General features: G+C 40.0%; 2 protein-coding genes across 3 annotated transcripts in view; both read left to right on the top strand.

Moving 5' to 3' along the window:
- LOC139477145 (funoran endo-beta-hydrolase-like) overlaps positions 1–4197 on the top strand; it is a 4762-nt gene extending 565 nt beyond the window's left edge. The window contains exons 2-3 of the mRNA XM_071259696.1: positions 1425–1569; positions 2747–4197. Coding sequence (XP_071115797.1) covers positions 1425–1569; positions 2747–4197 — 1596 coding nt within the window. The remainder of the gene's footprint in view (positions 1–1424; positions 1570–2746) is intronic.
- Positions 4198–33285: 29088 nt separating this feature from the next.
- LOC139477115 (transcription factor RFX4-like) lies at positions 33286–71255 on the top strand. 2 transcript variants are annotated; one of them, XM_071259661.1, is made up of 20 exons: positions 33286–33427; positions 43299–43418; positions 45405–45465; positions 47478–47601; positions 50385–50446; positions 51838–51915; positions 55687–55720; positions 57808–57906; positions 58453–58530; positions 60070–60233; positions 61431–61531; positions 62662–62865; positions 63616–63710; positions 65076–65193; positions 65635–65754; positions 66213–66332; positions 66539–66653; positions 67703–67829; positions 68182–68333; positions 69277–71255. In XM_071259661.1, the coding sequence occupies exons 1-20, from the start codon at positions 33394–33396 to the stop codon at positions 69560–69562; spliced, it is 2292 nt and encodes a 763-aa protein (XP_071115762.1). In that variant the 5' UTR covers positions 33286–33393; the 3' UTR covers positions 69563–71255. The 2 variants fall into 2 exon arrangements, with proteins under 2 accessions (XP_071115762.1, XP_071115761.1); XM_071259660.1 differs by having other exon boundaries at positions 66186–66332.
- Positions 71256–72089: the final 834 nt, after the last annotated feature.

The following is a 72089-nucleotide window of genomic DNA, read 5'->3' as shown; positions in this document are numbered from 1 at the left end:
ACCTTTTTTTCTCTGTATTTTTTCATAAATAAAGTCACGAACGTGGTTTCTCTGATTGGTCAATCTCGCTTTGAGGCATAATAAAGTTGCAGGTGATGTCTCTATCTTTGACAATATCGACCTTCGTCAGGTCGCCCCTAATATCTTTGGGTGTGGGTTAAGTATGTGTGCCATGTTGCCATTGGTAGAATGCACACATTGAAACAGAATATACATTACTGGACCTCACCCATTCTGTTCCAGACAGCTGTCATCCAATGTATGGCTGACCTACTTTTATCATCCAAAACTGGCTCCCACAGGAGATATCACTTGGATGAGATCAAGCGATATCTACACTGTAGATATCGCTGCAATGAAATTACATCACAATGCTTTGCAGACCATTGTGTCGTCACTGGTTACCATGACGTCACAATCAAATGACATCACTAATGGCTCTGCTACTGAAGCTGTTAAGCAGTACTTTTTTACACTGAAGACACTGCTAATTACTGTCAACAAATTGAAAAAGCTGGAAGAATGATGTTGGATGATAAATAAAATCTCGCCCTTTGTGTCTTTTGATATCAAATATATCAACGCTCGTTGATAAAAGTAGCAAAAATCCTCGGCAAGCCTCGGAATTTTTCCACTTTTATCAACTCGTGTTGATATATTTGATATCAAAAGACACTCAGGTGAGATTCTCTATTTCCCACTATCAAGGACTAAAATTACATAATCATTATAAATAAGCAGAACAGATTAATGGGGGGTTTGATCAAGGAACTTGTTAAGACCAGTGTAAAGACAACTGTGAGGGAGGGAGACATGTGGCCAAACATGATTATGTAATTCTAGGCCTTGATAGTGAGGAAAGTAAGTCAGCCATACGGTTTATAAAAATATTGTAAATAGTTTAATATATATTGTTAATTTAAAATTTTGTTTCGTCACGATATGGCTGAAATATTACCGATGTGAAGTTAAACTTTAACTCACTCACTCACTCACTTTTCTTTAATGTAGGATTCCAAAACTCCATGAAGTTCGTATCGCGTGGTCTCATTTACCACATAGACATCTGTACATGAATAGCAATGCATTGTCAGCAAGAATGTGTAAAAAAGTGTTCTGTAGACTCTTATCTGTGCAATCCTAAGGCCCTTTCAAGAGTCCTGACCCACTTCCAGAAAAACTCGGGGCTGTTCCGATTGTTAGTGATTCTGTAAATGAACAACGTATGCCGACTTAGCCGATAAATTTGGATATTGATCCGAGTCTAAAATTGTATCTTGCGAGAAAAAGAATGCTTATCAGTTGTGAAATTGCACGTGCGATGTGTGAAAGACAAAGTCAATGTAAAATATTAAATATTATAAATTAATTAAATATAAAATATCATAAATTAATATTTTTTAATTTACTTTCACGTTAACTAGTGGTCCGAGAATCCAAGTCACCATGGCTACCCAAATCCGAACTACGCCCAGGACCATGCATTGCAATCGAAGATGTGGAAAACATTCATGGGACAGCGGAATGGGTACGGCAGTGATATTGATAACTTGGTCTGGGAAATTAGTGGTAAGTTGGAAACTTAGTCGGCAAATTAGTCATTAGTTTGTATCCGTCATATTAGGCGCGTGGTTGTCTGCAAGTAGATGACACACCTTAAGTTGTTTCCTTGCAAGTTTTGGCCATCCTGATATGTGAAGCACCAATGTATTTGAAGCCAAGGCTGCTTCGTAAAAATATTTGTTCTCTGTATTATGGATATACCTTAATATGCACGGACAGGTCGTAGATGTGGTTGACAAACTAAAAGCATATATCAATGATTGATTCACACACAAGCAAACTAAAAAGAACTTTTGTCTACCATTTAAAACAAAACACAACCCATCTCAATCATTGGAAAAAAATCATTATATTTTTCTAACCCTATAACAAAGTCAGTAAAATGCTGATGGGTATGGGCCCGTGAAGATCCGGGGTAGAATAGGTCTTCAGCAACCCTTGCTTGCCTTAAAAGGTGACTATGCTTGTCGTAAAAGGCGACTAACGGGATCGGGTGGTCAGGCTCGCTAACTTGGTTGGTGCATGTCATCATTCCCAATTGCGTGGATCGATGCTCGTTATATCAATCACTGGATTGTCTACTCCAGAGAAACAAACAAACAAACAAAGAAAAGTAACGCTGGTTACGCCTCTTGGATCGTCTATCCGTATTGAGTTCATAAGTATAGTCTTACGCCGCTTTCAGCAACATTTCAGCTACTTCAAGACGGGGACACCAAAAATGGCTTCACACATTGTGGCCATGTGGTGAATTGAAGACTGTCCTTTGGTACCCCGCCGCCCAAGCATTGATGAACTGATAAATATTAGAAACTATATCTTACAATTATTACAATGTATTAAAAATTAACTTACTGTCATATAACATACTGTACATGTCGTAAAGGCGACTATGCTTGTCGTAAGAGGCGACTAACGGGATCGGGTGGTCAGGCTCGCTAACTTGGTTGATGCATGTCATCGATACCAATTGCGTGGATCGATGCTCATGATGTTAATCACTGGGTTGTCTAGTCCAGACTTGATTATTTACAGACCGCCATCATATAGCTGGAATATTGCCGAGTGCGGCGTTAAACAACAAACCAACCAACCAACAAACGAACTGATGGGTATTAATATAAGACAAATGAAACAAAAATAGCAAATCTTAACAATGTTGTTGGACTATTGTTTCAATAAGGTACACACTGGCCGAAATGGATGGACACGTCTCAACACCAAGGGCAGTTCCCCAACAACCTTGACGCTGCAGCAGAGTTTGTGTCGCTAATGGTTCAGAGTGCCAAGGACTATACTGGCGGCAACATCCCCCATATATTTGAAGTCATCAATGAACCTAACGCTCACTGGCAGTTCCTGTCTGACCAGACTGTTGTTGACTTCCATCGAATTGTCGCCCAAAAGCTGAAGTCACGCTTTGGAATGAAGGTTGGTGGGCCCACATATTCTGGATACCTCCTGGAAATGGGCGATATGGACAACTTCCGCTTGTGGAAGAAAGCAGCCGGATTTCTGGACATGTCCTTGGATCATTTGGACTTCTTCTCCTTCCACGCTTACAATGATCTGCGTGTTACGGGTGGCAATCACCGCTTCACCGGCTTCAACGAAGCTCGACTGGTTGCTGCCATTGATATGATAGAAAATTATTCACATATCAAGAAGGGTAAAAACGTTCCTATCATAATCAGTGAGTTTGGAAGGGATCGAGTTATGGGAATGGATCAATGGTCCCATAGTGGTTTGATAGACTTTGCAACTATCTACCAACCCAATGGTCATATGTTCACCTACCTTAACCTCAGAGAGTTTATAGACAGGGCCATTGTATTTATGTTGTCCAATGAACAATACCCCGGACACACCAGCCTCAACTGGTCCTTGTTTACAGGGAATGGTCAAGAGACTCAAATGACCAAATTCTTCAAGTTCTGGAAATATTTGTATAATAATCAGAAGTTCCTTACGGTCACCAGCGAATACTCCGGATGGGAGAGGTTAGTTGCCTCTCTGGCTCTGGCTGACCCAGACAACAAAGAGATGTCGATTCTACTCCACAACTACGGCACCTCATCAGAGAATGTCAAGCTGGACTTTAAGAACGGGTGGATTAATCCTACCTCTGGTGAATCGACGTGTATTCAGTACGAGAACGGTAACCCAGCAATGCACTCTAACGTACACTTTTCCTACAGCGGCAAAGTTAGTCTTCCTGGGGAGTCTACCTGCTTATACAAGTTTAAAACCAGCTACAACTTTGGAAGCCTGCGTACTAACAATGAAAACACCTACTACGGTAAGGAGATGATAATCCCCATCAGCAACGGACATGCTGAGACTACCATCAGTGTACCAAGCTCTGGCTACAATTCCGCGTTGTTGAGAGTTGGAGTGAGTCGGACCAAGAACACCAATGGCAAACCCCTCGGCATCATGTTCAACGGGTACAAGCTGCCATCCACATTCATGCTGTATGACGCTGATAAAGACGAAGCTAAGACACAATGGCAGATGTGGGAATTCTGGGTACCGGAGGGTCATGTCCGGTCATCAAACACCGTTGCCATGACATTTGCAGGTAATGGAGGGCACGTGACGTCTGTGGCGTTGGTTGCAGGCAAACTTCAATAAACCAGTTGACATTACCAAGTGTCTTTTGTAATGTGAGGTGAGATGAAATGGGACTTAACGTTGATTATCACACTTATCTACCATGCATGCAAGTGTGTGTGTGTGTGTAATGTGGGTGAAGTGGCAGTGCGGGCGGGGGGGGGGGGGGGGGTTGGGACTTGTACTAGCTCGGACTAATATCGTCTATTTCGTGCAAGCCCACTGGAAAACCATGAACTCGAACACTCAGACACAGCGTACTGACTCCGAGCCGATCAGTCCTTGTTTTAGCCCTTTGTGCCGATTCTATCTAATCGCCAGGCAGGGTAAGATGGAATACTTATACCACCAGCTGAAGCGGGGATCAGTGATAATTTCTTAAACTACTTAAAGTATGCCTCATCCACTCAGATTCTATCTGATCGAGTTGTGGCATAACAAGTATTTATGACCCAAGAGGGCAAACATATCGAGGTTCATTGAAAAAATGAAGTGAATATTTACAAAACAAATACTCCTCCATCCATCCTTCTAGTTGCTGCGCATAAGACGCCTGATTCAAATTATCTTCTTCTATCGCCTTAATGTTATATATTAGTTTATTTAGACTTTGCCTATGATTAGTTGAGATTAGTGTCAGGCCATCTAAATGATATAGTGTTTCTCATCTCCCGACGGTATTTAAAAAAATTATCAAATGCAAAATCATACAAAATCGGCGCGACATTTTATAGAATATTCCTGAAAGGTAAGAATAATGCCTTTTGCTTTGTGTTTTGTCCATATTTATAAGACTTTCTCGGCCAAAGTAGACTTTGATTGCATACCAAAAGCCGTGTATACGATATGGCTGCAGAACCGTGAAGATCCGGAGTAGAATAGGTCCCCAGCAACCAATCTTTGCGGTAAAGGCGACTATGCTTGTCGTAAGAGGCGACTAACGGGATCGGATGGTCAGACTCGCTGACTCGGTTGATGCATGTCATCGATCCGAATTGCTCGGATAGATGCTCATGATATTAATCACTGGTTTGTCTGGACCAGACTCGAATATTTACAGACCGCCGTCATATAGCTGGAATATTGCTGAGTGCGGCGCTAAACAACAAACCGACCAATCAACATATGGCTGCCAAACCACGGGACATTTGACACACGTGTAAGATCCGAAGTTATTTGACAACCTCTATTAAATATATGGAATTGCACCCAATTTGGATAAAATCGGAAAGTAGTTATGGAAAAAATACATTCAAAACATTGCATACATTAAACACGATCGGATGATTTATATGGCCAACATACGATGTCGTTTCAGAAAGATAAGTGTCATATTCACCCAATCGACCGCTTGCATAAATGTCATCTCACCCTGCAGAAAAAAAAAAGAATTTTACTTTTCCTACACGGCATTGTAATTTATTGAATGTTCAAAGAAGAGGAGTGGTCTTGCCTATTGTGTGGTGTCTTTTCTTGTCGTATAACGCCTGCACTTTGACGGCTTTAAACACCCTGCAGCGATACACGAATCGTCATACGTGATAATATCACCGTATCGATCAACTTGAGAACGGTTTTTGCACAGTTGGGCATGGAAATTAGAAACACACAAAATCACATGGATGGTCTGACAGGGAGATGGTGTCGCCAGCTAGCATCTGTACAATAGACACAGGATAATAAAAGTGAACGCATATTATTATCCTGACTTTAATTAAATTTAAATTGATTAGAACAACATTAATTAAACGCCAATGCAATGTGCCGAAACAGATTTCATTTGGCGTAAAAGGCAAAAGAGTGTTGAAAACTATCACTGAATCTTTGTGATGACACAAGGTGTTCGCGAATTCGAATCATCAAGACATATGTTTTTATCAACTAGTAGTACATGGTTTGGCAAATTGAAATGATGTCATCTTATCTGCTGTGGAGTAGGCGATCAGATTTAATGTGTTCTAATGGCTGGTTTGATGAGATGGTGGCGCTCTTGGTCAAATTAGAAACGTCACTTTTACCGGGTAATACCGACTCTGTTGGCCAGACATGCACAAGGCAATTTTGTGATGGCTCGACCAATGTCAGCTTGACTTGTGTTCCACTGATCAGTGAGTGGGTTGGGTGATTGGTTGGTTTGCTGTTAAATGTCGCACTCAACAATATTACAGCCATATGACGGCGGTCTGTAAATATTCGAGTCTGGACAAGACAATCCAGTGATTAATATCATGAGCATCGATCCACGCAATTGGGATCGATGACATGCATCAACCAAGTCAGCGAGCCTGACCAACCGATCCCGTTAGTCGCCTTTTACGACAAGCATAGTCGCCTTTTACGGCAAGTATGGGTTGCTGAAGACCTATTCTACCCCGAATCTTCACGGGTAGCAACAGCAAGTTCATCGTGAACATACAATCCCTGCACGATGAGCATGTGCATTATTATCTTGAAATATAAAAAATGCCCAACACGTTGTGCAAGTGGCAACGCGAGTGGTGCAATGGTGTTGTCCAAATAGTTCTGACCTGTGACTCTAGATCTGCCATGGACAATTTGGAGTGCCGTTTGGCCAGTCATCGTGATACCATTACATACCGTTATAGACCCACCCCCACCCCCAGAACGATCATGCTGTACACGTGGACAAAACACTCATTACGACTTCGGTCATGGAAGTCGAGAGTGAACCTCGAATCGTCCGAAAACATGACGTAAGCCCAACGTCGATTATCCCAGTGCTGACGTTCCCTTGACGTTGTGTTTGGGACCTTGATTTCTTCGGAAATGTTTTTCCCGCATAAATCATTTGCAGTGCCGTAACTTAACTTGAATGAAAGTTAACTTGAATAAAAAAGGAATAAATCTCTCCCCCCCCCCCCCCCCCCCCCCGTCAAAAAAGGTTAACTACGGCCTTGACTGCTTTTTTCATTGCCAGACCGTGGTGTATTTTCCTCTAGTTTCACCTCTACACAACATACTTCCCCTACTTATTTTGCATAGCATATTTGATGACATACATGCCGCCATTTCTTTGGCAAATGTTCACTTGTTGAAGCGTCGTAAAATGCTGGAATGATGCTGAAGTTGTGCTCTCCACTAAAGGGTGTGCCACTGAGCGAAGCAGATGGCACGGCTGCAAAGGTGATGGGACGACATTGTTATACTGAATTCAAGGTACTCGCGAGATATACTTTTCAGTGGCTGAATATATAGACAGACAGACAGACAGACAGACAGATAGTGAGACAGACTCATTTATTAGCACAAGCCTCTCACCAGTACATTGTTTGACACAATGTAGGGATCAAAATCACGGGTCAGGGTTCGCTTTAACGCAGAAACGTGCGTGTTTCACGCATCAATCGACAAAACACGCACTAGACATTTGTATGCGTGTATTGCACGCAGTGCCTTTTGTCTGCTAATATCATTTACATAACACAAATATAAGAAACACATCAGAGTTTACAGACGAAAATGAATGGAAATTTGGAATTCCTAATTGTTTTAAATAGATCTCAGCTAAATGGTACTCACAACTCCAAACAGTGATTGGCCAGTGGTTTGAAATCACGCCACGTGTCCAGTTGTTGTAATCCATTTAATTGAGGTCACGTGATAAAAGTGTGTTTTGTGCCTGCCAATGATCTGCTTCTTGATTGTTGCTATTATTATTTCGTGACCTCCAGTTTGTGGTATATACATTGTCTGTAATCTAGATTTTAAGTTAAACTACCATTTGTCATTTAAATTGTATTTCCAGTTCTCCTTACATGCGAAGCTGAAGATTACCGCGTGTAGTTTTTCCTAAACAAAGCCTGAAATAACAGTCAAATATACTCACATTTTCTCTATGATCCACCGGGGACTCAGTTAAAACATACCCAGTGATATAAGGTAGAGGATTTTTGATGTACATGACTTATAAGACACTATGTAAGGCATGTATGATATTATGAGTATACATTCTCTGTCACCTAAGGTTTCAAGATATTCATTTTCAATATGGCTTAAGAGCTTTACAAATTCTACATTCACGAGGAATATTAAAATGTCGCCTGTGTTCAATTTCTAAATTGTGAAAGCTTAGCCGAAATATGAAAGTGATGCATACGAAAGTGTCACTTATGAAAGTGATGCATTAGAAAGTGGTAGATGTGAAAGTGATGCATACGAAAGTGGTAGATATGAAAGTGATGCATTCGAAAGTGGTAGATATGAAAGTGATGCATACGAAAGTGGTAGATATGAAAGTGATGCATACGAAAGTGGTAGATATGAAAGTGATGCATACGAAAGTGGTAGATATGAAAGTGATGCATACGAATGTGGTAGATATGAAAGTGATGCAAACGGAAGTGGTAGATATGAAAGTGATGCATACGAAAGTGGTAGATATGAAAGTGATGCAAACGAAAGTGGCACATATGAAAGTGATGCATACGAAAGTGGTAGATATGAAAGTGATGGATACGAAAGTGGCACATATGAAAGTGATGCATACGAAAGTGGTAGATATGAAAGTGATGCATACGAAAGTGGTAGATATGAAAGAGACACATACGAAAGTGGTAGATATGAAAGTAATGGATACGAAAGTGGTAGATATGAAAGTGATGCATACGAAAGTGGTAGATATGAAAGTGATGCTTACGAAAGTGGTAGATATAAAAGTGATGCATACGAAAGTGGTAGATATGAAAGTGATGCATACGAAAGTGGTAGATATGAAAGTGATGCATACGAAAGTGGTAGATATGAAAGTGATGCAAACGAAAGTGGTAGATATGAAAGTGATGGATACGAAAGTGGTAGATATGAAAGTGATGCATACGAAAGTGGTAGATATGAAAGTGATGCATGCGAAAGTGGTAGATATGAAATTGATACATACGAAAGTGGCACATATGAAAGTGATGCATACGAAAGTGGTAGATATGAAAGTGATGCATACGAAAGTGGCACATATGAAAGTGATGCATACGAAAGTGGTAGATATGAAAGTGATGCATACGAAAGTGGTACATATGAAAGTGACACATACGAAAGTGGTAGATATGAAAGTGATGGATACGAAAGTGGTAGATATGAAAGTGATGCATACGAAAGTGGTAGATATGAAAGTGATGCATACGAAAGTGGTAGATATGAAAGTGATGCATACGAAAGTGGTAGATATGAAAGTGATGCATACGAAAGTGGTAGATATGAAAGTGATGCATACGAAAGTGGTAGATATGAAAATGATGCATACGAAAGTGGTAGATATGAAATTGATACATACGAAAGTGGTAGATATGAAAGTAATGGATACGAAAGTGGTAGATATGAAAGTGATGCATACGAAAGTGGTAGATATGAAAGTGATGCATGCGGAAGTGGTAGATATGAAAGTGATGCATACGAAAGTGGTAGATATGAAAGTGATGCATACGAAAGTGGTAGATATGAAAGTGATGCATACGAAAGTGGTAGATATGAAAGTGATGCATACGAAAGTGGTAGATATGAAAGTGATGCATACGAAAGTGGTAGATATGAAAGTGATGCATACAAAAGTGGCACATATGAAAGTGATGCATACGAAAGTGGTAGATATGAAAGTGATGGATACGAAAGTGGCACATATAAAAGTGATGCATACGAAATTGGTAGATATGAAAGTGATGCATACGAAAGTGGTAGATATGAAAGTGATGGATACGAAAGTGGCACATATGAAAGTAATGCATACGAAAGTGGTAGATATGAAAGTGATGCATACGAAAGTGGTAGATATGAAAGTGATGCATACGAAAGTGGTAGATATGAAAGTGATGCATACGAAAGTGGTAGATATGAAAGTGATGCATACGAAAGTGGTAGATATGAAAATGATGCATACGAAAGTGGTAGATATGAAATTGATACATACGAAAGTGGTAGATATGAAAGTAATGGATACGAAAGTGGTAGATATGAAAGTGATGCATACGAAAGTGGTAGATATGAAAGTGATGCATGCAGAAGTGGTAGATATGAAAGTGATGCACACGAAAGTGGTAGATATGAAAGTGATGCATGCGGAAGTGGTAGATATGAAAGTGATGCATACGAAAGTGGTAGATATGAAAGTGATGCATACGAAAGTGGTAGATATGAAAGTGATGCATGCGGAAGTGGTAGATATGAAAGTGATGCATACGAAAGTGGTAGATATGAAAGTGATGGATACAAAAGTGGCACATATGAAAGTGATACATACGAAAGTGGTAGATATGAAAGTGATGGATACGAAAGTGGCACATATAAAAGTGATGCATACGAAATTTGGTAGATATGAAAGTGATGCATACGAAAGTGGTAGATATAAAAGTGATTGATACGAAAGTGGCACATATGAAAGTAATGCATACGAAAGTGGTAGACATGAAAGTGACACATACGAAAGTGGTAGATATGAAAGTGATGCATACGAAAGTGGTAGATATGAAAGTGATGCATACAAAAGTGGCACATATGAAAGTGATGGATACGAAAGTGGTAGATATAAAAGTGATGCATACGAAAGTGGTAGATATGAAAGTGACACATACGAAAGTGGTAGATATGAAAGTGATGCATACGAAAGTGGTAGATATGAAAATGATGCATACGAAAGTGGTAGATATGAAATTGATACATACGAAAGTGGTAGATATGAAAGTAATGGATACGAAAGTGGTAGATATGAAAGTGATGCATACGAAAGTGGTAGATATGAAAGTGATGCATGCGGAAGTGGTAGATATGAAAGTGATGCATACGAAAGTGGTAGATATGAAAGTGATGGATACGAAAGTGGCACATATGAAAGTGATGCATACGAAAGTGGTAGATATGAAAGTGATGCATACGAAAGTGGCACATATAAAAGTGATGCATACGAAATTTGGTAGATATGAAAGTGATGCATACGAAAGTGGTAGATATGAAAGTGATTGATACGAAAGTGGCACATATGAAAGTAATGCATACGAAAGTGGTAGACATGAAAGTGACACATACGAAAGTGGTAGATATGAAAGTGATGCATACGAAAGTGGTAGATATGAAAGTGATGCATACAAAAGTGGCACATATGAAAGTGATGCATACGAAAGTGGTAGATATGAAAGTGATGCATACGAAAGTGGTAGATATGAAAGTGATGGATACGAAAGTGGAACATATGAAAGTGATGCATACGAAAGTGGTAGATATGAAAGTAATGCATACGAAAGTGGCACACATGAAAGTGACACATACGAAAATGATACATATGAAAGTGACACATACGAAAGTGGTAGACATGAAAGTGATGCATACGAAAGTGGTAGATATGAAAGTGATGCATACGAAAGTGGTAGATATGAAAGTGATGCATACGAAAGTGGTAGATATGAAAGTGATGCATACGAAAGTGGCACATATAAAAGTGATGCATACGAAATTGGTAGATATGAAAGTGATGCTCACGAAAGTGGTAGATATGAAAGTGATGGATACGAAAGTGGCACATATGAAAGTAATGCATACGAAAGTGGTAGACATGAAAGTGATATATACGAAAGTAGTAGATATGAAAGTGATGCAAACGAAAGTGGTAGATATGAAAGTGATGCATACAAAAGTGGCACATATGAAAGTGATGCATACGAAAGTGGTAGATATGAAAGTGATGCATACGAAAGTGGTAGATATGAAAGTGATGGATACGAAAGTGGCACATTTGAAAGTGATGCATACGAAAGTGGTAGATAGGAAAGTGATACATACGAAATAGGCACATATGAAAGTGACACATACGAAAATGATACATATGAAAGTGACACATACGAAAGTGGTAGATATGAAAGTGATGCATACGAAAGTGGTAGATATGAAAGTGATGCATACGAAAGTGGCACATATGAAAGTTATGCATACGAAAGTGGTAGATATGAAAGTGATGCATACGAAAGTGGTAGATATGAAAGTGATGCATACGAAAGTGGCACACATGAAAGTGATGGATACGAAAATGGCACATATATATAGGTGACATCTAAAACACTTGCCACAAAGCAACTTTCCCTACAAGATGATAGTTTCCATGCTGAATGGCAACAACTACAATAGAAAAGAGTGCAAATCATACTATGTCTTTTGTCTTTTGGCAATGTGTGAATCACATATTCGATGTTTAATTTAGGTAAAATATTCACTCAATGAACTCAACGTCATCCAAAAGGGGGTGGCCCGTATGCAAAGTACACATGATTAACGTGGTGTTCGTGCATGAAGAATTATTACACGTGCATGGAGTATCATTACACATGTGTGGAGCATTATTACACGTGCATGGACTTCTAATTCGTTGACGACACAAAAGCACATTTTCACTTTTGGAGTACACACAATGCATGTCTGACAGTAGAAAGGGATTTTCTGGTTCTGGAAGCTCTACGAAAACTATCCCTTTAAAGAAAGTAGGGATCATGGCATATCAATATATATACCAAGTATATGAACAAATATAATTGTTGACGACAAACATCCTATGCAAGAACGTTTATGTCTGTAAAACATAATACCAAAACACCACGCAATGTCGCCACACACGTGCTTAGGGTGTCATTCCTGATTTTGACACCTTTACAGAAGGTCTCTGTGGACCATTTATGTCAATTTTATTGATTCTGCTCATCATACTGTTGAGATTTACTTGATTCCATTCATTGTATGTGAATAAACAGTCTGTGATTAGCAAACAGTGGAACAGGTACCAATAAACCCAAAATGGTGACGTTCAACCCCTTTCAGGCGGTCCCGAGTCCCAACGACAAGAGTGCAGGATGATTGATCCGAAACCAGGTTGTACGAAATCGAGCTCAGTCTGCAAATCCAATTGCTGCAAACGTTCTTTGGGCTGCTGGAGTAGGAGTTCGGGGTCAGACGATTAGAAATCGTCTACATGCAGCTCATCGCCATGCTCGACGGCCACGCGTTGTGTCGCCCCTTACAATCGCAATAATGCCAACAAACGTCAAAGGTGTGCACAACGTCGAAGCTGAGGTAATCGTCGCTTGTTACGTGTCATGTTTTCAATCAGTCCCGAATTACTTTGTACTTCCTTTATAGGCGTGGTCATGTCTGGCGATATCAAAATAAACGTCAAGCTTATGTCAACCTGGAACCTCATGATAGTGGATTTGGCATTGGATCGGTTATGATGTGTGTGTGTGTGTTTGTGTGTGTGTTTGTGTGTGTGTGTGTGTGTGTGTGTTTCTGTGTTTCTGTGTGTGTTTGTTTGCGTGTGTCTGTTTGTGTGTTTGTGTGTGTGTGCGTGCGTGTGTGTGTGTGTGTGCGTGCGTGTGTGTGTGTTTGTGTGTGTGTCTGTTTGTGTGTTTGTGTGTGCGTGCGTGCGTGCGTGTGTGCGTGCGTGTGTGTGTGTGTGACTATGGAGGTGTCTGAACCCCACTCCATAGTGTGCAAGGAAGGATGTCTAGACATCAACATCATTGATGGTCTTGACATCTTGTGTCATACTTCACTATCGGTTGTAACGTGTTCCCAATTCGTTCATTGGAACATTATCATGCAACTATTACCAGATACTAATGCATGTATACTTGTAAATCTTACAGTTTTGGAAACGAAAAGTTAACTCCGAGTATCCCCTCCTTTGCTTAAGAGTATGCAAAGGAGCAGACTTTTGATTTTCATCGGGGTGCTCGAATTCCTTCTGACACATTAGTCCAACCCCTGTTCAACTATTAAAAAATTAAGTATCCCCCGCATTGTAGGAAATGCAGTATAGGAATAGAAACGGACTGGAAGTTCAATGAAGTACTCGATTTTCCTTCTCAGCTACAATCCAAGCTCCATGTGAGACGCTGGAAAGAGTCGAATCTGGACCAGCCATTCCAGCGATTGATGTCAGACAATTGTCACCAAAAATATCCCTCTTCAACATATCTTGAAGGTTCGGCTACATACAGTTCCCACAGAAATGGCCTTTCGTGAATATATCTTGTAGGTTCATCTACACATAATTGTTACAGAAATATTCCTTCTTCAATATATCGATATCTTGTAGAGTCGGTTGCACACAGTTGTCACAAAAATGACCCTTCGTCCATATATCTAGTAGGTTCGGCTACAGACAATTGTCACAGAAATAATCACCCTTCAACATATCTTGTAGGTTCGTCTACATACAGTTGTCACAGATATGGCCCTTCGTCAATATATCTTGTAGGTTCAGCTACACATAATTGTTACGGAAGTAGTCCTTCTTCCACATATCATGTAGGGTCGGTTACAGACAATTGTCACAGAAATAATCACTCTTCAACATATCTTGTAGGTTCGGCTACATACAGTTGTCACAGATATGGCCCTTCGTCAATATATCTTGTAGGTTCAGCTACACATAATTGTTACGGAAGTAGTCCTTCTTCCACATATCATGTAGGGTCGGTTACAGACAATTGTCACATAAATAATACTTCTTCAACATATCTTGTAGGTTCGGCTACCTACAGTTGTCACAGATACGGTCCTTCGTCAAAATATCTTGTAGGTTCAGCTACACATAATTGTTACAGTAGTAGTCCTTCTTCCACATATCATGTAGGGTCGGTTACAGACAATTGTCACAGAAATAATCACTCTTCAACATATCTTGTAGGTTCGGCTACATACAGTTGTCACAGATATGGCTCTTCGCCAGTATATCTTGTAGGTTCAGCTACACATAATTGTTACGGAAGTAGTCCTTCTTCCACATATCATGTAGGGTCGGGTACAGACAATTGTCACATAAATAATACTTCTTCGATGGGTATTTCAGGTTGTGTATAAGTAGAAGTTCTTGACTTAGATATGGTTCTAGTTATCGTGTTTTCTACACCTTACGTACACGAGATGTGCTGTAACTTTCAGTTAGGCGTTGAGACAAAATCGTATCCTTTTGCTGTATATTCATCAAACCATGTGCTCTACATGTTAATGTTCAGGTAATATATAATCTGTTCGAATTAAAAATAAAGATATACCTTGCTTCTATAATATAGTGAGTGAGTGAGTATGGTTTTACGCCGCTTTTAGCAATATTCCAGCAATATCACGGCGGGGGAAACCAGAAATGGGCTTCACACATTGTACCCATGTTGGGAATCGAACCCGGGTCTTCGGCGTGACGAGCGAACGCTTTAAACACTAGGCTACCCGACCGCCCTTCTGTAAAACAATATTAATTTAATTGGCCACGTTTGTATCAAATAATGGTGATTTCTTTACGTCAAACGCATGTGATCACAGTAATTGATACCATTTTACAGGTATCCCTCTAAATTCATTAAAAAACATTTACAATCAACTGTTAATTGTGTCAGTGGAATATAGCTGCTCTGAAGGGTCGCAGTGGTTGTATTCGTAGGTTTCAACAACGGGATGAACGTTTGCCATGCAGCTAAAGGATTGTACAAATCAGTATTTACCTCACGCATTCGCTCCTTATTAACAGGTATGACCAGATCTGTATCAAGTCTCATTGGAGAGTACGTCTATTTATATTTATTATACAATCTTACCCCTCATAACATCTGTATCAGGAAACGTTACGGACCATGAACAGTTATGAGGTTGGTTAAAATGTTCATGGAGTATAACTGACGCGATTCAAAATTTCACACCTCGTTTCATCTTGGGTGGGGTAACATAGAGAAGCAGCTGACGTCGCTACCTTGTGTATGTCATGCACAACACGTGCACGGGGCTACAGCTTGTGTCAACTCCTGCACCTTAGCAAATAAATTATCCACACGTAATAAAATCTTTACAAAAGATAACCAACCGCCTGCTGTTATATATCGGAGGTATCTGCTACCACAAGGTGCGCTATGTATTAACTTGCATTAGGGTCTAAGGTGTTACGTGCAAAAACCTGATTGAACATGGCTTTGGATGCTTACACTCAAACATTAACATGGTCCCTCTTATACGTTAAGATGATGATATCGCTAAAAAGGCGTCAACGCTTGTCGTAAAAGGCGACTATGCTTGTCGTAAAAACGCGACTATGCTTGTCGTAAAACACGACTATGCTTGTCGTAAAAGGCGACAATGCTTGTCGTAAAAGGCGACTATGCTTGTCGTAAAAACGCGACTATGCTTGTCGTAAAAGACGACTATGCTTGTCGTTAAAACGCGACTATGCTTGTCGTAAAAGGCGACTAACGAGATCGGGTGGTCAGGCTCGCTCACTTGGTTGATGCATGTCATCCTATCCCAATTGTATGGATCGATGCTCATGAGATCAATCACTGGGTTGTCCGGTCCAGATTCGAGTATTTACAGGCCGCCGTCATATAGCTTGAATATTGCTGAGTGCGGCGTTAAACAACAAACAAACCAACTATATTTCCTTCTGTTAGTCTGTTAGTGGTTGATACATGTCATCGATCCCAAATGCGTGGATCGATGCTCATGATATTAATCACTGGATTGTCTGATTATTTACGGACCACCGTCATATAACTTGAATATTGCTGAGTATGGCTTAAAAAACAAACAAAAAAACAAACAAACAAACAAATCATCTTAACTGACACACGAACGTCTTGACTGAGCAAGCTGTCCGCTATGTGTGAACACAGAATGATGACTTCGGGCTAAATATCCTTGGTCCAGCTATCAGGATAATACATCTTCACTTTCATCCAGTTAAATATAAACCAGTCTCGATTATTCGCAGAAAGACAATCTAGTGACATGAGAGACACGAATCAAACTTCAAAACATTTGCCCTCACCGGAGTCGTACCATAGGATGGTGTTAAAGTTGACAAAGTCATGGACCCAGTTATCTGGCTATGGACAGTTAAGAGATAATCACAACTGTCTCTCTGCAACGAGGCCAGATTACTGGTGGACACTGCTATGCCACTGAAGGGTGCTGGTAGTTTTATAGTGGAGTGTGAGTTGGGTTTAACGCCGCTTTTAACAGTATTCCAGTTATATCACGGCGTGTCAGCTTAATGTGGGAGGAAATCCCGAAGTGAAGCAGGTCTAAGACGTTTACCACTTCGGTGAAACCCACGAGCATGGGTATGGTGCTGACAAACCTAGAGACATAATCGGGGCGAACCGGGATTCGAACCCACAATTATAGGTTTCTGGCGTGCCCAATGGACGCAATTCTGCACAGCGAATCGCCGCGACTTAGACGACTGCCCCCTATACATTGGACATCAAATTTTATGATGGGGAAAAGAAGACAGAAGAATAACCTTTAATTGTATGGACAAAATTCTTAAGCAGGCACTTTCATTCCTGGAACATGAATGGCTCTTTTTTGTTGTTGTCAAAACGCCACTCTCAGCAATATTCCAACTGTATTGAGGCAGCCGGAAAGAGTCGAACCCGGACCAGCCAAACCAACGATATACACCGTGTGGACACTATGGCTCGCAGCCAAACAAGTCAACGATCCAATAGGTGAGGTGAAATTAGGTTTAACGCCATGTCCAAGATGATTGCACTTATATAGCGACGTGGATCCACGTGTACATGCGTGCGTGCTTGCGTGCGTACGTGCGTGCGTGCGCGCTTGTACAAGTCAGGACTGAAAACGATTTATAGTGCGAACTCACTCGACTCAGACACAGTATACTGACCCCGAGCCGATCAGTCCTTGTTTTAGCCCCTTAATGCAGAGCGCCAGACAGGGTAACAAAAAGTACCATCTTTTGGTATGACGCGGGCTGGGACCGCTCCCCGAGCAACGCTCTACCACTAGACAACGGAGGCGGTATAGATCAACATGATAAAATATTGAAATGATTTAGGATCATAGAACTAAATCTGTTAGAGCCATTTGATATAATGTCATATTTTTCAGTTAAAGAGACAAAATCTAAAACTGTCCGTTTCAAGGAGACATAAATGATACCAGGGCCCAAAACTGTAGCTAAAGAATGTGTATCATCAACTTCCAACACAGCACTTCAGATTTTTGTCTTATGTTATTGTGCCCAGGGCATTTGATCAGAGAGTGTTCCACACTTTTTGGCGTCTCCAAATTACAGTGGTCACATTTTGGTTGGTTGGTTGGTTTGTTGTTTTACGCCGCACTCAGCAATATTCCAGCTATATGATGGCGGTCTGTAAATAATCAAGTCTGGACCAGATTGATATCATGAGGATCGATCCACGCAATTGGGATCGATGACATGCATCAACCAAGTCAGCGAGCCTGACCACCCGATCCCGTTAGTCGCCTTTTACGACAAGCATAGTCGCCTTTTAGGGCAAGCATGGGTTGCTGAAGACCTATTCTACCCCGGCTCTTCATGGGTCTTCACTGTACGTCGGGTAAGGTGACGCCGATGAGTACGGTTGGTATTCAAAAAAGACCTCATCGGCATGTTACACGTGTTCTTTGAAATAATAAATTCATAACCTGAAAGGTAGTCCTGCACCATGACCGTGGAATATATTTATTCTATGAAAAAAAATATATCTAGAAACGCATACAGAAGCAAGTCTAGCCAGCTCAAGCTAGCTCTATTCAACAAATCTGAAATCAGCATAGGGAATATTTTTTATTTTTAGAGTCAAGAAGTATTTGTGTAAGATTTCAGAGAGTGAATTTTAGTCTACGTGAAAGGATTTATAACGTGAAACATGGACTGACGTGATTATTTAAGAAAATAACAATGGGGCGATTCACATAGACTTACTGGATAGTATCCTTGTGTGTTATGACCCGTGAAGATCCGGGTTAGAATAGGTCTTCAGCAACCCACGCTTGTCGTAAAACGCGACTATGCTTGTCGTAAAAGGCGATTAACGCGATCGGGTAGTCAGGCTCTCTGACTCGGTTAATGCATGTCATCGATCCCAATTGCTCATGATGCCAATCATTGGATTGTCGGGTCCATACTCGATTATTTACAGACTGCCGCCATATAGCTGGAATATTGCTGAGTGTGGCGTTAAAAAACCAACCACCCTACCAACCTTATGTGTTATTACGATCAGATAAGGAATAACAGTGCATTGATAATGAGTTAAACCATGTAACCTACTTATATGTACGGGGGCACGGGTGGCCCAGTCGTCTAAGGCGCCGCGATTCGCTGTGCAGAGTTGCGTCCATTGGGCACGTCAGAAACCTATGATTGTGGGTTCGAATCCCGGTTCACCCCGATTATGTTTCTAGGTTTGTCAGCACCATACCCGTGCTCGTGGGTTTCACCGAAGTGGTAAACGTCTGAGACCTGCATCACTTCGGGCTTTCTTCCCACATTAAGCTGACACGCCGTGATATAACTGGAATACTGTTAAAAGCGGCGTTAAACCCAACTCACTCACTCACACTTATATGTACAGGTTACGTCGTCTAAGGCTTGACGTACTGAAATCAATGATGGTATGATGAACACGAAAATTAATGTTTCATCCAACGACACTAGTCTACACGTAATATGACATCGACAGAAATATACCATATTCACAATGCAAGTACACACAGTTTATGAAACGTTGGTCACACTGTCACCACCTATTCGTGTAAACCCACGCACTTGCACAACCCAGCAAAGATGTCTTAGCATCCTGACTCTGAAACCTGTATGTAGTGCATGATTGCATGTGAATTATATTTCTGTAAACTTGTTTGTGTTCTCCAAAAAGAAATAAAATCATAAAAAACAACTATTGTAGACGTCACGCATTCAGTACGTGGCTGCCAGTGTTGTGATTTCCGTGCAAGTGTCAATTGATATTATAGATTACTGATAATGTAAAGCATCTTTCCAGTATATATTTTGTATGGGAGACATGCGGAAAGTCCATATCAGCGTAACAATATTATGCCATACCCATATTATTAACCCTAACCCTAACCCATTATAACAGATATTATGACATTATAACAGATATTATGACATTATAACAGATATTATGACATTATAACAGATATTAATTATAACAGATATCATGACATTATAACAGATAATATGATAATATAACATATATTATGACATTATAACAGATATTAATTATAACAGATATTATGACATTATAACAGATATTATGACATTATAACAGATATAATGACATTATAACAGATATTATGACATTATAACAGATATTAATTATAACAGATATTATGACATTATAACAGATATTATGACATTATAACAGATATCATGACATTATAACAGATATTATGACATTATAACAGATATTAATTATAACAGATATAATGACATTATAACAGATATTATGACATTATAACAGATATTAATTATAACAGATATTATGACATTATAACAGATATTATGACATTATAACAGATATCATGACATTATAACAGATATCATGACATTATAACAGATATTATGACATTATAACAGATGCGTGTATGATTTTCTGGCCTTGCGTTATAGTACGCCTGTGCAAACAGAACTTACGTCAAACATCCCTGGAGGATGGAACGTGATATCCTGTAATTTTCGCATACTTCTGCTGATTCTAAATTTACCCATAAAAGTCACCCATAACAGCTGTAAACGTCTTTATGCGGAGTAAAATAACGTTCTGTCACTCAGTGACATCACACACCCCTCCCCCGAACACACACACACACAGACGCACGCCACGCACGCACACACACACACACACACACACACACACACGACACACACACACACACACACACACACACACACAGAGGCACGCCACGCACGCACGCACGCACACACACATACACGACACACACACACACGACACACACAGACGCACGACACGCACGCACCCACACACACAGACGCACGCCACGCACACACACGACACACGCACCCACACAGACGCACGCCACGCACGCACGCACGCACGCACACACACGACACAGACACACGCACGCACACAGACGCACGCCACGCACGCACACAGACGCACACACACAGACGCACGCCACGCACACACACGACACACACACACACACACACACGACACACGCACCCACACAGACGCACGCCACGCACGCACGCACGCTCACACAGGACACAGACACACGCACGCACACAGACGCACGCCACGCACGCACACACGCACGCACGCTCACACACACACACGACACACACACGCACCCACGCACGCGCGCACACACACACACGACACACGCACGCACACACGCACACACACACACACACACACACACACACACACAAACACACACGATTAGGTCATTGTACTGTATGGTATGTCTTCCAATACTTATAATTCTCCTCTTCACCTATATGATTCTATATTCCATTCGGGGTGGTGGGATAGCCTTGTGGTTAAAGCGTTCGCTCGTCACGCCGAAAGCCCAGGTTCGATTCCCGACATGGGTACAATGTGTGAAGCCCATTTCTGGTGTCCCCCGCCTTGATATTGCTGGAATATTGCTAAAAGCGGCGTAAACCCATTCTCACTCACTCACTATATTCATTTGGTACAAATAGTACTGAAGTAATGCAATTTTAATCTAAGGAAAAATCACCTGATTTGGTTAAACGCCACGGTCAAATGTATTCATCGAGATATCGAACTAATATATATATATTAGAAGTCACTTAGATAAATCCTAATATGGACACATCAGTGTACATTAAGATGTAAGATTAAGAAAAAAAAATACTGGTAAGCCAAATACAGCCAAATACTTATAAAATACATAAAATGCAAAATATATGGTAAATTTGGCAAACAAAAATATCGAAACAGCATTATAACTTATATGGGACAAAGAGATAGCAAAATGCATACCTCCAAATATGTTAAGAGGGATGATTATTTAAAAATTATGAAAACGTTTCATAAATTTAGAAACATGACAAATTCGTGTATAACATGGCTTTGAATTGTACATAAATATCACCAAGCGCTGAGAGAAATAGGGTTCCGCTATAACACGCAAATAATCCTAAAATGAATCGTTTTTCTGTCTCATTTTAATGATTCGCGAGTCAAACATGTTTAATGTTTCACACAAGTCAATCATAATTCAAAAACATATTGGCAGAGATATCGATCCTGTTGTCTAACTCAAATGGTATTTGGCCCATGCTCCCTACCCGTCTAAATGTATTCGCCTGTGGTGGATTGATGTCTTTTTAATTAATCATGAAATTGGAAAATATGTCTGAGCGTTTCAAGCGTTAAATTGAAATGTCGACGTGGCTATTTCAGGAAAAGCTGCCGTCTCCCGAACCGCTGCCGTCACGACGTTAGAACCCTCCGTCGCCGCCCCCCTCTCCTCATCCCCATCTCCGCATCAGCGGGGATATAGAAAGAGGATGAAGACGGCGGAAAACCACTTTGATAGGAAGTTCCGGGAACATGTTCTCTGCCACGGTCTGACAATGTGCCTCCTCACAGTGATTACGGAATGAGTTCCCGTACATTGTGAGTTCCAATCAAAACTGTCGGCGTTTTTCTGAACCTCTCCGCCTTTGCACAATTGATTCGAATGATTAGCCACTGAAAGACAATTTTCATGAGCGCTCAACATCCGAAATGATTGTTCTCTTTATTGTGAACCAGCGGACATATTCTGCTTTTGAAATTAAAGATGGCGCAGTAGTCTGCCTCTTCATCTTGTAATTGAATACGGCCTCTTTATGCACAACCGAGCCCCTATCAGGCAAACCCGCAAATAATTTCTCAATAAATTGCTTCCCTATGTCAAAAAGTCAGACGCACTAGAAGCCAAATTCCTGACATTTTCATCTTAGTCAAATTTCCGAAGATGATTTCGGCAATATTCACATCAAATACGATTAATTTCCTCGTGTAACTTTCACCAGTTATTGCGGACGGAATAAAGGCGGGAATACGCTCGTGTTGGGGTCAATAGGGAGGTGACGTGATTTGGCGGGTTATGAAAACACCGGCTTCTTTATTTCATGTCGCGAGACTTAAAACAGCCATTGACAAGTGATAATTGGACGAATTCGGGGTGATTTAAGATGAGAGTGGTGGCTCCCTTTATTCGCCAGTTGAGCCGTGAAATATTTATGAGTGATTATAAGTTTAATTAAAACCCTCCCGGGCCTGATGGAATTGATTAGTTATACTATAGGTATGTTCTCGCTGCTTTGATAGGGGGCCACGATAGGACTGGATTGGACTTGCTGTGGTTTGATGATAAACGAGCAGAGATCGAGAGAGAGTATTTTTTATGATATCTTTACACAATTATTTTTTTGTTTCCACTCTATTGATAAAATCCCAAAACGGCTCAAAGAAAAGTATTTCCATTTTAGTAATACCACTTGCCCGTTCGACATGAGAAGATGTATAATACTCGTTAATTATGCAGTGCTGGCTGTAATGAGAAAACTTCATACTAACTTTCATATAGGACTCGAATAAACCCGCAACGTTACAGAGATGGAGCCGTTAAGAGGGATTGAAGTAACGATTAGTAGCAGGACAATAATACGAGTATCAAATTGTTGTCACAAACCACAATGAGACCATCCATTTCACATTTTACGTACAAAATGCAATGTAATAGCGTTTCCATGCCGCTACTGTTTGTATTTTTAACGAATAGTGTCATTTGTTGTTTCGTTCCGGGTTTTTAAACGACCACAGGTATATACGTAACATACCACAAGAAGCTAGAGAGTAGATTGGGATTACTACGACATATAACATTGTTATTTTTTGTCTTTGTCGTCTTTTGTTTATTGATAATTTTCAACCAATCTTTTCACCGATTTCATTATGATAGTAAGTATATCTATACTGTCTTTATCTATATGTCTATATCTCAATATTGATGATTGATTCATGATTTTGTATTATCTGAAAGGTAGTACACAGTAAGTTTCTTATCGGAATTGGACAGGCTGTTGAAATTTATTGAGCTAAAAATTAAGATTACTTCGGTCACAATTTCATAGTTGTTTTCGTTAATAAACATTCCTGTTTATGAAGAAATATGTTAATTTTGTGTCACCACATTCGCTTGAATACAAGGTTTATGTTTTATGTCATATACAAACATGTAGCTATAACGCTAGAGTTTGTAAATAATTTACAAACTCTAGCGTTATAGCTACATGTTTTAATCATTATCAGGTCTGGGCCAGGCTAAACAGTGATTGATATCATGAACAACAGTCTGCGCGCACGCTGTCGGGGTACGATGGCACATACTCGCCCTCCATTGTGACCATCGGATCCCCATTCTACCCGGATCTTGCGATAGGCACGTGTACTGAACACTTATTCGGCCCCTGAATCGAGGCAGTTAACACTGTATCAATACCAGGCTGAAAATAGGTACAGAAGTACTCTGTTGAGAAACCCTATTAATCCGTTTACAGAATAGAATTAGGTTTAACGTCCATCTAAGCCTCGGCTCACGGAACACTACCATTTTTGGCATATGTACATTAAATTTATTTTTTGTAAATAGTTCGACTGATACAATATTTTACAGTTATAAAATTTGTAAATACATTTATGAAAAGAGTCCAACAACGTTGCTGACGTCTGTAAAACATATCTCTTATCATAAAAGCAACCTATTTTTCATAGCAGCATTTTTATCAGTAATCGCATTATTATTAAATTACCTGTCTCTATCTATCTATCCTTTCTTTCGTTGTTGAATCGAGGAGTTTATTGTTTCCTGTGAGTATTCTGATTTCGTATCTAAATTTCCCACCTCTCACATTATATATAATATGTATATATTTTGTTTATATTGTATATAGTGTCTCATAAGCCAATGTCTGGCTAGACGCACTCCATACACCTTTTATCTTATGTGCATCAATTTTGAATTGTACATGTTGTGCGTGTGACACTTTAATAAACATTTTACTACGACCAGTAAATAAATCAGTCAGCGATAAAATGAGATGGGCAGGCACAGGATGTTGTATCACGCCATATCGTAGATCCGCATAGAAATGACATTCTAGGAGAAAGTGTGTTTAAAGTATGTTTTCAAATCTTGGTTTATTTACGTTCTTGTCGAGACTCCTCGGGATGAAAGTTCGCAAGTGAAGTTCTGCCAAAGATCAATTTTTACAAAGCTGGTGGAGTAGTAAAGTAAATTTCTCAAAAATACACTATTATAAGCTGTATAAAGATATCCTCTCAGTAGAAGACTATTTATTGTATTTACCTCATGATTTACGCATCTGGCTTACTAAAATCAGAACCACCAACCACCGACTCCAAATTGAAACTGGCCGATGGTATAACCTCAAAAGGGAAGATAGGCTTTGCTCTCTCAGTCAAAAAATGGTGATGATTCGCATTTAATACTAGAATTCCAAAAAATGGATCATTTAAGAAATAAATATCTCCCATTATATTATTGTAAATATCCAAATACTAAAAGAATTCACTTATGACTTGTTCTTATAAACCTCTCCTGTTACGACTAGCCCAGTATGTAAAATAAAGACTGCGTATGCTCCACTAACTTTTGTCTCATTTCTTTGTATATATGTCTCTCTTGTCAAAGAATTATGTCACCACGGTGATTCATGAGAAATAAACATCGTCTTCTTCTTCGCCAGGAAGTCCCCGTTTGCCCAGTGTCAAATGCCTATAACTTATCTATTGTAACTTAAGTACTGGCTTCCATACCGTCAGCGCTAATTACTGTAAAGTGTTGGCTTCCATTGTCTTTTGCTAATCACCTATCACCGCCAATCATCTGTTTTCTTTTTTGTTAGTTTCTGCCCTTTGTTATTTTCCACCTTTATCTTGTTATCTTATTATCCCCCTCCCAACAAAGTTTCTCGTCACGTTTCGTTTCCGGAGCATAACTCATAAACCGTTCAATATTTTTTCATCAAACTTCACAGCTCTGTCAGGTACATGCTGGACTGGTGCCTTTTGCTATTTAGAAATTTTAGACATTTTTGTAACCATGGCAACCAGATGGACTTTGGTTCTGCGAGGGTAGGGTTCGTTTCCGGAGCATAACTCATAAACCGTTCAATATTTTTTCATCAAACTTTGCAGGTTTGTGAGGTACATCCTGGACTGGTGCCTTTTGCTATTTAGAAATTTTAGAATTTTTTATTTTTTTACGTTTCCATGGCAGCAAGATGGACTAAGGTTCCAAACTCTTCTTAATTTTACAATTTCCATGACAAGTTCCACCTCGGTTAAAAAAGGTTAGGGTTTGTTCAGATTTAATTATGTCATAAATTCTGCAACAGGGGCGGGGGATATAGCCACGTTAGTGGCAAACTCTTGTTAATTTTGTTGTTCTTACATGTCCTTACATGTACATATATATGCTCTCTGCCTCATGGCATTCGTTCACCTGATGAAGGAGTAAGCATATACTCCGAAACGTTGTGTTCCTCATAATAAAGAAGCTGACATGAATATATTCTCTTCGTTATGTGCATCCCTTCCAAATGCAAGTCAAAGACCTAATTATAAAGTTCTGCCGATGTGTCTTTCTTAAGCAGTGTGTAGATTCGGAGGTTATTTCCATTAGGATTTTGTTTGTCGTTCCATAGTTCTGCTTCTTCTCCTGATCTTCATTGTTCCATCTTTTGTTGCGAGACATGATGCTATTGACAGAGCCAGGCAAGCGCATGCATGACGTTATGGACATTCGTCTGGCTGCTTATTATAGAACCTATGTTTTATAAACACTCATGTTTTACCCATGTTAAAAAGGTTATGGAGCAGTTTCTTTTTTTCACCCCTCTGATCTTGACGAACCACCTGAAAGCCTCTACTCTTTGTTGTTGTTTTTTATCCATGTTAAACATCCCATTTCGCCACGTACTGTACTGCGCAGATATCTTTTTTTTCCGGACAGCTAAAAGATATCTGCATGGTCTCTTTTGCACGTCGTTTATCTCTCTGTGGACATATATACCCCATATTGGTGTCCCAAACAGACCTGTGAAGATCCGGGGTAGAATAGGTCTTCAGCAACCCATGCGTACCGTAAAAGGTGACTATGCTTGTCGTAAGAGGCGAGTAATGGAATCGTGTGGTCAGGCTCGCTGACTTGGTTGAAGCATGTCATCGATCCTAACTGCGTGGATCGGTGTTCATGATATCAATCACTGGATTGTCGACTATTTACAGAGTGCGGTGTAAAACAACCAACCAATAAACCTAAACAACAAAATAGGTTCTACCATGGTTTCTTTCACTTTCTTAAATAGATCTTATGCGAACTTGTGTATCAGAAACTTATAATATTTTTGTATTGTAAATTCAAATGTGTACATAGAGTGAGACTGAAATACAATATCTTATGTCCGTTATTCAATTATGGCCTGATGAGACGTGTACATGGTACGAGTTGAAAGCACTAGCCTATTTAAACTTTAATTACTATTTTTTTTTATTATTACTATATTGTGCCTGAGAGTTATGACTTTACTGTGCTTTATATATATAAAGCACAGTAAAGTTCTTACTCTCAGGCACAATATAGTAATAATTAAATTTTCAATTTAGGCAGAACCTATACCTGGTAGAACAGGGTTCATATATATATATATATATATATATATATGTATGAACCTATATATATATATATATATATATATATATATATATATATATATATATATATATATATATATATATGTATATATATATATATATGTCTCCCACACCTGCCGTGGTGTGTGTCACTTCGTATGACATACAGCAGATTCATGTTTGTATATAACACCTCTATATATGTTCGTCATGACAACGTCACATGAGTAAGTCTAAACATATTTCACACTTATAACACAACGTAATAACATAATGGATTGGGTATTGTTTTTGGCTAGCCACCTTTTTTTATCTGTAGTTGTTAATTTGGTTGATTTGGATTAACAAAGAATATTTCGTTGATTTCATTATTTAACAAAAATATTGTGTTTTCTTATGTTCAATTTGTCTTTTCTTTCATATATACTTTTTACTAAAAATAATTATTGTATATTTTTTTCTTTTATTAATATCATTTCCAAACAACCATGTTTAGCATATTTTTTATATAATTTTTCAGAGCATTTACACGGTTTTGCATGACAATATATTCACAGACATAAAGCATGACAGCTTGTCCAAAGCTTATTAAAGTATTATGAGTGAGTGAGTATGGTTTTACGCCGCTTTTAAGAATTATTCCATCAAAATCACGGCGGGGTACACCAGAAAAGGGCTTCACACATTGTACCCAAGTCTGCGATCGAACCCAGGTCTTCGGCGTGACGAGCGAACGCTTTAACCACTAGGCTACACGACCGCTCCTAAAGTATTATGACATTTCATGACGGAAGTATGCTTTGTTAACCTATTAAACTCAGTGAGCTCCTTCTGTATGAATTGGAATGTCTAGCATATTTGATTTCCTTATTGTATGTATATATACCCGATGATTCATTTGCGCTTTATTCTAGTTTTGGGTGGTTGAGTGTTTGAGAAGTCATGATAGCCGGGTGGTGCACTACAACAGAGTCTCAGTGTTCTGTGAATGGAGGGTGGAGATGAACAAATGACGAAGGTACTCTAAACATGATATAACAAGATTTGGATGTGTTTGAATGAGCGGGTGTGTTTGAGTGGTTTGAGTTTGCTGTTGTGAGTGAAGTCCTGGATGTGGTTGTGCGTATGTAGGATACTTGTATGGGGGATAGTATGAATGTTATTTTCATAATTATTATTAAAAGTGGCGTGTGTGTGTGTGTGTGTGTGTGTGTGTGTGTGTGTTTGTGTGTGTGGGTGCGTGCGTGTCGTGCGTCTGTGTGTGTCGTGTGTGTGTGTGTCGTGTATGTGTGTGTGCGTGCGAGCGTGGCGTGTATACAACATTTGGCCGGCCGCTGAGTTTTTACATTCTTGCCTTGTCATTTTATATGCACAGTGGGTGACACTTCAATAAAATATCCTTCTTCTTCTTCTGCTGCTACTTCTTCTTCTTCTTCTTCTTCTTCTCCATAACTGGTTACATGCAGTGTAGCATACTTACTTTTGGTGATCAAAGATTAGTCAATTTATGCCAAAATATACGCCAATTAGATATAGTAGTTTCCTCTTGGAAGGAATTGTTTGATTATCTTTGTTATGCCAAGTTGGGGGGGAGAGTGATCCTATGCAAGTATACTGTCTTTTTGATAAATTGGAATCGTTCTCCGAACAACACTAATGATCACATATACACATATGATATACCATAAGACAATGTAATTCTCAAAATAAAAAAACTTTACGATGAAACATGGAATTGTGACCTCATTTTCATAATTATTACAATTTGAAAATTTCCTGAGTAAACTGCCTTTGTCAGGCAATAGTTAAGTTAGTAGTGGTGGTGGTGGTGGTGGTGGTAGTGGTAGTAGTACTACAAATATTAGTAGTAGTAGTAGTGGTAGTAGTAGTAGCAGCAGCAGCAGTATCTTATACAATTAATTCTATGACAAGTCAGTTTGACAATAAATATATGTGTTACTCTGATTATACGAAGTATAGGCTCAGGTCTCATCTTTTCTTTTGCCTGTATATGACTTGAATAACTGTCGATATTTACTCTATCCAACAAAAGAATATATGAAGAAAATCTTGTCGTTTTAGTCAATAACAACACACGTGTAACAAACATCTGCAACAGGGACAATTTCCGCTGGCATACACCATCCTCATAAACTCGACACATATATTCATCTTCCCGATAACTATTCATATACAATTGTCGCACCTCTGCGGATGAACAATGCATATTTCTTATCATTCTTGTCATTTACAGTTAACCATTTCAATCAAGCGTATGATTTCTCACACCTCCCTTTCCTTTCCCCGCCTCCCACCCCCCTCTCAGTGCGCACCTGCCCGTGCCACCTCAATGACCGGCTAATCCGTTCACGCCTCATTACCCGTATTGTAATACACCCGCACTCTAGGGGATAGTGTCAAAACCAACAACCCCCCAATTTACGCATACGTTAAAAGAAAAAAAACTCCTGCCTTATCAAAATTAAAAACTAACAAAATCATTTAAATGTATAATCTTAATAAAATCCTTATATATTTTTTGGAGTAATCCATCAACATATTCCTAGCGTTTGATAATTTGATCATATGTTATTGAGCTCACCCCTTGATTCCAAAACTTGACTCTGTGATGTCCTTGTTAAGACTTGACTTGTTGACACTATGCCCCTGCATGGAGCTCAGGTCAGGTCATATGTCACAGTGACTGTCCTATGTGTTTTGTGAGCTCCCCACACCGTGATGCCGGATCCTCTGATCTTGTCCTGTAAACAATGTATCACAGTGACCTCGGACTTGAAGGTCGATATTGTACATTACATTTATTTTGATTTATTCCATTTCTTTTACAATGCCCGAAAGATTCTTACAATATTCACCACATTGAGTGCAAACATGCGAAACAATTTTGTAAAAGAAGGACGATTTAAGAGAATTGTTAAATGACTTTGTCCCAAAATTATCATGCTTTCTAGAAACCACCAATTTGCATAAACCCAGTTTCGTTTTCTCGGTCTCACACGTTGATGTCCGTTTCTTCCTTCTGTAAAGCGACGAAATATGACTGTCAGTTATGTAGCAATTATATTTCAGTTTGTTTGCCTTTCCTTATGCGATTTTTCTGTCATTTACTCAATCACTCAAGTTTATTTTGACACTTTTGCAAGTCAGGCTAAACATCTTTCTTGTACTGTGTAACTTTCATAATATGAAATGCTATTGCAATTATTTCCTTGACTACGTGAGTCGTTTAATAATGGGTCAGAAAATTGCAAGATAAATTATTTACTTTACGTTATTAGTTTTCCGTGTTTCACTGTAAATACATGCTATGGCTTTAGTAATTTCGGAGCATTGAAAATAATTGGTATCTTCTCTGTATATTTTAGTTCACTAGAAGGAGTCACATGCATTTTTACTTTTTTTATATATGAAATGAAAATCAACTAGATTTTATCTACATTTGACACCCTCTAAATACAAGAATCACGCAAGTAAGGGTTTATATCAATTATATTCAGGACATGATCAATTATTATTATTATCATCATCATCATCATCATCATCATCATCATCATTATCATTAATGATGATGATGATGATGATGATGATGATGATTGAACAATATTTTAGCATATACACGTGACATGGGGTTTAATTTAATAGACACGCCCTCAACCTTGATATATATTTGTAGATATTTCCCCGTATATTACATATCGACTTATATACATCATTTGACTGCTTCAAACTGAACTATATGACGTAGAGGCATGTTATTTTATACATAATACCAAGTATTGTGTCAGTTTATTTCCCTAATGGGAGGTATATTTCTTTATGGTTCAAGGATGCCTTTCCATTTCGCACTAGATTTTGTTATTCATTTGAATGTAGTAAATCTCAGATTTAAGTAGATATGCAAACATCCCGGATTATGGGATTATTGTCAACAGCGGATTCACTCTGAGTGAGATCTAACAAGCGTATGAAATGCAAATTGCATCAATGTATTCTGCAGCCACTCTCCGGATCTCTGTACTGTACAAGCCTTGTGAGCCTCTTGTGAGTCATGTGTACGTTGGTTTGTTGTCTTTCTTCCTTTGTTTGGGTTCTATTTTATTATCTTTCTTGTTCTTTATTGTTTGTTTTTTACATTTTGTTGGATTTATTGATTTGAAATTGAATAAAAAAGAAACATTATAAAATGGCCATGTACTTGTAAGAAATGCATACTACAGATAGGTGTCTTGTCTTATTAACTCTTGTCTTTAGACACTAGTATACTTCATTATGTCCCTATCACGTCAGTCCTGATTATAAGTTTGTTAATATCGTACCTTGTGAATCACGCAGATACTTTCGACGTCTCCATTCGATCGAATGCTCAAACGGAAATAACTTTATGTCCATTTGTAATCACAATAATGCATTTCTATATTAGGGATGTGGAACTTACACTTAAATATGAGTATCAGAATAATGAAGAAATACACTTCATTCATAAACAAATGAATAAATATGTTCACAGGGGTTAGGTAAGCAGTCTACATTTTACTGGAACACAACATCGTGCTAAACAAACCATTGCAGAAAGATAATATGCATGTATACACAAACCTGTAGTAAACCTTGGTTCTATGTGTGCGATCAGAGCCTGAATATCTCAACTATTCTATCTGAATCCGGATCTCTGTTGACTTATCAGGCCTAAACAGCCAGGATATTCACCACTGAGTTTGTGAAGGCATATGGTTTGTATTCCTATCAATGTATTTCTATTACACCTGCTAAAGTCCATGATTTAACGCCACAGTATCAAATAAGAAGTTTAGTTGACGCGAACGGAGACCACTCACGTATTTCGCATTTAATTCACGCTTGCGTTAATTTCAAGATTTACAGTATATCACCCTCCGAAAACGTTTCAATGCGCCATTCAGCCCATCCTGCCTTCCACCTCTCCCTCCCACCTCACTACTACCCTGAATCATCTCCTAATCTACCTCCACCCACTGAGTACCTGCCCATCACCTTGTTGTATAGGTACTGAAGACGGGCTTGAGGGTCGGGTCTCCGCTTCCCACAAGCAGTCGTTACACGGGATCTGTGCAGCAATACAAATCCCTCCTTCTGCCACACAGCTCGGCGAATTTACCTGTTTCAAAGTCGGTGATGCGGTTAGTTAGAGTATTGAACAAAGTCTAGATACCCGTGATAAATTACATATAAATTGCCATGGTTCAGAACGTCTTTCAATGACAGGAAATACCCACTGAACTCAAACTAAGCAAATAAAACCACGGGGTGTGACGTCTTCAATTCATCCCGGCACTGTTGTAAAACTGACTTTTGTGAACGGCGTTGAAATAAAACTTAATTGCAAGATACGTCCCGAGATGCTGGGCTGTACCACACCACAGCCAACATATGCTGGTAAGGCGTTGTATAGTCACACCTCGACTGTGAATCCTTGGCCCTGATTGGCTGAAGAAGAAGGTCAGGGGTCATTCTTCTGTAAGGACATGCTGGAAAGGCGCAGCCTGCATTCAATGGTCCCTGGACGGCAATTATCACAGAGCCATCTGAACAAGACAAGAGTGTAAGTGAATATTTATCCCCGTGTGGACGTCGCTGAGAGACAGACAAACCACGGAGTTGTCGTTCCCGGACGACGCTGACACTGTCAATGGAACATCTAGGAGACACAGGGGAACCCACAGGTAAGGGGGACGTTGGCCTCAGGGTGGGGGATCGGGTGCATACCTGGTGGAGATTAGTGTTAGGGTGGCTCCAAGCAATGCTTACTCTACTGGCACCTGCATACAAACACAACGCTTGTTGGATAAGCAACCTTTTGTGTCTTGTACTATGGTAGTCTCTGAAGAAATATATTGGTGTAACATTTCATGTTGTCCATATAACTTGGCAGATGGTACTGGGTTTAGATTATATTCAACCCCCTACCCCACGATACCCAGTATAAGTCATGATATACTCAGTGAAATATATCCACACCCTGACAATCCTGTGGTCTTTCAGGAAGCTATGTTGATAACATTCACTCAATACCTTACTTATGAATTAGCCATATTTCACATAATAATAGTTTTGTAGCTTACGGAGAATGTTATTCGTGCACAGAGAATAGTATTTATGACCAATACAGCAATAACTTATGCTTACACCGAGACATCGAGGTGTTGTTTTCAATCTCAAACTTAAACCTATTTGACGTAAATTGAACATAGAATTTTAATATGAACTATTTGCCAGCAATTTCAATGTACTTACAACATTTCAAAAGGAATTAACTGAATGTTAATTACAATGTACTGGAGGTGAAACAATTTCTCAATATATTGACAAACTGTTGATAATAATGCTTTTACAGAATATTCCGACAATGAATTCTTTGCATATTGTATTACTACAAATTATAAGAACAAGTATGGTTTTCATATCAAAACTTATTCATTTGTATATGTCTGAGGAATGCATACACAATTTTTTTGTTTCTTTATCACGATACAATTTGTGCCATTACAACTCTGACACCCAATACAGGCATACTTGCGACTTGTTATATGTACAACAGCATAACACTCTAGGTATCGCTTTTTTTAAACATTTTGTATCTTTGTCACATGCTGTCATTCGATTTAAAATATATTCCTAACTATTTTACAATCCTCAATACGTATTGCATGGAGACATCTTAGCAAGTATATGTATTAGTAAGTCATCTTACTGTAATTACAGTATGCACATGTTATTTTCAGTATGCTACTTTCCTAATTTCAATACAGTTATAACAACGTGTATACTAACACAGAATTGCCCGCCTATCCATTTACCTCAAAAGTGTTGGTATACGACATTCATTTAAGTTCTTACATTTGTCCACCTTGTCCACCGTGATTGTGTGCGTTTTGAAAAATGTGTATGTAGTACACACATATAGATAAATACATATTAATAACGTGTCCTACATATACGTGGAGACCCCCCTGAATTTTAGAAGACAAGTCATGGATACATATTCACAAGCATGCAATATTGCATTTTAATATCTTCATCTTGTCAGTGATGTTATTGGCTTGAACAACGCAACCATAAAAACTAACTTTAAAATGATGAAAAAGATGGTGTAGAAAAGACATATTACACAGTTTATAAGCATGCCTCTCCCCAAAGATTATTGTCGAGATTGACGCGACATAGCTCTTTTTTCCTAGTTGCGTGAATACTGAAGCCTATGTGATAATATCTACTCGATGTACTTGAACACAATTCAGTAGGCATGTATTAGTTATTATTGTTCTGATTCACTTAAAATGAACAAGTTATGTCTTGTAATATCAAATACACTGCATTGTAAAAGAATGTATACTCGCATGTTTGATGGTGATGAAACAAACAAAGAAATAGTTATTCGATGGTGATGCATTTCATACAGGCATCACATGTGTTTTGAGTTTATAGTCTTTCGGTGACTGTTTTCAGCCTGGTAAAGCTTTGATAAATATATGCTTTCTTTTGCCATTCAACCAAACCCTGTGTTTTAGCTAGTAACAGCAATGTAAACTCTCCAGGAATCTTCATTCATTATGGTGGCTAAGTTAATTCAATCACCTACAACCATGTTTCCAATGTCCGTCCTCGCGCAAACTTCCCGATCATCCATGTATTCAAGACACACGTGTTCCAACAAATATGGAACATGACTATTACCTGACCTGACGGTAACGCCGCATGTAAACACAAGTACCACACCGCACATTTGTATCTGAAGATAAACATTGTATAACACATTCATGATATTTTGAATTTTGAAAGGCGCCCTGCATATTTGCACCCCGACAACCAGGGATGTTTCTCTGAGACCTCTCCACGGCTGTAAATAGCCAGGATTTAGTGAGGGAAATCACATCAGGTAAAGATCAACTGCGCACCGTTATAGCCTTTGTATACGACGGAACAAACCGGTTACGGTGCAGTTTGATATTAAGACTATTTCCCTTTAGTTATACCGAACAATATAACACAGACCGTGCATTCTGGAAGCAGTGTGTCAGCTGTATCGTGGCAACAGCCTAGAGTTGGGGCAAGAATGTCATAAACTGGTCTGGCTTTGTCCTGACAACGAGGGTTACCCCGCATGAGGCCCAACTCTTCAATGGTGGAGGGGGAAAGTAACGGTGTATCAGTATGGCTTGACAACAGCAGGGTGACGCTCATCTGGGTCTCAATGAAAGGGAAAGGGAATTATGTCGTTTGATTAGCCTTGACTTGAATAGCAAGCGTCTCGGTTGGGACTGGGAATGACTGATCACTCAGCGGGTACACACGTGTGCATCGAAAACAATATATACTGAACTATAAAAGTTAGGGAGCATGAATATTTTTTTGGGAATATCTTTTTATGAAGTTGTGTACTCAGTCTTCAGTGAAAAGAAAGATCCCCAAAATATTCATGATTCCTTACTTTTTTTGTTCAGTATATGTACGGTTCGGAGGGAAAATAATTTTTAGAGCCACACATATATAGCTTTTTGTTGAACACGCTCGATTGTAATGATGAAATATGTAAGATATGCTTGCAACTGTTTTTTTTCTTTTACTGGGGCGGTCGGGTAGCCTAGTGGTAAAAGCGTCCCCTCGTCATGCCGATGATCCGGGTTCGATTCCCGACATGGGTACAATGTGTGAAGCCCATTTCTGGCGTTCCCCGCCGTGATATTGCTGGAACATTGCTAAAAGCGGCGTAAAACCATACTCATTCACTCACTTTCTGCATTACATCGGTTTATATAGGGAAACTAATCGGATTGTCTTTTGACATCAAGTAGATCAACATCAGTCGATAAACGTTTGTAACTCCGAGGCTGTTAATCAGATTAAATTATTAGATGTGTTCACATGAGCAAGATATACACTTTCTTTCTTTCAACATCTGCAGGTATGACAACAGTAGATGTATAGGTAATTATATAATGTGTCAAAAAGTTGGATTCTAGAGTTTTCAGGAAGGAATTCAAAATACTTGAACTTGAGCATGTATTTGATCCACGCAGACTTTCTTGGATTGTGTACTGAAGACCAGTATAAAAATCTTGATTATGAACTTGCTGACACTTTCGATTTGACTTTGAGGTTTATATTTTTTTACCATTTTGACTCATATTAGCCACACTTACGTACTTGAACACACTTACGTAAAAGAACAAAAGAAACTTGCAAGTGTAAGGAAGGAAAAAGCGAAATGTCACCCATTTGAACATGTCTTATAATTTTCAACCCAATATTGCAATGTTCTCTGCAACAAATATAACGTTTCCATTGGGCCCAAAACTGTTCTTATCCTGTCTCTTTGGAACCACTGGAACCATTTGGAACCACTGACTTCAGTTTACGTATATCAGTTTCACTGGTTCCACAGTAACAAGATGAGTCAACTGGTTTTGAATTTTCATATTCGCTGATTTAACTTAATTTGATAAAGAACGTTAGAAATAGTCTTTGTAGAGGTGTGGTTGTTCGTATATTAACTATGTTAATGGTCAAATCTCTGATTGACCAATCAGGCAATCTTAATATACTCCTACTTGTATATTCATACACGATTCCTATTGAGATGCTGTTGCAGAACAGGTATCAAGTACCCCATGTGTCGTCATAATCGACTACAATCAGATTCGGCTGGTCCAAATAAGCGACCTTGCTGATTGCGACGTTTAAAACAACATTAACTCACACGTTTGATTAATCTACTACCAGAACACATTGTTCTCCGAAATTCTAAATTTATGATATATATTTAACAGGAATAACATCACTTGTCACGATGCACGTTTGGCCAGCACCCGATGTCGGCCCTGTAATTTGTACAAAGGACTTCCTGAGTGAAGGTCCTTGAATAGGAATCACCCAAGGGCTGGAACAATAGACACCTGGATGTGCATGAATAACGTATGCGTCACTGTGTTAAATACATGTTGTTGAATACCTTGCGATTGACGGAGTTGTTTAAACTGTGATACACAGTCCGCGACCTTTCTGACTTGGAGCAGCAAACTGTCACGTCTTCTATCAGGAACACCAGCTCTTTTCAGCACCTTTTGTAATGACGTGCCCTGAAAATGTTGTCCAATGTGATACAAAGGGTGTGTTTGTACCACCTTGCCTCGAACTCCCTAACTGTTATGTCCTAGACTTGGTGTTCATTATTACATGGTATTACGTCTATCATTGATTACGACGGCCACGTCAGTTTCAAACTAATAATGATAATAATAAAAAAGATTAATTTATGAAAGGCCTGGCGCTGTTAATAATAGTCCAAGGAGGTATAGAGGTTTTAGTCTCTAAGACAAATAGGTTTCTTGAAACAAAAATGAGTCTTTAGCAGTTTTCGAAAGTGCTCAGTCTTCTCGCCGGGTTTTATTGAGAGTTGAAGAGAGTTCCATATGGTAGGGGCTGCCACAGAGGAGGATCTATCGTCTAGATTCGTTCTCGTCTCAGGAACCTTTTGTATCAATTGATTGATGAGTGCGGCTCGGCTTGGGTGTTGACACCACGCTTTTGATAGGTTTGGGTAGTCAGGCTCGTTTAGTGATTTGAAGGTGATGGTTACGAGTTTGAATTTTCTATGTTGGTTGATAGGAATTCAGTGGAACTGGTGCGATGTTTATCTCAACTGATTACTTTTGTTTTTTGGCACCAGTAACGCGAACGTAATGTTTGGGGATGAACTCGTCTACTTCCTAATACTATTTTCTTTGTAATAATTTTGACTATTCTTTTCCCAACATTTAAATGGAGTAAAGATCATTCTGGCATACATATGAACCTTAGAGAATAATTGGTATAATTTTATATATAACTGAAAATTAATCATCAAATCAAATCATGATGATCATTTACAACATGTGATATATTATATCAGGAGATGATCTTCTCCACATTGACTGAAAAAATGGAGAGACAAGTTCGTTCATTACGTGACTGGAGAAATGTTGGTTTAATAGCTGGGCATAATTATTCGCATTCACAAATTCTCTTGTTTAGCTATGCAGTTGCTTTGAGGCTTTTCATTCCAGTTCAACTCGGTCTAGATGTTTTGGTTTTTTCTCTGCCATGTGTTTAACAAAAAATATACGAGGAACCTACTGACTCCTATGTTGATAAACATCGTTATCACAACATTTGTAGTGTCTTGCAATGCTTCCCATCAAATTGTTAGAAATGTCAACTTTGTCAAAGCATATTTAAAACCCACCCTACACACAATACTCTCTTACAGAACAGATCCTAATTTGTTCAAGTTACTTTATCATGAACATTAATAAGAATCAACCATCACGACTCCTGGTTTGTTACATAAAACGTTCTATGTGCCTGTCCCTGCTCCATCGCGACATTCATCATACGCGGATTCTATCACCCGGATACCTGCCGCTGTACGGCCTTTCAGTCTCCAGGTAACCGCTGAGCGAACAGTTGGAGGTTGTCGTAAAATATCGCCACAGGTTATATCGTTAAAAAGAGTTTCTGAAAATTCTGACAATGAGCGTTTATAAAACTTTGCCATCACGAATTAACTGTTCATTAGGCGTTAAAGTACTTGTCAAGGTGGTAAAGACATTCCCCCCGATCAAGGTCATGCTTTTAATGCGGATGCGCTTTGAGAGAGATGCGTTTATTGGACTACCATTGACACGCCTTCCGTGTTGTGTTAACGAGAGATTTGTGCCCGCAGGGCGTTCAATGATGTATTCCACAGATAGTGTATGCTTCGTGACGTAACTTATACTTCAATTTAAGTTATTTAACTCTCGCTTTAGCGTATACAAAATGATTAGTGCATTGTCGGGGTGTAGGGTGTTTATTTTGCTCATCATTGGGCAATTTACTCAAATGGTTCGTTGCTTTTTTAGATGTCCTGTTTTATTTTGTGGACTTGTATAATCGTGTCGCGCTAATAACATATTATCCACCTCAGACCTTTACGGTATCTGTTACCGTGGAACTATGATTATCTTAGCGGGCGGTTTGTTTGTTTGTTGTTTTACTTTAACGCCGCACTCAGCAATATTCCAGCTATATGGCAGCGGTCTGTAAATAATCGAGTCTGGACCAGACGATCCAGTGTTTGACATCATGAGCATCGATCTACACAATTGGAATATGATGACATGCATCAACCAAGTCAGGAGCCTGACCACCCGATCACGTTAGTCGCCTCTTACGACAAGCATAGTCGCCTGATATGGTAAGCATGGGTTGCTGAAGACCTATTCTACCCCGAATCCTCACGGGTAATCAGGTATCAATAACATGGGACTTTATCATAGCTCGGTTCTCGAAGTAAGAATTAATGTAAACTTAGACCAATTCATTTTTTTGGACTCAAATAAGGTGGGCTGGTTAAAACATTAAGCATTTTAAGAACATGTGACTGTAATGTTATTTAGTAATAATATACACTAAAGCTATAGGACCGCCTCTGCGGTCTAGTGCTAGAGCGCCCGCCCGGAGAGCGGAAGGCCCGGGGATCGATTCCCGATCGCGTCATACCAAAATACGCTAAAAGAAGGTACTTGTTACCCTACCCAACCTGGCGCTCGACAAGAACTGGTCGACTCGGAGTCAGTTTACTGTATCTGAGTGGCATATTCATGTTTATCTTCGGCAAGGCATCTCAGTGAGCTAGCACTATAAATCGGCATCAGTCCGGACTGGTACATGCAACCACACATATGCATGCATGCACGTCGCTATATAAGTGCAATAATCTTGGACGCGTCGTTAAACCCCATTTCACCTTACCTAACTAAAGCCATGAATAGCACGCATTTCAGTTAACACGTATCGGTCATTGAGTATGTTTAGTTGTGATGGTCATAAACAATTTTGTGATTTGTTTCTTCATAATGTGTATTATATAAAACAAATTGTGTACTGGAAATGATTTCCACAATCCTGTTACGTGGGTTTCTAAAACGATAAATAAAATATTAAATAAAAACATTGTTCAGTTTAAAAATTTCATGTTCCAGCTTTATGAGAGAAAGAGACTCAGGCAATTAAGCAACGGATCTGTTGTCCAAAATCTTAAAGACACTTCCATTCTGTATGTCAAGGGTAAAATATACATCCTTTGTTCAGTATCAAAGATTTTAAAGTGTTTGTGTCTTGTTCCCCCTCAGGGCTAACAATCTATAGTATTACGTCAATAGTGTTATAGTAATGATCGATCAAGACAGAAGATATAACGGTAATTAAAATGGTGGTTAACATTCAAGTGAGTGAGGGAGCATGGTTTATTCCGCTTTCATCAATTTTCGAGCAATTTTACGCTCAGAAAGAGGCTTCACACTTTGTAAAAAAAAATTAAACGATATTATATTTCTACACACCAAAAGAATCTAAAACGTTTGTAGAATTAAAAACGATTCTGATTGTTGAAGTCCAATGATGATCGTGATGTGATCAGATGAAAGAGTGGAAGTATATAATTGTGAAATCTTTTTCGAAAAGAAGTGCATTTGTGTGTAGGTTACTCAGCAACGTTCGTATAGTCCAATCCCAGTTCGTTTTAACGTATACATCCTAATCGCCATCCCGGTCGTAGAACCTGACTGATAATTCATTTATCATCCGAACACTCTCCGGAAGCTGTGTACTGTTAGCCTGGTAGTGGATGTTACATATACATGACTAGCCTACTTGTTTGTCCTCGTGTATGACCGAAACAGCATAGATACCGGTAATTCATACTATTTCTCGGAACTAAGACGCTTGAAACATTTACAATGTTTCATAGACTTAAAAACTAGATGGCCCAGGTGGATCATTAGCCAGTGTTTTCTTCTAATTTTTGTACGTTGTGGCACGTGGAACATGATCTCACTCATTGTTATACATAAACTATATTGCATATTAATAGCACATGTATACTAAACAGGTGGGGGTATACCCCACATTGTTACACTTTCTTCACATGTTCGTTATATTCCACTTTTTAATTATTTTCTTATTAATATAAGGAATGGCGTTCGGTTATCGATCTAATTTTAAATATTGCATGGTTTTCCGACATTCAATATTAGTTTTTAGGTGAACGTCAAATGATGTTTCCTAGAAACATGTAGGGATATAAATCACTTCGATCGATTGGGTAACGTCATGTTGAATTTTTTTCAATTCTGTCACATTCATTGAAGACACGGGAAATTGAATTTATTTTGGAGGAACCTCAACATAGATTACATAAAAGTCGTTAATTGTTTCCTCTTGAAATCATCTATTTAGTTTTAAATAGTTCGTACTAATTACCAGGTGAAAGCATGGATATGTATCTCATTCTCAATTTCAAATTTAGTGGCACTTGACCTGTGACTCTCAATTCATCATTAATAATATATCGATCAACCTGTCAAATCCACACGTAAATCTGAGGAAAGGTTCGTCGTATACAATAAAACCTTGTTTTACTGAAACCCTTTGCATTCAGTGCGAATATTGATGTAAGCGTTTGATCAATCCATACTAATCCACACTCGTTATTCGTTAATCCGGAGATTTGTGAGTGCGCCCGATGGTTACATCCAGATTAATGGGTATCAACGTTTAAAGTTTCGCCCCATATGTTACAGTTACAGAAACTATGTATGTTAGTAACAGAAACTTTGTATTGTCGTTACAGAAACTATGTATGTTAGTTGCAGAAACTTTGTATTGTCGTTACAGAAACTATGTATGTTAGTTGCAGAAACTTTGTATTGTCGTTACAGAAACTATGTATGTTAGTTGCAGAAACTTTGTATTGTCGCTACAGGAACTATGTATGTTAGTTGCAGAAACTTTGTATTGTCGTTACAGAAACTATGTATGTTAGTTGCAGAAACTTTGTATTGTCGTTACAGAAACTATGTATGTTAGTTGCAGAAACTTTGTATTGTCGTTACAGAAACTATGTATGTTAGTTGCAGAAACTTTGTATTGTCGTTACAGAAACTGGTAACCACAAAGATCGGAATCTCACTGAGATAGAATGTGTTGCCTGCTCTCATAATGAACATGGGTTTCATCACAAACTCAAATGTCCAATCACTGTAGTTTGAATTTAGAAACAAATATATAAGACCATATTAATGGGAGAAGCCTTCTCCATGTAAACGTATCCAGTTGGTCATGTTACAGTCTGTTAAAAAAATGTGTAACATGATTTTATGTTATATCAAGCACATGTATTACAGAGCTGATTGAATCATGTATTCTCCATTTGTATCATGACAATAAATATGTAACTGTCACCATTGCTATACTCCTGCAATACTTGTGTCAATTAGCAGCACTGTCCTTTCTACGGTACGTTTTATATATTGCTCAGCTGCAAATCTAGGGTTGATACAGTAAACGGTGCATATTTATGGTAGTGTAGTGTGGACTGGGGGAACGTGTTCATCAGTCTGGGTTTATAGTCACAGTGTCTGCCTGTTGGAGCCTCTTGGTTGTGTTCCCTGTGTTGTGTTGATGACTATGTACGATCAATAACAAAAGGTCAATCATCCTACATCTGTGTTTCAGACTGGTTCGAGCACTGCTTGGACCCGTCTCGTCGGTGTGGTCGCGGCGATGGAGGTGTGGACGAGGCCGTTACGGAGCCTGACAGAAGCGAGTCGATGTCGGATGAGGACCAGGAGAAGAGTCAGTATTTTCAACTTGCTTTTGTTTTGAAGAACTCTTGAAATCTCAAAAAGCAATTGGAATGTCATAGATTATTTATTTCGTTGTTTTCCAATTTTCTCCAAGAGCATATTATTTTTGGATTGATAGTATTAATCTTAAGGATGAGACTTTGTGGTTGTCAACTTCTTTATTATGAAGAACCATCGTTTCGGAGTATGTACGTACTCCTTCATCAGGTGAATGAATGGTATGAGACATTATAAATGTCTTTCAGAGACTTGATTCGACATCGACTTTGAGATGATGCAGTTATATCAAGAAGTACAACAAGACCATCAGCAAAAGTGTTAATATGATCTCTGCCTCATAGCATTCATTCACCTGACGAAGGAGTAAGCATATACTCCGAAACGCTGTGTTCCTCATGATATAGAAGTTGACATCCATAAATTATCTTCCTAATGTGTATCACTTCTAAATGCCTTTCAAAGACTTGAGTATTAATTTTGAGATTTTGTGTCCTTAAGTGACATCGACTGCAATGTAGACAATCTAAACATGATAAAAATATCGTGTCATGGCGTCTGATGGAACCAGCTGAGGATGATGTTTACAGAAGCTTCAGGTCTTGATGGTTTCTTTTTTGTCTTAAAGTTGAATTAACTGAATTAAATATTTAATCTATATAAAATGTAGGGCAAAAGAAAGTACATGCACAAACCTGAAAAATTGATTTGACCCAAATATTACAAACGTTATCTAAATGTTACTGGGTTGAAAACAGTCACCGAAACACTACAGATGTAAGGACCAAACCACAACCACGATACCCGTATCAAATACAACACCATCAATAAACCATTTTTGGTTTGTTTCATTTTTATCCACCACGAAACATGTTTGTATACATTTTTACAGTTTACTTCAAACGTATCCGCGATCATACACATATGTATACGCATCCGCATACGCATACGAATATACGTACACATACAATTTTTGCGAACACCTGTTGTCTTCACTGAGTGGTCTATATATAATTTTTTCACACTTATTTTGCCCCCTATACTAAATGGAACCTGTTTCCGTGGATATTTAAGACTGGTTATTTTCTTGCATTGACATTTTGTTTTTGCTTACTACACATATTAATTAGACAGATAGGACTATACGTTTTTGTAGATTGGTCAAATACGTTAGCTGCTTACACATCAAAAAGATTGCAAAGCGAAACAGGGCAGTTGGTGCAGTATCGTTTAGATCTGAAAGAAACAGAGAGGTGTTTTGAGTTATATACTTCTAAAACAATGATACATTAGTGTTTTCATGAGTGTGTATGTGAATGTTGTCTTGACAGCTGTACCTTCACATTTTCTTACTGAATTATATCTAATGAGCTCTTACAGTCAGACAAAGGATTGCCGCTCCACAACTGATTCTGAATTCACAATGCCTGCCATTAAATACGAACATATGAGGATTGGGTGGTTATTATGGCGACGATAGTGTCTGTATTTTGTGGTACCTCCTCTTTGGTCACTGTTTACGCAGTGGAACGTGACCACAGGTCGGTGGGGTCAAGGCTTGACCATTTAGACCGTCAAGACTATTTTGCGAGTATCTTACCTCTCCGCTGAGTGAGCGGTTATTCAAAAGAAAATACAATATGACAATAAAATAAGTAACCACTACGGTTCACAGTTTGGTCATTTTCGTGCTTTACAAGATAGTAAGATTTTTAAACGACGTCATTCTTCTGTAAATATACAGAGGTACCTCTCATGTCTTTACGGGAAAATATTGTGTTGTGCAGGGCGGGATGATATATAGTTTAGCAAGTCAATGGGTAAATACAGCCACTTATTTTTGAATGAGACTGTATTTACGGCTAGACAAGACAGACAGCATAGTCAGTGAATTGATTCGCTTATCAGTTGTCTTATCAGGACATAGAAAAAAAATTTCTCGTTTTTTTTTCTATACAACATCTTTGTTTTCATACAGCGGCTATTCCCAAGACACGCATAGGATCAAAGCCACACTCAACACCCCAAACGCTGAAATGGTAAGTGTACTTGAATTTATAACTAACACATCAGGTTTCGGAGGCGAATGAGACTCATTCAGTTATGACTGGAACCAAGAAAACATAAATTAAATCCCGCTCGATATCCCATTTGAAACCGAGGGGACGAGTTGCCCAGTTGCCCTAGTTGCGTCCCTTTGACACACATTAAACCTATGGTCGTGGGTTCGAATCCCGGTTCGCCCCGATTTTATTTCTAGGTTTGTCAGCACCATACCCATGCCCGTAGGTTTCACCGAAGTGGTAAACGTCTGAGACCTGCATCACTTCGGGATTTCCTCCCACATTAAGCTGACACGCGTGATATAACTGGAAAATATTAAAAGCGGCGATTAACCTAACTGAGGTTAACTCACTCACTCACTAACTCACTCACCCCTAGAACCAGTTCAATACACCTGTCTTCTTAAAACTTTGAGTAATATACATCTTACGACTTTTCCGTAAAATCGTGCTTCCGACTTGCCCAAAGTGAATTCCAAAGCCATATGAAGATGCGAATATCTTTCTTGAACAGATATATTTTTTGTCGCACATGTTATGTTTTGCTTTTCCCTAAATGAACGAGTGCACAGTAATACGCCCACAAGCATGTTGCATGCATAGATCGAACCGGTTTGTCTTTGGGTGTCTTTAATAAAACAGTCGGTTTAAGTTGAGGCGTGTTTACGCCATGGCGCTACTGCTTAGTATGGGGCTTTAGTTGGAGGTGATGTAGGTCCCAGAAACCCGCAAACACGGGAGCACTGGGGGCAAACATAATCAAAATGATCATGATCAATTCCAACGTAATATAATACGATCATGATACAAGAAGTGGTGCAACTTTTCTTATTTCTAAAAAATGCTGTATCTTAAAGGGAATAATTAGCACATAGACAAAGGAGTATTTTTAGTAAAGCAGTATCGCAGAGTCGAATGTGCTCATCTGAAGTTTGTTTTGGTGAGTTGGGAAGGATGAATAATCTATAGCCATGTGCATGTTCTTACGTAATTCCGAATTTTGCGCTGCAGAAATAATCTTATTATCATTACATATAAGGGGCTTCTTGAAGATACGGACGAGATTTGGTCTTCAGCGACACCATGTTTGTCGTAAGAGGCGAGTATTTGGATCGACTCACTGACTTGGTTAAAGCAACTGCATAGATCGATGTCCATAATGCCAATCACTGGATCATCTGGTCCATACTCCATTATTTACACACCGCCGTCAGGATCCAGTAGGTCTACATGCGTCCAGCTCAACCTATACTTAAGTTAAACAGTTACTTCCCTTCGTCAGTTGACTTATTACATTTATTACATAAATACACATAGCCTCGCGTTCAGAAGGTGAAGTGCGGGCCTTCATCGGGTACACTGTTGCTGAAGTTGAAGACGGATCTCGAATAATGTAGTGCTAAACCTAAAGAGTGTGCCTGGTGGAGGCCGGGGGCCTAAAACTGGAGACTACAGTGAACTACAGTAAAATACGGTTATAACGAACTCAAAGGAACCGCTAATTTTAGTTCGTTATAACCGCAGTTCGTTATATACATATATACAGCTAATATACCGCAAATGGCCGGGACCAAAAAATAAGTTCGTTATATCTGTCAGTTCGTTATAAGCGTGTTCGTTATAAACGTATTTTACTGTACGTTTATAACGGACACACTTATTACGAACTGACGTATAAAACTGCGTTTTGGTCCAGTCCGTTTGCTGTATATATGCTATAAATATATATGCTTATAACGAACTACGGTTATAATGAACTAAAATCTGTTGCCGTTTGAGTCAGTTATAACTCTAGTTATGAATGTATATTTATGCTTCCATTTGAATTCCCCTGTGGGAATAAACACAAAGGGAGATTTCTTTCTGCACAGAAGTAAAACTCGGCAGGACATTTGTTTTGTTACTAAAATTAAGAAAGAAATCAGTCCTCATTTGTGACCATCAATGTCGGGTAATATTGTAACGCATATTGTAATGGGTTCAACCAGGCTGGAGGAGAACTATGAGATCGCCGAGGGCGTGTGCATCCCCCGCTCTACGCTGTACCTCCACTACCTGGACTTCTGTGAGAAGAACGACACACAGCCTGTCAACGCCGCTAGCTTCGGAAAGGTACGTCAACGAAATCTAACCCTGTTCTATATACATCCACACATGAGAAACCATAAACTGTTCATAAGGAAGAGAATATATGGATGTACATACATCACGCTCGCATAATACATTTGCTTCCCAAACATATGAAAATATTTAGCTAATAAGGAAGAGAATATATGGATGTCAACCTCTTTATTATGAGGAACACAACGTTTCGGAGTATATGCTTACTCCTTCATCAGGTGAAGGAATGCCATAGGGCAGAGCATATATATGTACATGTAAGGACAACACAATTAATAAGATAACAAAAGGTGGAAAATAACAAAAGGTACAAGCTAACAAAGGAAGCCAACATATGATTGGCACTGATAGGTAATTAGTAATAGACAATGGAAGCCAACACTTAAGTGATCATAGATAAGTAATATACTCTGAAACGTTGTGTTCCTCATAATAAAGAAGTTGACATCCATATATTCTCTTCTGTATGTGTATCACTTCTAAATGCCTTTCAAAGACCTCATAGACTGTTCGTTGTGTAGAAGCACATTTAGGTTGTGACAAGTACATCCTATCTTCGCGAGGCAAGAGAGTTGACTGACTATAAAAGTTCAGTTTCCACACTTGCCGAACTAGGCTGGTATTATGGAGTTACATTTTGTCTGGACTAACGAGCCTATGCATAGTCCAATCAAAATCGCGCACCGAAATCGAAATGCTGTTCGTAAACTGTCGTGCAGATTTCGATCGATTGCAGGATTTGCAAAGCATGTGCACCGCCAACTCGTTGTCAGCAGATATTTTCCAAATTCTTTCATGTTTTTAATCAAGGTGCACATGTGATTTGATGCATTTCGCGATGTAAGACCCGTTTTATCACAATATAGATCTTGATTATCGATCAGATCGTCCTGACTGGGCGTAACCATTTTGTGTGAAGCAACCGCAAGTGATACGAGAGGTGGAATCTGATTGGTCCATAGGAGAGGCTTAGAAGGGACATAACTGGTAATAGCCACTGGTGGCGCTACGATCGAGCTCAGTAATTCCAGCCTAGTTCGGGAAGGGTGGAAACTGGACTTCAGGAAGTCAGTTAACCCTCTTGCCTCGGGGAGATGAGTACATCCCAAATGTGTGTAAAGATAACGGAATAAAAGACTAAATCCTTATATGGATTACAACCTCTGTATGATACTGTGATAGCGACCTTTCGGTATAGATACTTACACTTTTGTCAAGCAAGACAGCGATATAAGGATCTATACTAAAATGTCGCTGTATCAGTATAATAAAGAAGGTTTTATCCATAAACAACTGTCTACTTTGTTACCCGTTGACTTCTTAGAAATGTCTATCAAATAATACAGATAACGAGCCCCGTTGTTATCTGAGAGGTTTGTTGTCAGATTGAATAATAGGGATTTAAACCACGTAATGTGGCTGTGAAATTCATATAAATGTACCTCAAAAATCGTGAATGAGTTTTAAAATCCTTCACCCTGATGTTAATTAAGCACGCAATGTTTGTATACATAATGTCTTAACTTGTTCTATGTATATGGGGGCGGTCAGGTAGCCTAGTGGTTAAAGCGTTCGCTCGTCACGCCGAAGACCCGGGTTCGATTCCCGACATGGGTACAATGTGTGAGGCCCATTTCTGGTGTCCCCCGCCGTGATATTGCTGGAATATTGCTAAAAGCGGCGTAAAAAAATACTCACTCACTCTATGTACATGTATCTAATGATAATCATATATTGTACTCCTGTTCCACCGTGAGTAAATAAATGAATCTGAATCTGAATGCGACACAATACTTTACACAAACACCAAATACCGAGATCATTACATACGCCAGTTGAAAAGTTTATCAAAGGGTCATTAATATTTATGTATTCGTAAGATATTTTGTTACAGTAAATAATGTTGCTTATTCCATATTCGCCAAAGTCAAAATATAAAATATTGACAAAAATATAATAAACACGTGTTTAAAGCATGGACAGATTATTACTTCGGTGATTAGACACAAAAAACATCAATATTTCAAAGTTAACTCAGTGGAGTGAGAAATTATTCTTATCTCTAACTAAGAACATGTCAAATATGAATTTAAATAAATTATACACAACTTTAGACCCCTCATCTTTGAAAAATAAATGATTGTAGTACACTGAGAAATTTACATAAATATTCAGATACATATCGTTGTCTTAAAAATATTTGCATAAAGATAACAGTTTTAATAAGGACATATTAACAACGTCATCTTCTAATTTATTAATACTTAATGAAACGATTGTATCAATGTTAAGAGACATACACTGCCGTGCAAAAGAAAGTATGCACTTGCAAATTCGATTTGACCAGAAAAATGTAAACGTCACCTCAACGTTACAAGGCTGAAAACAGTGACCGAAAGCCTTCAAACTCAAGGCCCGAAACACAACAGTTTATAGACAGGTAGACAATGAAACCCCTTTAATGCGGACAGCACCTCTTCGGTTGAAAACGTTCGGATTAAATGTCCGGATTAACGATAATAGGGACCGATATGGGAATTGATATGTCTTCAATTGCATAATTATATATGTCACTATATGGCTGAAATATTGCCGATGTGACATTGAATTTTAACTCACTCACTCACTCACTCATAATTATATATTCCGAACATTAATTATCCTGTAAACGCGGATTCCGGACTAAAAGTGACCGATCTAACGAGGTTACAGTCCCATGGAAAGGGCCGGGGCAGTGGTATGTATGAGGTAATAAAAAAATGATTGGATTTCAGATAATACGCCAGCAGTTTCCCCAGATCACAACGCGAAGACTCGGCACGCGAGGCCAATCCAAGTAGGTACACAGTTTAAAATGTTATTTTCATGCTTTATGTGTTATGTATTTATTATGTGAGAGGGATTGAAATGAATCAGAACATATGCTTTCAACCACGTCGCAGTCTTCTCATTGGTGACGCACACACATACCACACACACACACACATGCACACCACACACGCACATGCACACCACACACGCACACGCACACACACATGCACACCACACACGCACACACATACCACACACACGCACGCACACACCACACGCACACACGCACACACACACACACGCGCGCGCGCGCGCGTACACACACACACACACACACACGCATAAAGTCTCAATTTGTATATGCTTCGCATTGTAAATCAATTATGAGACGCTCTTCCTCATGCAGATATCGCGCATCACGATTGTCGTGCCTTCGTCTTTCCTTGTTTCCCAGTGACACGCTCCATTTCGCAATAACATCAATTAAAAAGCCTCGCTGCTTGGTTTTGAAAAAACGGCATTTTGAATCAAAATTCCATAATCAATAAGATTCATCGTCGCTCAATCATATTTAGGTTAGGTGGGGTGAAATGAAATGGGGTTTAACGTCGCTTTTAAGATTATTGCATTAATATAGCGACGTTCATGTACATGCAGTAGTCTGTTAATGGGCGTGGCCCATTTTGTTTGTTTTATTGTTAACATAAACGCAACAATATTTGCTTAGTTAGTCAATTAAATACCACGGAATCACATGCTAGTTATGTAGTACACTATGACCGGTTATTCACGTGGGTGAACGGTACATTTGTAAGAGTCTTCAAACATGTATGTAGTTATAGAGTAGCGCGCTCAATGTTTTACTATTTTTTTTAAATAATATGACAAAGAAAAGGTTAAAACGAATCTAAATTGTTTACAATCTCTTTTTGCCATTACATTTTGTAATGTTCAAAAGAAGACAAACTTTAAATACTCGTTCTGATATTATCTGTATTATGGAATCGTTCTGTAGACAAAATACGGCGCTTCTAGCCACAATTTAAATTTGATATATGTATGCGTTCGCGTGACGCATTATCAAACATTTTACTTACCCGTGAAGATCCAGGTTAGAAAAGGTCTTCAGCAACCCATGCTTGTCGCAAGAGACGACTAACGGTATCCGGTGGTCAGGCTCTGATGCATGACTGATGCATGTCATCGTATCCTAAATGGTTCGATCAATGCCCATGATGTCAATCACTGGATTCACTGGCCAGAATCGGTTATTTACAGATTTCCGTCATATAGCGGAAATATTGTTGGGTGCGGGTAAAACAACATTTAACTAATACTTCACCTTCTACTACAACAATAGCTACTACTAATACTAATACTATTACTATTACAGTATTATGTTGTCATCCCTTGCAGGTATCATTACTATGGTATCGGTGTACGTGAAAGTTCCCAGTACTTTGAGGTCATGTACTCGGCCAAAGCAGCACAGGGGTGAGTAGTATTAGCTGCAGCTAGTACCAGGCTGACTCAGTAGTCTTGTCATTACCAGCACACGCTATCCATCACGGTAGCCGTTCTCCCAGTACCAGGCTGACTCAGTAGTCTTGTCATTACCAGCACACTCTATCCATCACGGTAGCCGTTCTCCCAGTACCAGGCTGACTCAGTAGTCTTGTCATTACCAGCACACTCTATCCATCACAGTAGCCGTTCTCCCAGTACCAGGCTGACTCAGTAGTCTTGTCATTACCAGCACACTCTATCCATCACAGTAGCCGTTCTCCCAGTACCAGGCTGACTCAGTAGTCTTGTCATTACCAGCACACGCTATCCATCACAGTAGCCGTTCTCCCAGTACCAGGCTGACTCAGTAGTCTTGGCATTACCAGCACACTCTATCCATCACGGTAGACGTTCTCCAAGTACCAGGCTGACTCAGTAGTCTTGTCATTACCAGCACACACTATCCACCACGGTAGACGTTCTCCAAGTACCAGGCTGACTCAGTAGTCTTGGCATTACCAGCACACTCTATCCATCACGGTAGCCGTTCTCAAAGTACCAGGCTGACTCAGTAGTCTTGTCATTACCAGCACACGCTATCCATCACAGTAGCCGTTCTCCCAGTACCAGGCTGACTCAGTAGTCTTGTCATTACCAGCACACGCTATCCATCACGGTAGCCGTTCTCCCAGTACCAGGCTGACTCAGTAGTCTTGTCATTACCAGCACACGCTATCCATCACAGTAGCCGTTCTCCCAGTACCAGGCTGACTCAGTAGTCTTGGCATTACCAGCACACTCTATCCATCACGGTAGACGTTCTCCAAGTACCAGGCTGACTCAGTAGTCTTGTCATTACCAGCACACTCTATCCATCACGGTAGACGTTCTCCAAGTACCAGGCTGACTCAGTAGTCTTGTCATTACCAGCACACACTATCCACCACGGTAGACGTTCTCCAAGTACCAGGCTCACTCAGTAGTCTTGGCATTACCAGCACACTCTATCCATCACGGTAGCCGTTCTCAAAGTACCAGGCTGACTCAGTAGTCTTGTCATTACCAGCACACGCTATCCATCACAGTAGCCGTTCTCCCAGTACCAGGCTGACTCAGTAGTCTTGTCATTACCAGCACACGCTATCCATCACGGTAGACGTTCTCCCAGTACCAGGCTGACTCAGTAGTCTTGGCATTACCAGCACACTCTATCCATCACGGTAGACGTTCTCCCAGTACCAGGCTGACTCAGTAGTCTTGTCATTACCAGCACACGCTATCCATCACGGTAGACGTTCTCCCAGTACAAGGTTGCCTCAGTAGTCTTGTCATTACCAGCACACGCTATCCATCACGGTAGCCGTTCTCCAAGTACCAGGCTGACTCAGTAGTCTTGTCATTACCAGCACACGCTATCCATCACGGTAGCCGTTCTCCCAGTACCAGGCTGACTCAGTAGTCTTGTCATTACCAGCACACGCTATCCATCACGGTAGCCGTTCTCCCAGTACCAGGCTGACTCAGTAGTCTTGTCATTACCAGCACACGCTATCCATCACGGTAGACGTTCTCCCAGTACCAGGCTGACTCAGTAGTCTTGTCATTACCAGCACACTCTATCCATCACGGTAGACGTTCTCCCAGTACCAGGCTGACTCAGTAGTCTTGGCATTACCAGCACACGCTATCCATCACGGTAGACGTTCTCCCAGTACAAGGTTGCCTCAGTAGTCTTGTCATTACCAGCACACGCTATCCATCACGGTAGCCGTTCTCCAAGTACCAGGCTGACTCAGTAGTCTTGTCATTACCAGCACACGCTATCCATCACGGTAGCCGTTCTCCCAGTACCAGGCTGACTCAGTAGTCTTGTCATTACCAGCACACGCTATCCATCACGGTAGCCGTTCTCCCAGTACCAGGCTGACTCAGTAGTCTTGTCATTACCAGCACACGCTATCCATCACGGTAGACGTTCTCCCAGTACCAGGCTGACTCAGTAGTCTTGTCATTACCAGCACACACTATCCATCACGGTAGACGTTCTCCCAGTACAAGGCTGACTCAGTAGTCTTGTCATTACCAGCACACTCTATCCATCACGGTAGACGTTCTCCCAGTACAAGGTTGCCTCAGTAGTCTTGTCATTACCAGCACACGCTATCCATCACGATAGCCGTTCTCCAAGTACAAGGCTGACTCAGTAGTCTTGTCATTACCAGCACACACTATCCATCACGGTAGCCGTTCTCCCAGTACCAGGCTGACTCAGTAGTCTTGTCATTACCAGCACACGCTATCCATCACAGTAGCCGTTCTCCCAGTACCAGGCTGACTCAGTAGTCTTGGCATTACCAGCACACTCTATCCATCACGGTAGACGTTCTCCAAGTACCAGGCTGACTCAGTAGTCTTGTCATTACCAGCACACTCTATCCATCACGGTAGACGTTCTCCAAGTACCAGGCTGACTCAGTAGTCTTGTCATTACCAGCACACACTATCCACCACGGTAGACGTTCTCCAAGTACCAGGCTCACTCAGTAGTCTTGGCATTACCAGCACACTCTATCCATCACGGTAGCCGTTCTCAAAGTACCAGGCTGACTCAGTAGTCTTGTCATTACCAGCACACGCTATCCATCACAGTAGCCGTTCTCCCAGTACCAGGCTGACTCAGTAGTCTTGTCATTACCAGCACACGCTATCCATCACGGTAGACGTTCTCCCAGTACCAGGCTGACTCAGTAGTCTTGGCATTACCAGCACACTCTATCCATCACGGTAGACGTTCTCCCAGTACCAGGCTGACTCAGTAGTCTTGTCATTACCAGCACACGCTATCCATCACGGTAGACGTTCTCCCAGTACAAGGTTGCCTCAGTAGTCTTGTCATTACCAGCACACGCTATCCATCACGGTAGCCGTTCTCCAAGTACCAGGCTGACTCAGTAGTCTTGTCATTACCAGCACACGCTATCCATCACGGTAGCCGTTCTCCCAGTACCAGGCTGACTCAGTAGTCTTGTCATTACCAGCACACGCTATCCATCACGGTAGCCGTTCTCCCAGTACCAGGCTGACTCAGTAGTCTTGTCATTACCAGCACACGCTATCCATCACGGTAGACGTTCTCCCAGTACCAGGCTGACTCAGTAGTCTTGTCATTACCAGCACACACTATCCATCACGGTAGACGTTCTCCCAGTACAAGGCTGACTCAGTAGTCTTGTCATTACCAGCACACTCTATCCATCACGGTAGACGTTCTCCCAGTACAAGGTTGCCTCAGTAGTCTTGTCATTACCAGCACACGCTATCCATCACGATAGCCGTTCTCCCAGTACAAGGCTGACTCAGTAGTCTTGTCATTACCAGCACACACTATCCATCACGGTAGACGTACTCCCAGTACCCAGACTGAGTGTTGTTGCTGCAGCTGATGGCGACTAACGTTATCCGAAAGTTCACCAGCTGATTTACTGTTATAGTATCGTAATTGTTATATAGTTGCATGCAAGAAGACAATTCAACATTATTTGTACAAAAAGAACTGATGTAAATTTCCATAGCGTTTGGTGCCATGATTGTATGGTATGTATGTATTGTATGATTGAAATGTCAATATTTTAGTTTTGTATGAACGTCGAAACAATATATACGCCTACTGTTTTATCTTAAACACTTGACATAAGTTAACATAATTAAGGTGTGAACTACTGTGTATCAACAGTAATGATAGTTTTCCTGTTTTCACAGAGCGGGCGACAACAAGAAAGACGGATCTAAACAGGTGATTCATTTTAACACATATACCATTGTCCATCTACTGATGTGGTGTAATCTATTGTAACAAATATACCATGTTTATCTACTGATGTGGCGTAATATATTGTAGTGCATATCCCATGTCTATCTACTGACGTGGTGTAATACTTATAGTTATGGTGTCTTAGGTTGCCGTCTTGGACTTTTACTGGCGGTATACGGGCTCATGTGGGGTCAGTAGGTCCTTTCTCTGATTGGTCAATCGCACTTTCCGACCTTCTGAACTGTAATACATATACCATGAGGCATAATATATTATTGTACCATATATATCTACTGATGTGGTGTAAAACTATTTTACTAGACCTTGACAAAAAATATTATGCTGTGAAATATTGCCCAACACAGATTGAAGTTTCAAGTTTCTTTGTATGAAATTACTATATCTCGAGAGCTAGAGATATGCTTCATTGGACTTTACAGATTTCCTTGAAGCTGTATGCTCAATCATTACCTTATTAGCCTATAACAAAAGACCACATATGGTATGAGTACTTGAATAAGAATATTCGAAAATCAGGTATATCCTGAACTGTAAAATGCTGTGTGGAGATTGTACAGACGCTTACAATGGAGAATATAAACGCTTCTACCACTATGTCACTTGAAACTCACGAAGCTGAAAATCGGAAAACACCAATACCAATACCAATATAACTAAATTACAAATGATTCAATGCCATTGGATTAGCTTACCAAGAAATTAGTTTTACGTTTATGCTCCCATTGACATACAATGCTTGGCTGATACGAGAGAGGGCGGGGCTCATTATTGCGCTGAACGATGTCACTATTTTTGAAACGTTGTTTTAAGTTGGTTTTATTTTATAGATTGAAATAAGCAGTCTGTAACCTTAGTATTTACATAATTATATATACGAATTAACGTGGACATCTTTTATTGAAGTCAATTCTTTAGTAATGGGTGCGTGGTATCTGTCTGTGTGTATCTTGTCTATAGACATTGGCTGTGTATATCAGATGGTGGCGTACTCTCCGAGGTCCAAGCTAGGTTGTGGTAGCAGTCTGTGTGTATCTTGTCTATTGTCACTGGCTATGTAGTGTATATCAGATAGTGACGTACTCCCCGAGGTCCAAGCTAGGTTGTGGTAGCAGTCTGTGTGTATCTTGTCTATAGTCACTGGCTGTGTAGTGTATATCAGATAGTGTCGTACTCCCCGAGGTCGAAGCTAGGTTGTGGTTGCAGTCTGTGTGTATCTTGTCTATAGTCACTGGCTGTGTAGTGTATATGAGATAGTGTCGTACTCCCCGAGGTCCAAGCTAGGTTGTGGTAGCAGTCTGTGTGTATCTTGTCTATAGTCACTGGCTGTGTAGTGTATATCAGATAGTGTTGTACTGCCCGAGGTCGAAGCTAGGTTGTGGTTGCAGTCTGTGTGTATCTTGTCTATAGTCACTGGCTGTGTAATGTATATGAGATAGTGTCGTACTCCCCGAGGTCGAAGCTAGGTTGTGGTTGCAGTCTGTGTGTATCTTGTCTATAGTCACTGGCTGTGTAGTGTATATGAGATAGTGTCGTACTCCCCGAGGTCCAAGCTAGGTTGTGGTAGCAGTCTGTGTGTATCTTGTCTATAGTCACTGGCTGTGTAAATCAGATGGTGGCGTACTCCCCGAGGTTCAAGCTTGGTTTTGGTAGCTGTCTGTATGTATCTTGTCTTAGGCATTGGCTGTGTAGTGTTTATCAGATGGTGTCGTACTGCCCGAGGTCCAAGCTAGGTTGTGGTATCTGCCTGTGTGCATCTTGTCTATAGTCACTGGCTGTGTAAATCAGATGGTGGCGTACTCTCCGAGGTCCAAGCTAGGTTGTGGTAGCAGTCTGTGTTTGTCTTGTCTATAGTCACTGGATGTGTATATCAGATGGTTGCGTACTCCCCGAGGTCCAAGCTTGGTTGTGGTAGCAGTCTGTGTGTATCTTGTATATAGTCACTGGCTGTGTAGTGTATATCAGATGGTGGCGCACTCCCCGAGGTACAAGCTAGGTTGCGGTAGCTGCCTGTGTTTGTCTTGTCTATAGTCATTGGCTATGTATATCAGATGGTGGCGTACTCTCCGAGGTCCAAGCTTGGCACTCTGCTTCCCGACTTCCCCGACATAAAAGACGTCAAGATCCCACCTAACATCGATGAATCCAAGGTAAAGATATCTACATGCATGTCATGCGTGTCATGCATTATCACATAAGTACACATTATTTTACCTGGAAACCTTCTGTTATATTGTTCTGTGTCTACAGATTCTTACAAAGATACCACGCTCTGCTTAACACACATTCCAGGGAAGTCCGACTCGTCGTGTAAAATCCGATTGGCTTGTCTATAAACCATCATTTTAGCATGTTTATCTATTTATAAGTTAATGATTATCCTCATGTTTTAAACAACGTTCAAGTTTCTCATATATATATATATATATATATATATAAACACATACTTGAAACTTGCACCAGGCTCAGTATCTATTGTTACACTTTCGGGGTAATTATTTTATGATCCAAAACTGGCTGATGCATGTCATCAAATCCCTATTGCGATATTCATGATGTCTGATTATTTACAGACCGCCGCCATAGTGCTGGAATATTGTTGAGAGGGCATTAAACAAAATACAAACACACATGATTATGTATTAGGATGTACATGTCAGTATCGTACAATGATGTTGCCGTTGTTGCTGTTGCAGGTGGTGACGTTCCTGATGATGTACCGCACACACTGTCAGAGGATACTCGACACTGTCATCAGAGCAAACTTTGAAGAGGTGGGTTTCTAATACAGTAAACTACGGTTATAACGAACTCAAAGGGACCACTAACTTTAGTTCGTTATAACCGTAGTTCGTTATAGGCATATATACAGTATAACAATAGCCAATAGTCGGGTCAAAAAATCTGTTCGTTATATCCGTCAGTTCGTTATAAGAGTGTTCGATATAAACGTACTTTACTGTACCATTGAAACTGCTTTATTCAGTGATCATCTATCTCGACTGTAAATATAACATATTTTCTTTATTGCCAGGTCTGATTTTGTTAAATATGTAATACCCTCGATGTTCTATTCACTGTTGCAATACAGTCAGTCCGTTCTCTACCAATAACTCGTTGAAATAACGACGTGTCATATCACAGTTATGCAGGTTATTGACGCGTATCACTATTGTGGCACAACAGATCAAAAATAACATAGGGCTACAGTGCATGTAAATAATGTGTATATGTACATACAGTAAACTACGTTTATAAGGAACACACGTATAACGAACTGACGGATATAACGAACTAAAAGTAGTGGTCTCGTTGAGTTATAACTGTAGTTTACTGCATAAGAAAGCGTATGCTGTAGACATTAGGTACAAGAGTTACACAAATACAGAGATATTAAAGTTACCGGGATGACTTAAATTGTTTTTAAGTACAATTGCAAAAGTTAGATTTTTAAGTTTACTAACTGTTTGGCTTAAGAAGATTAAACGGAACTTTAGTATATTTGGATTTAGTAAAGTATGCTCGCAGATATCTAGTACGTTCGTCAATGAAAACGTACAAACCAAGATATTGTGGAATTCATTCCATTTATTATTACCACGTGGACAGCTTGCCTCATACACTGGTGCTACCAGACAAATGGTCCTTCTTGGGCCTAACCTTGTATTCGAAAAAATCACCCGGTAGGAGTTATTGATGTGTCTTATACCAATGATCTACTCATGTTTTGTGATGAAAAACAGTTTAATTAACTATTTTTACCATCTCACAGTGGCTTCCACGGGAGATATGTATGAAAAACTGTTCGCAGGTCTTATTCCCACCTTCTGTTACCATGACGTTATAACTACGCACAACTAATATGCCTGCCACTATAACTGGTTAAGTGTACCCTTTAACAATCAAGGCTCTAGTTTTTACTGTTTACAAACTGAACAGCTGGAAGAATGATCTTGGATGTCAAATACAATCTCACACTGGTGTCTTTTGATACCAAACATAAGTGTTTAAAACCCCTCACATATTTGATATCAATAGGCACACGGGTAAGATTCTCTCCATAAAAAATATATTGAATGCTTTTAGCAATAGTCCAGCAATATCACGGCAGGGAACACCAGAAATGGGCTACCAATATCGGGATTCGAACCCGGGACTTCGACGTGGCGAGCGAACGCTTTAACCACTAGGCTACCCGACCGCCCCCATAAACGTTTAAAGCTCCTCGCGTTCACATATTTGGTATCAATATGCATTCGGGTGAGATTCTCTTTATAAAAAATCAACTATATATTGACTGCTCCTTGTTGCAGGTGCAGAGCTTCTTGCTCCACTTCTGGCAGGGGATGCCAGCCCACATGGTACCCATCCTGGACTGTCAGTCTATCGTCATGCTGGTGGGCGTGTGTGACTCCATCCTATACAAGGCTATAGCCAGCGTCCTCATGCCAACGGTATTACAGGCACTGCCAGACAGGTACAACATCGATGTGTGACACTGATACTCTCATCGTCAGACGCTTCGTTACAGTAAACTACGTTTATAACGAACACGTTTATAACGAACTGACCAATAAACGAAATGTATATATATATATATATATATATATATATATATATATATATATATATATATGTGTGTGTGTGTGTGTGTGTGTGTGTGTGTGTGTGTGTGTGTGTGTGTGTGTGTATATATATGCTTATAACGATCAACGATTATCACGAGTTTAAATTAGTGGTCACTTTGTGTTCGTTATAACCGTAGTTTTACTGTATGACATTTACAATGTACAATGTATTCACAATGTACAACATATTTTCACAACCTACTGCAATCATGTACGAATGGTGACTGATAAATGTTTACTCATAAATCTTCGTAATAGTGAATTCTTATAGTGGCCATTTTACGATGTCAAAGAGGTAGATGCACACAAACAACTTGATATGTCGCTGTGATAAGTCGGTGAAATAAGCAGGGGAAATTACCTTGTGACCTTTGAAAAATGGACATACAGTAAACTACGGTTATAACGAGCTCAAAGGGACCACTTATTTTAGTTCGTAATAACCGCAGTTCGTTATAAGCATATATATGCAGCATATATACAACTTATTGCCAGGACTAAGAAATATGTTCGGTCAGGTCGTTTAAGCGTGTTCGTTATAAACGTAGTTTACTGTACTCGAGGAACGTGCTTTATTACACAATGCTTTCTATGTGTGGCTTTGAACTTGTCAATCAAGACTGGTATGTCCTCAGAAAGCAACCATAGTGAAAGCTGTAATGTATAACATGAATGATTCCAATTGAAAACTTCTTTTAACACACATGTATTTTCAGTAAAATACATGTGTGTCATTTTCCAATTTTAGTGCCGATCAAATTCTGATTATTAAATATTCTGATATAATGTGAATTTTCATGATTGAACATCTTATCATTCTAAAAAAGTGATGATAAAAGGCACATACAATGTACACGCCCTTCCTATGAAACGCTTTAAATAGTCGATGGCCTGATGGCAAGTGTTCTTCAACATAGCCACTTTCTTAGCCAATGTGTTCCCCTTTCTTGGTTAATAATGGTAACTAAAGACAAGCAGAGTCTTCAGACACGTTAACGGGCACTTTCATAGCAGAGGTCAGTACGTGTATCCTGTCTGTGTTTCAGTCTGACCCAGGTGATCCGAAGGTTTGCCCGTCAGCTAGACGAGTGGCTGAAGCAGGCTTTGGACACACTTCCAGACTGTCTACAAAGAACAAAATTTGACCGTACGTATTCAACTCGCTTTCACGCATATCTGTTGCTCCTGTAGTATATCTCTGCAAAAAGGAGACTCGATTGAACAAATCCGACTATATCATGGTCATATGTTTATGAATCACCACCAAACAGTGATTATAACAGGTGTTCGCGAACAGCTGAGCGTATCCTGACCCACAAACACATGCAAAGGCGAGTCAATTGTTCACCTGAGAAAACGGGGGAACAGAAGGTACAAATCATTCGGACATCAGTCTTGTCACTGATGCGTCAAATGTTCACCACATGTCTACCATAAACATTTTGAAAGCTTTACTTCGTCCTTGAATGTTGTAACCTTGATCAAACAACAGGAGTCGTATGACGCTCTTTGAAGTCTTGGTAGAAAGACTATGTTCCATTGTACCTCAAAAGTTGTGAAATGTAGACACCGAGGTCTTGAGCTGCAGGAACATTACCAGACATGAAGGGAAAGTTAACTGTTGTAAAGGAGTCATCCTTCTTGTCATAATTCTGATCTTATTTAAACGCTACCCATTCAACATTTAAACTTTATTCTGACCATGAGGCACAGTTAGCAATATTCCAGCTGCATCAAGGCTAGGGGGATAGTAGCTTGAGCACTCATCACATAGTTGTACGTGTCAACAACTCGACCCTTATACTTGGAGTCTTGCAAAACCCCTTTGGTATTGGTCCTAGTGATTGATTGATTGAGTATGGTTTTACGCCGCTTTTAGCAAAATTCCAGCAGGCGGGGACACCAGAAATGGGTTTCACTCACCGAACCCGGGTCTTCGGCATGACGAGCGAACGCTTTAACCACTAGGCTACACGGCCGCCCCTGGCCCTAGTGGGAAATTGTATGAACGTTGCTCAAAGCCACTGTCTGTCATAGTCGAGCTATATAACGTAGTATTAAAGATAATAATAAGATTAAACGAATGGTGGTCAGATAAACAAGGATATTTCAGACTGAGCAACGATCCACTGAGTGTCCGAGTCTGACCTTCCGATAAAGTTGAGTAGTCGACTTCACCGTCAAAAATAGCTATGGAATACTGAAGGTTCAAACAGACACCAGACTTTTGTACGCCACAGTGCCACACATTATACATCCAACATGTCTTTCCTCCAGTGGCGAGGCGGTTCGCCCAGGTGTTGAGGCGCCAGACGTCCTTGAACCACCTGTGCCAGGCTGCCCGCAGCGTCATCCACAGCTCCGACATTACGCTACAGATGCTGGATGACTGGCTTAGCGTGGACCTCAGCAGCATCGTCAAGCAAACCCTCTACACCATGGACCACTACTCGGAGAGAGAGCATGAAACGATTTTCAATTGTAGGTTGACCATATTAACAGATTCTCATTCATCATTGGTTGGTTTAAGGATCTCACCACCTTAAAAATCCAGTATCAAGATTGTTCACCACTGAGCCTTAAAATCACACTTACGACTTAAACGTTATAAAACTTGACCTTCCTCTCACATTTCACGAAATGCTGAATGAAAAATAGACAATTTGAAATGTTGTTTTTCCTTGCCATGATGTGTGTGGCGATATTTTGATTCGATGTGTGTGCCTACGTCCAGATGAGATGTGTGTGACTACGTCTACATGTTATGTGTGTGGCGACGTTTAGATGTGATGTGAGTGGCGACGTCTAGATGTGATGTGAGTGGCGACGTCTAGATGTGATGAGTGGCGATGTCTAGATGTGATGTGTGTGGCGATGTCTAGATGTGATGTGAGTGGCGACGTCTTGATGTGATGTGTGTGGCGATGTCTAGATGTAATGTGGGTGGCGTAGCCTAGATGTGATGTGTGTGGCGATGTCTAGATGTGATGTGTGTGGCGACGTCTAGATGTGATGTGTGTGGCGACGTCTAGATGTGATGTGTGTGGCGACGTCTAGATGTGATGTGTGTGGCGATGTCTAGATGTCATATGTGTGGCGATGTCTAGATGTGTTGTGTGTGGCGATGTCTTGATGTGTTGTGTGTGACGATGTCTAGATGTGGTGTTATGGCGATGTCTCGATGTGATGAGTGTAGCGATGTCATTATGCCATGTATATTGTGTTCTGCAGTGTGCACAGAGTTCGAGCGTCTCCTAGAAGAGCAGGCCCCGATTGAGTCTTACATTGAGTGGCTAGACAGCATGGTGGACCGCTGTGTCATACAGGTGAGCACACATCAGAATAACCCTCTAGCATACATGAATCGCAGGCGTTCAAGTGTGTCTAATGGCGTTGACCTCGAGATTGCCGTCAAGATGTCTCAACACTTACAGGGGGCACGGGTGGCCCAGTCGTCTAAGGCGCCGCGATTCGCTGTGCAGAGTTGCGTCCCTTGGGCACGCCAGAAACCTATGATTGTGGGTTCGAATCCTGGTTCACCCCTATCATGTTTCTAGGTTTGTCAGCACCATACCCGTACTTGTGGGTTTCAGCGAAGTGGTAAACGTCTGAGACCTGCATCACTTCGTGCCTTCCTCCCACATTAAGCTGACACGCCGTGATGTAACCAGAATAATGTTAAAAGCAGCGTTAAACCCAATTCACTCACTCACTCACTTCAACACTTACTGAGTTTCACTCACCTTGTTGCGCTAACAAGGAAGGGGACTCATGAATACATTTTGGACTTCGGCCAAGACGATCTTTTTCCAATGTTTCTTCTGCTTGTTTACCAGGCAATATGTGTTTAATATCGGACTGTTCCCTGGATCTATAATCTAGGTATCTGCCTTGACGGAAGTGTACTTTAACCATCATTCATAAACATCCTTGAAAACATAAACAGACACCTGATCATACATTCACAGTCACTGAAAGCCTTATGTTGTGTCAAACTCCCTGGCCTAACACATATATCCCACGTTGACCTTACACTTACCTCACACTCTGACATAATACATACCTCACCTCTGGCCTGACTCATATATCCTTCTCTAACATAACTCATATATCCTTCTCTGACATTACTCAAATATTCTTCTCTGACAAAACTCATATATCCTATTCTGACATAACTCATACATCCTTCTCTGACATAACTCAAATATTCTTCTCTGACATAACTCTGACATAACTCATATATCCTATTCTGACATAACTCATATATCCGTCTCTGACATATAGAGAATAAAAGTTGATAAAAGTAGAAAAATTCCGAGGCTTGCCGAGGATTTTTGCCACTTTTATCAACGAGTGTTGATATATTTGATATCAAAAGACACGAGGGTGAGATTTTATTTATCATCCAACATCATTCTTCCAACTTTTTCAATTTGTAGACAGTAATTAGCAGTGTCTTCAGTGTTGAAAGTACTGCTAACAGCTTCAGTAGCAGAGCCATAAGTGATGTCATTTGATTATGACGTCATGGTAACAGTGACGTCACAATGGTCTGCAAAGCATTGTGATGTAATTTCTTTGCAGCGATATCTACAGTGTAGATATCGCTTGATCTAATCCAAGCGATATCTCCTGTGGGAGCCAGTTTTGGATGATAAAACTCATATATCCTATTCTGACCCTTGTTACAGCCCAGTCTGAAGAAAGCGGGGACGATGCGTCGACTGGCCCGACAGTTCCTGCTGATGTGGTCGTGCTTCGGGACCCGAGTCATCCGAGACATGACACTACACAGCTCGCCAAGCTTCGGTACGTTCCGTGTAGAGCTTAGACTATATATCGTGCAACCTATTTGAACGCATTGTCGAGTGGTGTGTTACGTTGCTGGAGTGAGTGAGTGAGTGAGGTTTTACGCCGCTTTTAGCAATATTCCAGCAATATCACGGCAGGGGACTCCAGAAATGGGCTTCACACTACGTTGCTGGATACAGCACGAGTAAATTCCTAGCATTGACAAGTGTTTTCTGCAATAGATTATGCCAATCGCTTTGCACGTGTTTTCTACTTTGATTCGCCCTTTTGGTGTAATAACTATTTTTGGTTATTTCTTGAAACTGTATCGAATGATATCGTTCTTAAATATTTATATGAACTAATTAATTTTGTCGTCGTCGTCATCGTCGTCATCATCATCATCATCATCATCATCATCATTACCATTATTATTATTATTATTATTATTATTGAAAGGCTCCTTCCATCTCCTGCACCTGATGTTTGACGACTATGTGATGTACCTAGTGGAAAACCTTTACTGTCAAGAGCGAGCTAACGACTTCCTGCGAGCCATCAAGGGAGAGAACTCAGACAGTAAGCACAACGTTTATTTCGTATTGTCCTCCTATAGAAAATGCACGATGACGTCGGACATCGTTTGTGTTTGAATTGTTTAGTTGAAAATTGTGAACGAGTTGTAGAATATCCTTACATGTTGCAATTTGCTTTTATACTGGTTACCAGTTTGATTTAGTACACATATAAGGACAGGTTAAAAAGTAAATTATACACAATGAAACATTCATAAAGGAAACATTTAGATAAAAACAATCCAAAAATCGCTTATTCCTCTTTGAAAGGACATATATATAACTTAAACCGTCTGCAAAATGTAAAAATGTTGAGATTGTTTAAATGAACGCTCCTATTAGTTAACATTTCTTGAATGCGGAATAGACTGTTGTGGAATGATCTCAGACGTAGCCTTGCACTACGTTATATTGAATGCATAATCTACCTTCCAGATCCAATTGAGGATATCATTCTTCCAGATCCAAGTGTCATCAAGGACAGCTTGTTATCACCTGCTGACACGGCAACCTTGACCCCTACGATACAGGAACGAGGCTCTGTCATTACCAATGCACGCAATATCATGAGTCACATGACAGGTAAGGTTACAGGTCCAACATTCAGAGCTTCCCTGTTGAGAGGTGACTTCCTTAAAGAGTATGTTTGCGCTTCCATCTTAAAAGTTCAATATCGCTTGACAATGGACAGTTTCAGTGAACCAGGAAGGTAATGTGGTTTACAATAACAGCTATTGGCCCACGTTTGTCATATTGATTGATATATTCATATATTCTTTGTAAAACAGCATACGATGACGCTAGTGGAGTGACGTCATCGTCGTGCAGCGAGAGACTGACCAATCAGAACAAGGTGACGCCAGACTCGCCCCGGTCTCGACATCCAAACTCTATGGCACAGGGGTACGTACATATCTGCTTCATAACGTCATACACCAACAAAACGAGAACCTGCCTATGGGATGCTTCATCAATTAACGGCGGTAGGGTAGCCTAGTGGTTAAAGCGTTCTCTCGTCCGAAGACCCCCGGGTTCGATTCCCAACATGGGTACAATGTATGAAGCCCATTTCTGATGTCCCCGCCGTGATATTGCTGGAACATTGCCAAAAGCGGCGTAAAACCATACACACTCACTCACTCACGCATCAGTTAAAGATCTGAATATATCTCAAAAGGGAATAAAGGACGGTTATGTTCCTTTTAGCTTGGATATCCCCCAAAAAACATCTGTCTCAGATTCGGTGGGATAGTTTTGTATGCATCACGGAAGTGTACACATGTATTCATCCACATCTGTATCTCATTATAAGGGCATATGACATTATATCTATCATAATTGTTTAACAGTCATCGTTCATAATAAATATGATGCAAAACTCGTTCCCTTTACATTTCAAATTGATGTCCCTCTTTAAATAATCGCTGAAGCTCGGGACAGGTAAAATTATTTCACTCGGGACATACACATGATAGGAAAAGGGAAGCTCGTTTACTATCATATAAGTACAACTTTATTTTCCGTATGGGGCTAGTCTACGTTTTGTAACTTTTGTAAACTAGATCACAAAAGCGAATGAGTGAGTATGATTTTACGCTGCTTTTAGAAATATTCCAGCAATATCGCGGAAACTAAGAATGGGCTTCACACATTGTACCCATGTCGGAAATCGAACCCGGGTCTTCGGCGTGATGAGCGAATGCTTCAACCACTAGGCTACCCTAGATCATAAGATGACTGATAGTGGATTAGACGAGAGTTGAATGTATCAAATTTTGAATTATTGATAGGCTCGAGCACTTATTAGGCTTGAGGCTTTGGAGAACCCTTTTTTCAATTATACATCTTCGATCACACCCTGAACATTCCCTAATATCATCACCCATCAATCTTTTCAGAAAGGATATGCAAGTTGACGAAGATTTTCATGATGCCATGTCTTTTCGTTGCAGCAATAACCAAGGGGTGTTCCAGTCATGTACTTCCTACAGCGCCCCCTATAGTCAAGGTCACACGAAAACTACGCATGCGCATCCCGGAGGTCAAGTGCAATACAACTATGATGTCACTTCCGGACAGGTTTGTACTGACGTCACCTGTTCTGATGCCGATGATGTACTCTACAGTAAAGATGATTGAGCATATAATGTTTTACGGATGTACGTGAAAGGTCCGTTTCTGATGATGTCCCTACTGTGATATTGCTGGAATATTACTAAAAGCAGCGTAAATCAATACGACCCGTCCCACTCACAGCAAAACTTCATTCACTCGTAAATCACGGGGAAACGGACTTATCGATATTTCTGGATAAAAAGAGAGTGGACAAAATCTGGCTGTTTGTATTAATGATACTTAGTATACATCAACACATTCGGCTTAACATCTCTGTCTATTTTCCTGAAAGACACATACAATTGCTTGTTTACAGATGCCTGGTCAGCTGACAGACGACACCGGAAGACAGGTCGCCATGTCACAGTCCGCCATGCGCAGTGGAGGTATCGGCACGGACTGGTCACTAAGCAACCATCCGCGGCAACAAACATCAATGAACGAAAATGTTCCCCCTCTGATTAAGATGTGAGTGCCTTGATGTATCTTATATATTTCGGGGAAGTGAGTCGTCTATACACCCGGATTACAGGATGCAGAATTTCGTTCCTTAGCAGGGCCTGGATACGATGGCTGCGGGTTGTAATCTCATATTTACGCCGACAATTAATTCATCAGGATCAATCCGTGCTCTTGCATCACTGATGCCTTCCTACAACATTGTTTGTTTGTTTGTTTGTTTGTTGTTTCACGCCACTCCTCTATCATTGAGCTGACATGCGTAATATAATTCTCAACCATGATACTGAATAACGCTTGATTCTGATTGGATAAGAAAGGCCTCCTTTTTTCCAATTGATACCTCTGTCAAATTAAACCTTTTCATACAAACACCTTGCGTATGATAGTTGTTTGCTGTTTAACGCCGCACTCAGCAATAATCAAACTATATGACGGCGGTCTGTAAATTAATCGAGTCTGGACCAGACAATCAAGTGATTGACATCATGAGCATCGATCTACGCAACTGGGATGCGATGACATGCATCAACCAAGTCAGAAAGCCTGACTACCCGATCCTTACGACAAGCATAGTCGCCTTTTACGACAAGCACGGGTTGCCGAAGACCTATTCTTCCCCAGATCTTCACGGGTCCCTTGCGTATGAAAACATCGATCTGTCACCATCCTACGAAGCGGTGCATTCAACAATGGCTGCTGATAACGCATTGGAATAGTGTATGTGTATATCAGAACAACAGCGTATCACACATGATGAAATAAATTTCAAACAAATAGTTACCTAAACAAACATAAACCATCGATCACAAAAATAGGCAGTCTCTCTCCAACTACAAGACACTCCCCGGGGTGTCTCCGTTGGCATTGGTTGTGCCAGTATGCTCAATTTCGCCTGTCAATCACCCGGTTAATGTTGAACATCATTATCAGTTTATTTCTTCATTTTCAGGAACGAAACCCACGGCTACACTTCCCCATTTCCCCCATCCATCCGACAATCAGGCATGGAGTGCGGGGGCTACAACTACGACAACGTGGGGAAGCCCGCACCACAGACAACTCCCGACAACAGCGCCTACGGTTACCATGGATACTCACCTGTCGGGGATTTTTATAACTTCACGGATCCGAACTCCAAGCGAAAATTAGAAGAAGACACGTTCTTTCGATCGTATAAGAGACAGACAAAAGACTTTTATTATGAAAATATTCCTGGAGGTTTTGCACAGATGTAATTAATATGACAGCGTGTGAGTGAGTTATTTATTTCAAACCAGTGCTATAAGTATGTTTGGTGTTGCGAGGATGTTCAATGTGATGAATTTTGCATTCTGTGTGGGGACCTTGCTATGCACTTGTCCTTAACGCTTTTCCCATTGTCCCATGCGTTCGATATCTACAAACCACTATTAAAACCTACGTGAAAATTCCTATTTTCAGTCAGGCGTTAATTAGGTGATCGTGCGGGCATCTGAGATCTACCAAAGGGCACGATTTGTTTTTGACGCCACCTATATCCGGTTGGAATGTATTAAATGATTCTTATTATTTATTTAGGTGGGTTATCTGTCGATAACAATAGCCTAGGTTTCACCGCTCACCTTTTCTTCATGATGGTGCGATGAGCTGAACATGTGCCAAAGTCGTTTAATGAAATATCATGTATGTATTTATCATCTACACGAGATTTCTTTGATTGTTGTCTTCTTGCTTGCGAATGGTTTACCATTAAGCTTCGGGAAACCCCAATACAGGCCAAGTCAGAGAAATGTTTGATATTCGGTGTTTTCACTAAATCTGTCTCAGCGATAAGACTGTCCGAATCTGTTGACCTAAATTCATCATAAGAGGAAAAAACTGAAACAATTTAAATGTCAATTTTTTTTTTGTCAGTGACATATCTTTCTGTATTTATGAAACACTCAAACATTGGACTCGACTTCCAAATAAATACTCCCGTTTCGTTATTGTTTTTCCTTTCGAAATTTTTATATGGTATTTTTTCTATTTTGGACCACAAGGTCTTGAAACAAAATGAGCCATGTTTTGAGGAAATCTGACATATAGAGTACCCCTGTGAGCCAGGTACCCTATGTGCCATAGGAAAGGACAACGCTCGACGTGCACGATTCCGGCACCCATGTCTTGTTTGTTTATAGAGGTATAAACGTATCAACTTGTGTGTGTAATTCCCCATGGTGTAGCGGATTCGCCGAATTTGACGTATATACCTCCATTAGCGAAACAAAACATATTGAAGTCGATTCTTGTAAATACATAGGTCAACAATATCTTTACAGATTGATTTTTAAATCATTAACACAAAAGAATAGCGAGGAACAATACAGAACAGTGAATCGTGTGAATTACTGTAACACAAGCCCTCCATTCTATCATCAGCCAATCAGGACAATGTTCTTAGTTTTCCGGCTTATGGAAGCATAAACGCAATAATTAAGTGCTTGGCTAGCCAGTTTCATACCTCGAAATCTCTTGTATTCATTACTCTCTGCCTACGACTCATGTAAGCGGACATTTATGAATCCAGTGTGAGTTTCCCTGGGAACGGTCTGGATTTACAAAGTTTCATTTTTATCTAGTACGATAATCATAACGTTAAATCGCTTATTGAAGATGTTCTGTCATCATAACGCTCATCGTGTATACATTTCAAACAGAGTTTGTACATTATGCTGACACAGCACAGTCTAGTCCAGTCGATTGCTTTTTTGGAGTCTTACCTAACGGCCCTATAAAGCGAATATTACTTTGCATGGACACGTAAACATCTGTGTGTGTGCTTGGGTTCCGCCTCCAGGGACTTTGCTGACAGTTTCTGTACTAACAGACGTTTTCATTATGCATGAGGAAATCGTGGATCATGTTTTAATCGATTCTTGTATGGTACCAGTCGCAGAGATCTCTGTACTGCCGTTTATGATTAAATTCATTTTGAATCTTACTGCGTGTGTTGGATTATTTTAGACGTGTTACATATATCAGTATACTTCTTATATATTTCATTGACCATATATATATGACCGCCTCCGTGGTCAAGTGGTAGAGCGTCCGCCCGGAGAGCGGAAGGTCCGGGGTTCGATCCACGGACGCGTCATACCAAAAGACGTTAAAAGATGGTTCTTGTTGTTACCCTGCCTGGCGCTCGGCAATAAGGGGCTAAATCAAGGACTGGTCGGCTCGGAGTCAGTATACTGTGTCTGAGTGGGGTATTCATGTTAAACTGCGGCACGGTATCTCAGGGGGCAAGCACTATAAATCGGCATCAGTCCGGACTAGTACAAGCAGCCACACACATATGTGCATGCACGTCGCTATAAGTGCAATATCATTCAACACCATTTCACCTCACCTCATATATATAGCTATAACCATTGCATATATTTCGACCGCGTCACTCATGCAATGCAGCGGTCAGCAATACGACAGTTGTATAATGACGGACTGCAATTAATCAGGGGCAATATTCTCAAAGCTTCCCAGAACTTTCTTAAGCCTTAACAATTCTTAAATCCACAAAGAAATCTTTGTTTTCCTAGCAACAAACCGCCGATGGTAAATAGGTCGTCTGTCAATACTTTTCACGTTCGCATTTTCAACACAGAAGAGACGTGTTTCGTTGTTATTTATAGATAAGGGAATCCCCAAAACGTCACTCGATAGTTAAGAAAATTCTTAGTCCAAATTGTATAGACCAAGATGCACCGGGTTGGACTTAGAAACATCTTACATATTATACGAATA

The sequence above is a fragment of the Haliotis cracherodii genome, unplaced genomic scaffold, assembly GCF_022045235.1.
Source record: "Haliotis cracherodii isolate W230 unplaced genomic scaffold, xgHalCrac1.p SCAF_31, whole genome shotgun sequence".
Lineage (NCBI taxonomy): Eukaryota > Metazoa > Mollusca > Gastropoda > Lepetellida > Haliotidae > Haliotis > Haliotis cracherodii.
Note: the sequence above shows the minus strand (reverse complement) of the source record. Positions and strands in the feature narration are given on the sequence as shown.

Excerpts from the sequence above, each read along its gene's own strand:
- LOC139477115 (XM_071259660.1), top strand. The coding sequence starts at position 33,394 with ATGGAACATCTAGGAGACACAGGGGAACCCACAG. Across the intron at positions 45,466-47,477 it reads ACACCCCAAACGCTGAAATG|GCTGGAGGAGAACTATGAGA; the intron begins GTAAGTGTACTT and ends GGGTTCAACCAG. Across the intron at positions 47,602-50,384 it reads ACGCCGCTAGCTTCGGAAAG|ATAATACGCCAGCAGTTTCC; the intron begins GTACGTCAACGA and ends ATTGGATTTCAG.